Below are 72089 nucleotides of genomic sequence, written 5' to 3'. Positions count from 1 at the left end.
CAATGGTTGAGATCAAATTCAATCAACAGTAAGGATTAAAGTTGAAGTTCAGTCATAAAGGGAGATTCCCAAATTAAAGGGAGTTAACAGATTTAATTTGAGTAAAATAAGGAGTTAACTGATTTAACTCATTTTTTATCAATAGTGAACTAAAAATTTCTCTTTTTGAACTGAAGAGATATTTTGTTGAGATATTTAATTTAATAAAATGAGATATGCTCTCATAATTACATTTTCTATTTAATTAAATAATCTTTTAATTAATTAGAGACACTTTTCTTATTTAATTAAATAACTTCATTTAATTATTTAGGAATGGCTTCCTATTTAATTAAATAACTTTGTTTAATTAATTAGAAGTAAGTACTCCATTTAATTAAATAATTTTGTTTAATTAATTAGAAATACCTTTCCCATTTAATTAAATAATTACATTTAATTAATCAAGATAGGCATATTTATTAAATGTATGTAAAAATATGAGCAAATGTGAGTATGAATTCAGCAGCGATTCGATGCAAATTCCCCAAATTCATCCTCTCCTAAAATGAAGAGATGAGGGTCTCTTAAATAGACTTTCCTGGAATCTATCAACGGTTGAGATCAAATTCTATCAACGGTCAAGATTAAAGTTGAAGTTCAATCATAAAAGGAGATTCTCAAATTAAAGGAAGTTAATAGATTTACTTTGAGTAAAATAAGGAGTTAACTGATTTAGTGTGAGGCCTCGCCTCGACCCTTCATAGCCCTAGTTACTACTTTATCATTTTGATACTCACAACTCGAGATGTTGGGACATTATCAGATACTCGAACATATCATTTTAGTTCATGTTATGTGATGTTATTTTCAAATATTTGAAGTTCGTCATTTAATGTTTTATATTTATGTAGGTAGATGAATTAAGTAGAACGTAGGATTAACGCTTGGATCAAGAGATTTTAATGGCTGAGAATTGAGAGAAAACCTGACTGATTTATAGATGCATATTTTAATTTATGTGAATTTCTGATACGTATATATATATATATGTACATGTGATTTTATGGGACTACTGATATGTGTGCAATGAGTGTGTAGATATTTTAGGTGAGAAAACCTACGAAGGAACAGAACTGATCTTTATGTGTTAATTTTGGAAACCTTTTTGTTTCTAATTCAAGTATTGTATTGTGTGATGTATGTATGTATCTCTTTGTGTTTAGTAAATGTCAATGTTCGTAATTATGTTCTTTTAGCGATTCAATGCAAATTCTTCAAATTCATCATCTCCTAAAATGAACAGATGAGGGTCTATTAAATAAACTTTCCTGGAATCCAACGATAGTTGAGATCAAATTCAATCGATGGTCAAGATTAAAGTTGAAGTTCAGTCATAAAGGGAGATTCTCAAATTAAAGAGAGGTAACAAATTTAATTTGAGTAAAATAAGGAGTTAACTGATTTAATTTGAGTAGAAAAAAGAGTTAACTGATTTAACTCATTTTTTATCAATAGTGAACTGAAAATTTCCCTTTTTGAACTGAAGAGAAATTTTGTTGAGATATTTAATTTAATAAAATGAGATATGCTCTCATAATTACGTTTTCTATTTAATTAAATAACTTTATTTAATTAATTACAAGTGAGTAATCCATTTAATTAAATAATTTTGTTTAATTAATTAGAAATACATTTCTCATTTAATTAAATGATTACATTTAATTAATCAAGATAGGTGTATTTATTAAATGTACCTAAAAATATGAGCAAATGTGAGTATGAATTCTAGCAGCGATTCGATGCAAATTCTCCAAATTCATCCTATCCTAAAATGAAGAGATGAGGGTCTCTTAAATAGACTTTCCTAGAATCCATCAATGGTTGAGATCAAATTCAATCAACTGTCAGGATTAAAGTTGAAGTTTCGTCATAAAGGGAGATTCTTAAATTAAAGGGAGTTAACAGATTTAATTTGAGTAAAATAAGGAGTTAACTGATTTAATTTGAGTAGAAAAAGGAGTTAACTAATTTAACTCATTTTTTATCAATAGTGAACTAAAAATTTTCTTTTTTGAGCTGAAGAGAAATTTTGTTGAGATATTTAATTTAATAAAATAAGATATGCTCTCATAATTACTTTTTCTATTTAAATAAATAATCTTTTAATTAATTAGAGACACTTTTCTTATTTAATTAAATAACTTCATTTAATTAATTAAGAATGGCTTCCTATTTAATTAAATAACTTTATTTAATTAATTAGAAGTAAGTACTCCATTTAATTAAATAATTTTATTTAATTAATTAGAAATACCTTTCTCATTTAATTAAATAATTATATTTAATTAATCAATATAAGCATATTTATTAAATGTATGTAAAAATATGAGCAAATGTGAGTATGAATTCCAGCAGCAATTCAATGCAAATTTTTCAAATTTATCCTCTCCTAAAATGAAGAGATGAGGGTCTCTTAAATAGACTTTCCTGGAATCCATCAACAGTTGAGATCAAATTCAATCAACGGTCAGGATTAAAGTTGAAGTTCAGTCATAAAGGAAGATTCCCAAATTAAGAGGAGTTAACAGATTAAATTTGAGTAAAATGAGGAGTTAACTGATTTAATTTGAGTAGAAAAAAGAGTTATCTCATTTAACTCATTTTTTTTTAATCCATAGTGAACTAAAAATTTCCCTTTTTGAAATTAAGAGAGATTTTGTTGAGATATTTAACTTAATAAAATGAGATATGCTCTCATAATTACTTTTTCTATTTAACTAAATAATCTTTTAATTAATTAGAGACACTTTCTTATTTAATTAAATAACTTCATTTAATTAATTAGGAATGGCTTCCTATTTAATTATAGTAAGTACTCCATTTAATTACATAATTTTGTTTAATTAATTAGAAATACCTTTCTCATTTAATTAAATAATTATATTTAATTAATCAATATAGGCGTATTTATTAAATGTATGTAAAAATATGAGTAAATGTGAGTATGAATTCCAGCAGCGATTCGACGCAAATTCTCCAAATTCATCCTCTCCTAAAATGAAGAGATGAGGGTCTCTTAAATAGACTTTCCTGGAATCCATCAACGGTTGAGATCAAATTCAATCAACGGTCAGGATTAAAGTTGAAGTTCAGTCATAAAGGGAGATTCCCAAATTAAGAGGAGTTAACAAATTAAATTTGAGTAAAATGAGGAGTTAACTGATTTAATTTGAGTAGAAAAAAGAGTTAACTCATTTAACTCATTTTTTTTTAATCCATAGTGAACTGAAAATTTCCCTTTTTGAACTGAAGAGAGATTGTGTTGAGATATTTAACTTAATAAAATGAGATATGCTCTCATAATTACTTTTTCTCTTTAACTAAATAATTTTTTAATTAATTAGAAACACTTTTCTTATTTAATTAAATAACTTCATTTAATTAATTTGGAATGGCTTCCCATTTAATTAAATAACTTTGTTTAATTAATTAGAAGTAAGTACTCCATTTAATTACATAATTTGGTTTAATTAATTAGAAATACCTTTCTCATTTAATTAAATAATTGCATTTAATTAATCAAGATAGGCATATTTATTAAATGTATGGAAAAATATGAGCAAATGTGAGTATGAATTCCAGCAATGATTCGATGCAAATTTTTAAATTCATCCTCTGCTAAAATGAAGAGATGAGGGTCTCTTAAATAGACTTTTCTGGAATCCATCAATGGTCAGGATTAAAGTTGAAGTTTAGTCATAAAGGAAGATTCTCAAATTAAAAGGAGTCAACAGATTTAATTTGAGTAAAATAAGGAGTTAACTGATTTAATTTGAGTAGAAAAAGGAGTTAACTGATTTAACTCATTTTTTTATCAATAGTGAACTGAACATTTCCCTTTTTGAACTGAAGAGAGATTTTGTTGAGATATTTAATTTAATAAAATAAGATATGCTCTCATAATTACTTTTTCTATTTAATTAAATAATTTTTTAATTAATTAGAGACACTTTTCTTATTTAATTAAATAACTTCATTTAATTAATTAGGAATGACTTCCTATTTAATTAAATAACTTTGTTTAACTAATTAGAAGTAAGTACTCCATTTGATTAAATAATTTTGATTAATTAATGTCTTTATGTTTTTAATCGAGTTTAGTCACCCTTAATTCGGATTAGTGCTTAATCTACATTGTTAAGGTTGTTCGTTGGTCCTAATTTTTTCCTAGCTTTTGTTTGGCTCTTAACCTATTCCTAAGGCTTTAAAATATGAAATATTTATAACCAAGTGGTATGGGTATGAGTTGGGGGTCTTTTCCAACCCCTAAGCCCCTTTTATTGACTTTTGAGGCCACTCAAAAAGTCTCTTTTTGCTTTTGTGCGAAAATTGACTATGGCTACCATGAGTTTCATTACCCCACCTCCACTTAGTGTTTAACCATAGTGTGGGTTGAGTTAGGAGTTTTTAGAATTGTAAGTGGGTGGGAGAAATTATTGATCCCTTTGGTGGTTGAGCTTGAGGCTTATTTAGAGGCCCTTCTTGGCTTATTATACTATCTCAATGATAAGAGAAGGGAGATAAATTCTCAAGTCCAAATCCCAAACCTTTTTAGCCAATTGTCCTAGTAAAGTAGGACAAGTATCTGGATATTTTACCCACCAAATGTGTCAGATAACATGATTCATGATTTTTAACCCTTTAGACTGATTTTGAGTGATTTGCTCTATGATGGGTTTTCATATTTTATCTTGGAGGTCTATGGTGAATTTTCTATTAATTAAGTCTTAATAAATAGATTTAAATAATAAATTAATTATTTGAAAAAATTAATATAAAATATCATGTTATTTGATATTTTGATTATAATTAATTAAATGTGAATTATTGAGGAAAAATGAATTAAATAAAAGAAAATTAGAAATTAAAATTAATAATAATTATAAAATAATAATAAAGTAATAAATAAATAATAATAATAAAAGATATAAAAATTAAAATAAAAGTTATAAATATTTAAATAAAAATTATATAAAAAGTGAATTGGAGTTACAAGCTTGCATGGGAGTTAATGCACTTTTTTATTTCTCAAGTGTCAACAACACGGAGGTTAGTGCATCAATTAAGCACATGGTGTGTACAACTCTATGGCTCATCTTGAAAGTTGGAAAAGACCCATGCTTAGTTGGTGACACCTTTCAGCTATTTCTAGAAGCATTCTAGATGTTTCCTGAAAGCTCTTTATATTCAGGCATTCATAGAGGCTTAGATATAGCATTTTGGAGTGCAATTGGAGCATTGGAGGACTTAAGAACTCTGAAAAAGGGAAGAGCTTGCTCTGCAAATTTTTTGAGGAAGAGTGATTTAGCATCAGAATTCAAGTAGATTCTTGTGATTTTACTTATGCTATTTTCACATCATGCATTCCCTATCTTCTTCGTGTCTTCCATATGTCTTTTGAGAATTTTTCCTATTTTAATTGTATGTATTCTCAATTTGGGTAGTTACATTTATTTGAGAATCTTATATGCATAGATCTAAAAAGATCACAGGGCTAGGGTTTAAATTAATAGCCAAAGCCATTAGAAAATTAATTGAGTGAATCTATAGTGCAAATATTTTATAGAAAAATTCTTAAATTGTAGATATAATCTTTGTGGAAAAACATACATGTTTATATATTCAGATCTGCATACATATATATATATGTATATGTATACATTTATTATGAATCTAATACAAAATTTGAATATATATATATATATATATATATATATATATATATATATATATATATATATATATATATACATATATATACTGATATATATATATACATATGTATATATATAATACACCGAATGAACAATTGATAAATCGCAGTGGGAAAAACTTAATAAACCGCATCGCGATTCATATTACGTGGAAACAATGTTAAAAATATATATATTAAAATTTTTGTGGGCACGATTTGTACCCCATGCCTGCGAATGGCAGAGGCCTACTGTCGCAGGTCTATGGCGATAGGGGTACTATGTACCCGCTATCGACGCAGTGCCTGTGATCATAGGTATTGCGTACCGTAGCAAGGGTGGGGGGGGGGGGGGGGTTAACTAATAATATTGTTATGCATTTAAAAAAGAAAAAAAATGTTTATGTTGCATATTTTAAACAAAAATGTTTATGTTAAAACGTTATACGTTTTCTATGAAATTGATTCTCGTTGTTATTTAATTTTCATATGATATATGGTGTCAATCAAAATTGTTAGTTCAATTTTATGAAATGTAATAATTATTTATATATTAATATATGTATGTATGTATATATATATATTTATATATATGTATGTATGTATGTAATATGTAAATATGTTATTAATAAATTTAAGTTATTATTATTTGATAAATGATTTATATTGAAGGTTTATTTTCATAATGGTGACTCTTTAATAATTTTCAACTATTAAGATTTAATTGATTTAAATTATTAAATAAAGAATTGATAGTTTGGTGGGGGATGTATCAAACAAATATTATAATTGGAAAATGGATTTTAGTTCTATTAAAGAAAACTTTTATTTATCCAAAACAATACATGTGTTAGAGAAATGCACAAAATGTTCCTCCATTCATTCTTCAAACTTGGAAACATAAACTGAGATCTCTACATTTAAATTCAAGTTGTAAATTTAGCAAAATCAAAACATGTGTTTGTATTGTGTATTTTTTATGCTATTATTTTTGGTTTTGGGTTGACTAGTGTTGACCAAGGCTTGGGGGTTATGTGATTATGATGTCATGATGATGTTTTAATCTTGATCTTTATAAACCCAACCATGGTTATGTGATGGAATACTCTATGTATTGGATATGATTACTGATTGTTATAGTTGAGGTTCTTATGTGTAAGACACTTTACTTAACCATTATTTTTGGTCATCGATCAGTTAACTTTGGTTATTTTCTAGTCGCCATGATAGGACTGAAATGTAGATTTATTCTTGATGATGTCATGATGTGACATGTTTGACTTAACCATTTTTGGAGTCTTCGATCAGTATGATTGAGCTATATATTTTTGTTATTGAGAACCATTGGATACTTTGATTATCAATGATACTTCAGTTGCCAATAGAGAGCTGTTGTGTTCATGATTTTCTATGGATGTTAGCTCATGCAGATTTGATGCTTTTATGCATATTTGATGATTTGATTTTGGATTATCTTTTGTGATTTTGAGATTTATGATTCCATGAGCATTAGGGTAGGATATCTACGTGTAGTGACGGGAAGTGGCTTGCAATGGGGGTCGAGGCCCTAAGAGGCTACCAAGGTAACTCATTGTAAGTTGGATTAATAAGTGATAACATTCACACCTAATACTAACTAAATGAACCTAAAAAGATAAGTGTTTTTTTCTCGCCCATGCCTTGAGTGCTTGTACAGGCTAGGATGGGAGTAGTGAGATGCATGGTTGTGACCTTGCATTTCATAGTATGCCTCGTCAGTATGAGAGGATACTAGTGGCCACATGAAATTAGTATTGACCCGTGGAGTTTAGCTAACTACCAGGGTAACTTGTACATGATAATTGCGATGACACTTTCTCGCTTGTATAGTAGGTTCCTACATGTCATTGTGTGCATCTGGGATTAGATGTCAGATTTTGTGTTTGGAACCTTTGAGTTAGTATACTTTTAAGATTCCTAGACTTATAGAGATTTGTGCTATGTTATTTTGTTAGCCTGTTTGAGACTTGAGATTATCTATTCAGCACAGTGGGAGTGGACCACTTAGGTACCAAACGATCGAGTGGTAGTGTATTTTCCACTCTTATCATTTTGAGTTTCATTGAGACATCGTGGCTAATGGTGGATATGTATCATTTTTCATTAATGATTAGCATGTGTTAGATGATGTTATCTATTGCTTTTATTTGCATGTTATATTACTTTCTACATATGATGCTATATATGTTAGGAGTGACATTCCTACTATGTTAATATTGATAATCTCTTCGGTGATTTGGAATGTTATGCACGAAGGGATGGCTAGGATCCACGATAGTCTAATGATGCCATTAATGGTTGGGAGGAACCATGCACTTAGTTTATTATGTGTGATCTTTATGATGGATGTATATGTCTTCTATGATGATGTATCATGTATATCACGTGATTATCTTTACTTTGATGTATCATAGATTAGAATAGGAAAATGTACCTTATTCTATGTATGTATATTCTTTTGAGCTTGTCATACCTTGTGACATGTACAGTGGATGATTGAGTATTTGAAATGTAATGTATGAACATTGGACTTATCATTATTATTTCATGTATGATAGATGTTTCTAGATGTAATCCAATGTTAAGGGATCTTTAAGAATGTAATCTGATATGTATGTTATGTTTAATTTCAGATGGACATTGCTATTGCTTCCGTTATTGTGCATAAGTTATGTATGATATTTACTTTCATGTTAGAAAAAAAAAATGCTACTAAACTTAGTGAAATTCTAGGTTAATTCTTTGGATCCCTTGGCAGGGCATTACATGACATTTTGGTATCAGAGCCTAGTTTCGTGACACTGGGCAATAATGGGTCCATGTTAAGTGTGGACATTTATAATTTACTCTATGAAGCAAGGATTTCCCCTTGTAGAAATTTAATAAAAAAATGCATTCCTTCTAAATTGTGACACTGATAATTAAACTAAATTGAGAAAATTCAAGTTTGTAAATGGTACTTTCATTTTACATTTTTCGTAATTATCAGGAAGCATAACATTCATATTCAAATATTTCAACAAAACATTAAACCCGATGTTATAATAAACTTAGAGAAAATAAAAATGTCCCCTATGGTTAACTAAATAGATTGAATAACTCAATACTTAGAAAAATATGGGACTAAAAATAAGAGAGAAAAAAATATATTCCCCATGGTATGATACTATATTCTACACTTAGAAAATATAATGGACTTGAAAAAAAAAAAAAAATTACCTCCTAGAGCAAATATGCTCTCTGGAGTTTGTATGTAAAGAAAAAGAAGAAGAAGTTAATTTCCCTTTTCAACAGAGAATCTTAAAGAATCTTTAAGATTCTCTAAATATCTCTTTGAACATAAAGAATAATTAAAAATAAAAATAAATAATATACATATATAGAATTTTAAAAATATCCTAAATCAACCACCTTGATTTAATTCATAACTCCCCTCCAATGTATGAGCGCATGCAAGCTTTGAAGGAAGCAAGTCAAACTTAACAATTTAATGAAATTTGAAAAGCATTCAAAAACTTTTGAGTGAGATCTAATCAGGGTAAACCCCTTAGTACAACAAACCCTAATTGTCGGGTGATGTTGATAGAGATAAATATGTAGTTAGTATGTGGGATCTATCAAAGTTTGAGCAACATGGTTTTTAGATCACCATCGAAAATCAATTCAAGATCCTTGCAATGTTATTGGAAGACCTAATAAATCCCTTTCATTTAGAAACCCAGGTATGACCACATTATGTCAGTAATTTAAATTTTATGAGTAACTGACTTTATTTCCTTATTTTTTTCTTATTTTAGATGTTGGTATTCTAATGTTCTTCCCTTTTTGCTAACAATGTGATGTGGGGCTATTTAGCCAATTTTATTAGTGATGGTTCTATTTTGCCTCTTGGTTATGTCTTTACTTCTTGATTAAAATTTCACTATTATGGCCACTCTTTATTTATTTATTTATTATTATTATTATTGTTATTATTATGACTTTTTGTGCTGGATGTTTCATCCTTGATGTTGAATTTAAATTTTGAGGCACTTTCCTATGAATTATGTTGGCAAAGTGACATATGATGGGCCTACCAAAGGGATTCCTAAAAATTAAGTTGATGTGTAACAATAAGGTATGGGATTACTAGTGAGATTATTCATGCCCCACCCTCTCCCAAGACTTCGAGTATATGGTCATGGATATTTTTTGACTGTTATAAGTGATGGAATTGCACCCAAGCATACAACTAGATAAGGTTATGAAACTAACCAAATGGGCTTTTGGATGAAAAGGTGCATGTGTAAGGATGGATTGATTAGTATTATATCAAGAAATAAGTATGTTGTGGAGACCCTAAAGTAAAAGTCTTTAACCTCAATAGAGAGCCAAGTTGATTATTATGAAAATCTAGTTGGGGGAGTCTCATACAGATGTTACCTTGGTGAGTAGGTGTGTAGAATATGGCATATCTATGATATTATTTTATTAGAGACTTAATAAGTATGTTATACTAGTTTTGGAATGTTGTTTATATATGACCAATATGTTTTAAGGAATAATTGACCCTAAAAAATGTAACCACATCAGAATTTTGGATTGAACTTCTCCTTTAACAATGGTAATCAGACAAATATGTTATCTCCCTGTGTATGTATGTTAATTAGTAATCATTCTTTTAATAAGAGTGAATCTTGGAATAAGTCTAGATAAGGGCTAGCATAGAATGAACATTTTAGTTGTGCGACTTCCAGGAGGAAGTCAAAGGCTAGTGGGGGAGGATGTAAGGTCTCTCCTAACATGTACTTATTAAATTTGAATTTCTCTGTCAGATTTGTTGTTGGAGATTTGAACGGATGTGGAGTAATGTTGTAGGTTTTAGATGTCCTAATGAAAATTGAGATCAACAGATACATCCATCCTTTAATACTTAAAGATTGGAGAACTACTATGTTATCTCGATTGTTTAAACATTAATTTGCACTAATAATAATACAAGGTGTTTCACTTATCGATGATGTTATTGATTGTGTTACCTCAATTATTAGGATTTTATGCATTTAGATAGCTCAATATTTACTGTTGGTGATGTCATGATGTTTAGGTATATGCATGCCTAACAATGATTATTCTCGTACTTAATTCGAATTAATGAATAAGTTATATGTCATATGGATTATGTAATTACTAATGATTAAATGTGAGTAGAAATTAATTAAATAGTTAATTAATTAAAGAATTATGTTCTGAGTTATGTGATTTTCCTGATAAGTTATATATATGCACGAGATTTTCTTGAGCTACTAATGTGTGCAATGAGTGTGCAGGATATTATTAGCCGAGGAAATCGACGAAAGAATAGAATTAATCTCTATGTGTTAATTTTGGAAACCTTGTTGTTCGTAATTCAAGTATTTTAACTTTGAGATGTATGTATTTTATTTCTATGTTCAGTGAACGTTAATGTTTGTAACTATGTTCTTTTAGTGTCACTTGACACTCATGAATTATTTGTGCTCTTTAGCGTGCTAGTTGGGGTTAGCTATGTTACCTTTGGACCTAAGTTGGACTAAGTTGGTGTCTTTTTTCTAATTGGGTTTTTAATCGAGTTTAGTCACCCTTAATCCAAATTAGTGCTTAATCTACATTGTTAGAGTTGTTCGTTGGTCCTAATTTTTTCCTAGCTTTTGTTTGGCTCTTAACCTATTCCTAAGGCTTTAAAATATGAAATATTTATACCCAAGGGGTATGGGTATGAGTTGGGGGTCTTTTCCAACCCCTAATCCCCTTTTATTGACTTTTGAGGCCACTCAAAAAGTCTCTTTTTGCTTTTGTGCGAAAATTGACTATGGCTACCATGAGTTTCATTACCCCACCTCCACTTAGTGCTTAACCATAGTGTGGGTTGAGTTAGGAGTTTCTAAAATTGTAAGTGGGTGGGAGAAGTTATTGATCCCTTTGGTGGTTGAGCTTGAGGCTTATTTAGAGGCCCTTCTTGGACTAATTGTGGGGGTTACCCAATCTCTACATTTAGAGAGGAGTCTTGGAAGATTGGAGCAAGGAAGGGGAAAGCTCTACTCAAACTTGTTCATTGCCATTACCTCTTTGTGAAGGTAGGAATTGTCATCTCCCTTGTTTAGATTTCATTGTTGTTTGATTTTTATGCTACCTTTTTGTTGTTTGAATGTTTGTATGTTTGTGGGTATGTTGGGAAGATTTGAAAACCATGTTATTTTGGATGATTTCTTTTCATGTTTATGTTAAAATTTTGAGATTTTCTTGCATGGGTGTTTTGGTATTGTTTACCCTTGGATAGGGTCGAAGTGACCAATTTTGGGGAAGGTTTGTTTAGTCAGACTCCAACCAGTGTAGAGTCTCTTCTCAAGATGAGAAGAGGGAGAAAGGGTAGGGTGTTATGGGCCCCTACTTGTCAGCACAAACCTTGTATGATTATGGTATGTTGAAATGGAAGAATGAAAGTTCTTGGGTTATAGCTCCGATTGGGCATCTGTTTGGTGTTGTGCTTGACTTCTTCTGGTTGGAAGAATCCACCTTTCCCTAGTGTTGATTCATTGTGAATCATATTGTGAAAACTTTGTATGAATATGCATGTTTGAATTGTTCTTGGTTATGCTTTTGGTCACTTAATCAGATTTTGTTCCCTCCATAATTTTAGAAATGTGGTGCAGAAATTGTTATGAATCCCTTGATGAGGGTCATGAAGAAAATCCATTAAAATTGTTGTAATTTGAGGTTGAACTCCTATGTAATTTGTATCTCAAAATGTTGTTGTAATGGCAATGAAGCCGAGTTTTCTTCCTAGTTCTTTCCTGGCTGAGCCTCTGAATCAGGTTTGCCAATAAAATGGTGTTTGAATAAATATGCTTGCAATAAGTCTTATAGCTTTGCTTTCAGTTTTGCATATGTAATTCAAAAATCAGATGTGATGGTGTTACCTTACTGCACATTTTTATGGTTGGTAATCACATTCGTTTAAATTAGATTTATCAGATAACATGTTGATATATACTTAGCTATGCAATTTTAAGTTTAAAATATGTTAAGAAAATATGAATTTGAGTTGTGCTTAATTTTTATAATTATACATGTGCGTGAGGAAGTTAAGTGAATTTATTGAATACTTGTTTACTACATTTAATCCTATTATCACTTTTAAATATTAAAACAAAACTTGTTGGTGTTCTGGGCATCACATCAATCAAGATAGGTGTATTTATTAAATGTATGTAAAAATATGAGAAAATGTGAGTATGAATTCCAGCAGCCATTCGATGAAAATTCTCCAAATTCATCCTCTCCTAAAATGAGGAGATGAGGGTCTCTTAAATAGACATTCCTGGAATCCATCAACGGTTGAGATCAAATTCAATCAACAGTCAGGATTAAAGTTGAAGTTCAGTCATAAAAGGAGATTCTCAAATTAAAGGGAGTTAACAGATTTAAATTGAGTAAAATAAGGAGTTAACTGATTTAATTTGAGTAGAAAAAGAAGTTAACTGATTTAACTCATTTTTTATCAATAGTGAACTGAAAATTTCCCTTTTTGAACTGAAGTGTAATGCCCCGCCTGTAGACACCTAAAAAACCTTTAGAAAATAAAGTATTTTTATTTTTTGAAAAAGTCCTGATGACATCATCATTTATTAATTAATTAATTATTTAATTAATTAATTAGTTTTTATGCCATTAAATCCCTTTATCTTAATTAAAAATATTTAATTAAAGAATCCCTCCCAAAAATGTTTAAATCTTATTTAAACATTATTTTCTTATTTATTAATTATTTAATTAATAAATTGACCAAAAAACCCAAAATAAATTTAAAAAAATTTTTTTGCCCAAAACTTGTCCAATTTACTTAAGACCACTAACCTCTTCCAAAATCTTCTAATCCTTCTTTAATTTTGATTAAAGGCTAATCCCATCATTTCCTACCCCTAATCCCAACTCAAAATATTTAATTAAGATTAAATATTAATCCTCATGTTTATTAAATTTTTTTTTAATAAATATCTCCTCAACCCAAACCCTTGAAATAAATAAAACTTTATTTATTTCCTAAAAATCTAATTTATCCTCATCCTAAGAAGTTCTAAACTCTTCTAGAAAGTCTTCATCCTCATCCTAGGAAATTCTAGACTATTCTAGAAAGTCCTTATCCTCATCCAAAGTCTAGACTCTTCTAGAAGATGTCTTTAAACCTAATCCTAATCCCTTCCTAACCTTGTCACATTCCCTAAACATGGGTTAAGAATTACTAACCTAAGTTAAAGTTAACAAATATCTCCTCCTTCACCCACCCTCATTAAATGCCATCCACTTGCCTATCCCTAAGCTAATCCTAAAAAATCCTAATCCATCCTCTAATCATTTGCACAAGCCTAAGCAAGCTTAAAACCCTCCTAATCAAGTCCAATTCGAAATTTTTCTCATCTCTCTCAAAATATCTCAACCATAAAACTTTATGAAGTCCACTAGGTCATAAATGACTCTTTCAAGCCCTTTTATTGTTCTTACAAGGAATTATGAGGGTCTTTATGAATATTTTATCCCTTGAGCCTCCTTTGTTGACTCATCCTTCCCCTTTCCTCCATCCTCTCACCATGTGACATGTGTCACTCCTTGATTGGCTATAAGGAAGCACAATCCATGTGCTCTCCTCTCATGCAATCTAAGCCCTCCATGAGATTTTTCTCATCCTTGCATCTTAGCCCTCAATCCATCAAGCCTCTTGCCTATAAATTGGATCCTTCCCCTTTCCAAAATAACACAATCCATGAAGTAAAGTCATAATGCCATTTTGAGAAGCCATTTTACATCAAAATCATACACTCACATCCAAATTCTAACTCCATGTGAAGCACTTTTTGAAGCATAAAGCTTGAGCATATATCCTATCTATTTAGACAAAGCTACTCAACAAGAGAGCTTCTCAGTGAGAGAGCCCATTAATGGCTCATATTCTCAATTGAGAGCTCATCTTAGTCTATTTTGAAGTTTATGAATTTTGTTTAGTTTGTAAAAGCTTTATTTAAATTTGGTTTCTATTAGCATACTAACATTGCTCATATACACCGCCAAGGGATCCAAAGAATTAACCTTCACTAAGTTTAGTAGCATTTTTTTTCTTTTCATAAAAGTAAACACCACGTATAACTTATGCACAATAACGGAAGCAATAGCAATGTCCATTTGAAATTAAACATAACATACATAACATGTTACATTCTTTAAGATCCCTTAACGTTGAATTACATACATAAATCCATCTAGTACAACATCCACATGAAATAATAATGATAAGTCTAATATTTATACATTACATTTTAAATAATCAATCATCCACTGTACATGTCACAGGGTATGAAAAGCTCAAAAGAAAATACATACATAGAATAAGGTACATCTTCCTATTCTAATCCATGATACATCAAAGTAAAGATACTCATATGATACATCATCATAGAAGACATATACATCCATCATAAAGATCAAACATAATAAACTAAGTGCATGGTTCCTCCCAACCATTAATAGCATCATTAGACCATCGTGGATCCTAGCCATCTCTCTGTGCATAAAATTCTAAATCATCGAAGAGATCATCGGTACTAACATAGTAGGAATGTCACTCTTAACATATAAAACATCATATGTAGAAATTAATCCAACATGCAAATAAAAGCATAAGATAACATCATCTAACATATGCTAATCATCAATAAAAAGGATACATATCCATCATCATGAAGGATGCATCAGCCACGATGTCTCAATGAATCTCAAAATGATAAGAGTGGAAAATACACTACCACTCGACCGTGTGGTACCTAAGTGGTCCACTCCCACCATGCTAAGGAGATAATCTCAAGTTCCAAACAGGCTATCCAAAATCACATAGCACAAATCTCTATAAGTCTAGGAATCCTAAAAGTATACTAACTCAAAGGTTCCTAACACAAAATCTAACATCTAATCTCCAAAGGCACACAATGACATGTAGGAACCTATTATGCAAGCCAAAAAGTGTCATCGCAATTATCATGTACAAGTTACCCTGGTAGTTAGCTAAACTCCATGGGTCCATACTAATTTCATGCGGCCACTAGTATCCTCTCATACTGACGAGGCATACTACAGAATGCAAGGTCGCAACCATATGTCTCACTACTCCCATCCTAGCCTGTACAAGCACTCAAGGCATGGGTGAGAGAAAAAATCTTATCTTCTTAGGTTCATTCAGTTAGTATTAGGTGTGAATGTTATCACTTATTAATCCAACTTACAATGAGTTACCTTGGCAGTGTCTTAGGGCCCCGACCCCCATTGCAAGCCACTTTCTATCGCTACATACAGATATCCTACCCTAATGCTCATGGAATCATAAATCTCAAAATCACAAAAGATAATCCATAATCAAATCATCAAATATGCATAAAAACATCAAATCTCCATGAGCTAACATCCATAGAAAATCATGAACACAACAACTCTCTATTGGCAATTGAAGTGTCACTAATAATCAAAGTATCCAATGGTTCTCAATAACCAAAATATATCTCAATCAAACTGATCAAAGACTCCAAAAATGGTTGAGTCAAACATGTTACATCATGACATCATCAAGAATAAATCTACATTTTAGTCCCATCATGGTGACTAGAAAATAACCAAGGTTAACTGATCGATGACCAAAAATAATGGTGAAGTCAACTATCTCATACATAAGAGTCTTAAAAAATAATACATAGAGCATTTCATCACATAACCATGGTTGGATTTATAAAGATCGAGATTAAAACATCATCATGACATCACAATCGCATAACTCCCAAGCCTCTGGTAGACATCCTATAACTGGTCAACACTAGTCAACCCAAAACCCAAAACAATAGTATAAGAATACACAATGTAAACACATGTTTTGGTTTTGCTAAAATTACATACTTGAATTAAATGTGGAGGTTTCTAGTTTACATTTTCCAACTTAGATATCAAGTGGAGAAATTTCATGTTTTACCTAACCCATGTATTTGTTTGATAGATAAAAGTTTCTCCCCCAAAACAACTAGACTCAATTCTAATTTATCTAATAGTATTTTTTTTTGAAAATAAAATTTCCAATGAAATCAACATATTTCAAAGCTTCGATTTATAACATGTTCTAATAATCAACCTTAATTAAACTAAGTTTAATTAAGTTAATTATTAATATCTCTTCATTTTAATAATAATTGATAAATTATTATTCATATTTTTTAAATCATTTATCTTTACAAATTGATCCATCTATACAAATCATTTTAAATAAAATAATTAGTTATAATTAATAATATATATACATATATACTTATATATATATATATATATACATACATACATACATAAATACACATATATATAATAATAACATATAACAATATTTAATAATGAAAATACTTAATAACATTATATGTAAGACCGAATAAGGAAAATCATTATACAAAAGTGATATCTCATCGCTATCGCCTATACCCTATGCTTGAATATATTCGGCACGGGTGTCGGGTCTGTACTACCCATGGCCGCAGTAAACACCTGCAATTGCTATCGCTGAGCCGTATATAGGTCACGACGTCAGTCGTGTCAGCTGCGACAGTCCCTCCATTAATAACAATAGTGAAAAGGGAGGGAGTACGGGGTATAACTCGCCCCTCGAAATGAACTTTTATATATATATTTTTTTCAATTGTGATTTCAAGAACATTTTGAATAAACATTTTTCCACTGTCATTCGGTTTTAAAAAAAAAATATATATATATATATATATAAAGGTATATGTATATATATATGTATGTATATATATATATGAATATATACAAAATTAAAAATATCACAGTACAAATATATATATATATATATATATATATATATAAAGGTATATGTATATATATATGTATGTATATATATATATATATGAATATATATAAAATTAAAAATATCACAATACATGAACATATATATATATATATGAACATACATATATATATAAAGGTATATGTATATATATATATATATATATATATATATATATATATATATATCTATGTTCATGTACTGTGATATTTTTAATTTTGTATATATTCATATATATATATATATATCACAGTACATGAACATAGATATATATATATATTAATATATATATATATATATATATATATATATATATATATATATATATAAGAAAATTGACAATATATGAATACAAACTTCAATTTTCAGAATTCCTACATAGACCTCTGATCTCCAAAATTTCCAATAATTAATCTAATGGGTTTGACTATGAATTCCAACCCTAGCCTCGTGTTCTTTTCAAATCTATGCATATAAAATTCTCAAATAAATCAATCTACCCATATTGAGAATGCACAGTAAATTATGAAATTCCTCAGAAGACATATGGAAGACACGAAGAAGACAGGAAATGCATGATGCGGAAATAGCATAAGTAAAATCACAAGAATCTACCCGAATTCTGATGCTAAATCACTCTTCCTCGGAAAATTTGCAAAGCAAGCTCCCTTCTTCAGAATTCTTGAATCCTCTAATGCTCCAAATTGCACTCCAAACGCTATGTCTAGGCTTCTAAGAATGCTTGAATATAAAGAGCTCTTAGGAAACATCTAGAATGCCTCTAGAAACAGCTAGAAGGTGTCACCAACTAAGCATGGGTCCTTTCCAACCTTTTTGATGAGCCATAGGGTTATAAACACCATGTGCTTAATTGATGCACTAACCTCCGTGTTGTTGACACTTGAGAAATAGAAAAGTGCGTTAATTCTCGTGCAAGCTTATAACTCCAATTCACTCTTTATATAATTTCTATTTAAATATTTATAACTTTTATTTTAATTTTTATAACTTTTATTATTATTATTTATTTATTACTTTATTATTATTTTATAATTATTATTAATTTTAATTTTCTAATTTTCTTTATTTAATTCTTTTTCCTCAATTATTCTCATTTAATTAATTATAATCAAAATATCAAATAAAATGATATTTTATATTAATTTTCTCAAATAATTAATTTATTAATTAAATCTATTTATTAAGACTTAACTAATAGAAAATTCACCATAGATCTCCAAGATAAAATATGAAAACCCGTCATAGAGAAAATCACTCAAAATCCGTCTAAAGGGTTAAAAATCATGAATTATGTCATCCGACACATTTGGTGGGTAAAATATCCAGATACTTGTCCTACCTCACTAGGACAATTGGCTCAAAGGTTTGGGATTTGGACTTGAGAATTTATCTCCCTTCTCTTATCATTGAAATAGTATAATAGGGTACGCTCATTTTGGCAATTCAAGGATGTCGATACCCAGTACCTACAACCTGCAAAAAAAACCATGCATGTACATACAATATATAATGCTAAGTTAAACAGACAATGGTAGGAAGTGGTGCATCGTGTAGATCTTGAGTATGCAGGTGACTACAATTCCCTTCCTTAACCACATTAGAAATGCCATAAAATGAGAAAACACACACACCATACACATGCAAGTATGGGGTAAGTATCCATAATAAAACACATGAGATAATAAACCATCTAACTAATCATCAACAATAACTGAAAACAATATAATGATCATCATGTATGCATAAAATGTAATGTCTAAATGATCTCATCACATAACCTTTGAATCCATAACATAATGTTTGATAGTGTCAAAATAATACCACTAATCCATCAACATAAAACTAGTCCATCATAGTATGATAATAATAGCAACAATATGTCCAGAAAAGATGTGAACAAGGGTCGGCACTACATCCACCCCCCCTTGGGTTAGGCTTACTCCTGGAAGCCTACAAACAAGTAGGGATATAACTCCTTCAATGTAGCTGCATCCTCCCAAGAAGCTGAAGAATCATTAGTAGGGTCCTATTGGACCCTTACCTGCTTGATGGTTTGACCCCTGAGGGTCAACTCCCGCTGCTCCAGAATAAAAACTGGCTCCAAAGCCAGCTACCCATCCTCTACCTGCAATGCATTCCAATCAAGAACCTGTACAATATTAGGTATATACTACCGAAGTACTGAAACATGGAAAACATCATGAATGCGAGATAGGCTGGGCAGTAGAGCAAGGCAGTAAGGAACCGGGCCAATCCTCTCTAAAATCTCAAATGGTCCCACAAAGCGAGGTGCTAGCTTAGAACCCTTTTCGTACCAGATTGGACTCTTTCACAGACACACTCTCAAGAAACCCTTATCTCCCATAGCAAACTGCTTATCAGTCCTATGAGAATCGGCATACTTCTTCTGCCTATCATGTGTCGTAGTCAAATGCTCATGGATACGCACCACCTATTTCTCTATATCACGAAGTATCTTAGGACCCAATAGGATGCGATCCTCAAGGCTATCCCAACTCAATGGTGTACGACAAAGACGTCCATATAATGCCTAAAATGGTGCCATACCAATAGAACTATGATACCCGTTGTTGTAAGAAAACTCCACTAGTTAGAGATAATCCTCACAATGTGTCTACCTATCCATCACATACATCTGTAACATATCCTCCAAAACTTGATTTACCCTCTCTATCTGGCCATCAGTCTCTAGATGATATGCCGAACTGAAGTTTAACTGTGCTCCAAGCTCATGCTGCAGCAATGTCTAGAATTCAGATGTGAATACAGTATCCTTGTCAGAAATGATCTTTCTAGGAATACCATGTAATCTCACAATGTCATGCATGAAGACATTAGCTATAGAAACTGCTATGTAGGAAGACTTGCTTGGTGAGAAATGTGCCACCTTAGCTAACCAATCAACGGTAACCATGATAGCATCAGGACCATGAACTGTTATAGGTAATCCTACTATAAAATCCATAGAGATGATATCCCACTTCCCAGAAAGAATGAGATTAGGCTGCAAAAGTCCAGCTGGGTGTTGATGTTCTACCTTAACTCTCTGACACTCAAGGCACCTAGCCACAAAATCAGAAATATCTCACTTCATCCTAGACCAAAAGAACAAATGTCTCAAATCAGCATGCATCTTCTTGACACCTAGATGTGCTGAGTAAGGTGTACAATGGGCTTCTGCTAGTATCAAGGTGCGAAGCTCATCCAAAAATGGCACATAAATCCTCCCCAAATGTCTCAAAAGACCATCTGATTCTTGAGTGTAACCTGCAAACTTATCTTCCAAAGGTCTTCTTGAATCTATCTCTCTGCACACTTCCTGATACCATGAATTCATAGGAAGTGCTTGAAAAATCTGACTCCTCAAATCCACTCTAAGAGTCATTGATGATACCACATGTCTCCTACGACTCAAAGCATCCGCCACCACATTCTTCTTACCTTGAATATACTTAACCTCAAAATCATACTCGCATAGAAACTCCATCCATCGCCTCTAGCAAGAATTCAAATTAGGCTGAGGAAAAATATACTGAAGACTACGATGATCACTGTGTAGCTCAAATTTGTGCCCCAACAAGAAATGTCTCCATCTAGTCAAAGCATGAACTACTGCTGGTAACTCAAGATCATGCGTAGGATAATTTAACTCATGATCCTTGAGCTTACGTGATTCATATGCAATCACCCATCCTTTCTGCATCAACACTGCCCCAATCCCTTCAAGAGAAGCATCTGTACATACCATAAAATCACCTTCCAGATTAGGTACAGCTAAAATCAGTGCACTGGTCAAAAGCTCCTTGAGCTTCTAGAAAGCTTTCTCACATTTCTCTATCCATACGAACTTCTTTCCTTTCCTCCAAAGAGAAGTGATAGGATGTGCTATCCTAGAGAAGTTCTTGACAAATCTGCGATAATAACCGGCTAAACCCATGAAACTATGAATCTTTGACACATTAGTCATTGTAGGCCAATCTATTATCACCTGAATCTTTGCAAGATCCACTAAAATACCATCACTTAAAATAACATGCCCTAAATACTGAATCTCTAACTTGAAGAATTCGCACTTAGCTGCATTAGCATAAAGCTAATTGTCTCTCAAACACTGCAATACCAACCACAGGTGTTCCTCATGCTCTTTCTGAGTCTTTGAATATATCAATATGTCATCAAGAAACATGAGTAAAAAACTGTCCAGATAAGATCAAAACACACCATTCATCAAACTCATGAAAATTGATGGAGCATTAGTCAATCCAAATAGTACCACTGTGAACTCATAATGCCCATAGTGAGTACGAAAAGTGGTCTTGTGAATATCTGCTTCTTTAATGCGAAGCTGGTGGTATCCTGACTTAAGATCAATCTTGGAGAATACTATAGCTCCCTTGATTTGATCAAATAAGTCATCAATCCTAGGCAAAAGATACCTGTTCTTAATATTCACCTTATTCAACTGTCTGTAGTCAATACAAAGGCGCAAAGAACCATCTTTCTTCTTCACAAAGAGCACTGGAGCTTCCCATGGTGATACACTAGGTTGAATAATCCCTTTGGCCAGAAGTTCCTCTAGCTAAAGACATAGCTCATCCAATTCCTGTGTTGCCATGTGATAAGGAGCTTTAGAGATAGGCTCGGCTCCAGGAATCAGATCAATACTAAAGTCAATGTCCCTCTTTGGAGGCATGCCTGGAACCTCACTTGGAAAAACATCTGCGTACTCCTACAAAATCAAGTGATCTAAAGTCTCCCTCATAGGATCTTCCTCATCAAGATCATTTACCATAACATCAAATATCTGACATCCCTTACAGAAACTTTGCTTCAATTGCATAGCAAAAATCATCCGTAGAGATATAGGCCTCAGTATCCCAACTATCTACACATCATTCCCTTGGTCATCTTGGCACAAAATGATCTTCTTTATACAATCTATACTAGCTCTATGAAATCCAAGCCAGTCCATGCTTAAAACCACATCATAGAAACCAAGGGGTATGATTCAAAGATGCACTTTAGTATCAAAGCTTCCTACGCTAAGCCCGCACTTATGAACTATAGAGTCTATGGAGACCTTAATGCCTAAGGCTAGTTCCACTTTCCAACCATGATCTTACTTCACCACATCCAGCTTACACTTAGAAACTATAGACGATGATATAAATGAATTTTTAGCTCTTGAATCAAACAATACTGAAAGAGATATACCTCTAATAGCACCTGTGGTCTCAACCACTGTTCCCTGATGATCTGCCTAACACCGATCAACTTCTGCAAAGACTCTATGAGCTCTACCTGCATCACCAATTGTAGGCTCTGAAATGGTAGGTCTAGGTCCTCAAAACTAAGGTTCTCGTTGAGGACACTGAGTTGCATAATGTCCAATCACACCACATCAAAAATATTTCATATTTCTGCCATAACCTCTTTCCATAGGTGGTACATTTGATTGCTGACGACTATTCCTGCTCACAAAAGATTGGCTACTCTAAGCTGGCTGATTGGACTAATTCTATTTATTGCGTTGAGCATTGTGGTTGTTCTTGGTGTTAGAACCTTTTCCACCACCTTGAACCTAAGAATTCGATCCCTTTTTGTTGTGTCTGCTAAGACTGTTGCTGATACTGTTTCCCCTTAGAGAAAGAAAACTTCTTGTTACCACCTAAATTGTAGTTGCCTTTAGATCCTGGTGCTGCTAGCGCTCCTACAAAACCACCTTGACCAAGGTTGACACTTTGCTCAACAAGGATAGCTCGATGTACCACATCCTTGAGGGTTTTTGGCTCAAATACCTTAACTTCCCCAATAATACGGTTATTCAAACCCCTAATAAAATGTTGCGTCAATTGAGTTGAATTTTTATTGAACCCTGAAAAAGATATGAGCTCATAAAACTTACGCTCATACTCGGTCACTGACAAAGTGTACTATCTAAGATTATGAAATTCATCAGCCCTTTGCTGTTTCCATTCCTGTGGTAGGAATCATTCACGAAAACTCTCTAGGAATAACTCCCATGTAACACTACTCATATCAATTCCCAACTTTTTCTCCTCTATCATCCACCAAGTGGCCCCAAAATTCTAGAGATTAGTGATCACAAATCTTGCCTTAACATTGCTGTCAAACTCCTGCATGGAAAAAATCCTGTCGAGAGAAATAAGCCACATAACTAGAACCTTGCCCATTGAAAGGCTTAACCTTGGATCTTGAAAGATCCTTCATCTGAGTGGACACAATGGACCTCTGACGATCCTTCCAAGGACTTCTAGATCTAGGTCTATGCTCTTGTTCTATCTGCTGCACTTTGGGCTACTCTTGAATAGGAGGTAGATGTTCTAGAATAGTCTGCATCATCTGCCTCAAACCAACCTCTTCAAACTTAGCTTGGTCCTCTCTATGGCTCTCTTCCTGTTGCCTACTAGAGTGCTCTTCCCTGCTCTCTCCATGAGCCGATCCCTCATGGGCAGACTCATGGAAACTGATAGCTCTACCATGACCACGGCCTTTACCATGGCCTTTAACAGAAGACCTAGTCCTAGATACCATCCTACAATAGTACAAGTTACTAGGTTCTGTTCTATATTTAGGTTTAAGTTAAAATTTCCAGTTTTGAAACTAAGTGTTGAACTATGAAAAATATTTAAGTAAGAGTTTGAGTTCTATTTTGTTTCAGTTCACCTAGTTCAAGTTCTAAAAGTTACACTTAATAGTTCAAAGTTCCAGTTGTTACAAAATACCCAGAGCTCCCAATGTAGAAACTCAGGCTCTGATACCAAATGTAATGCCCCACCAAGGGATCCAAAGAATTAACCTAGAACTTCACTAATTTTAGTAGCATTTTTTTTTCTTCATGAAAGTAAACACCACGTATAACTTATGCACAATAACAGAAGCAATAGCAATGTCCATCTGAAATTAAACATAACATACATAACATGTTACATTCTTTAAGATCCTTTAACGTTGAATTACATACATAAATCCATCTAGTACAACATCCACATGAAATAATAATGATAAGTCTAATGTTTATACATTACATTTTAAATACTCAATCATGCACTGTACATGTCACAGGGTATGACAAGCTCAAAAGAATATACACTCATAGAATAAAGTACATCTTCCTATTCTAATCCATGATACATTAAAGTAAAGATACTCATATGATACATCATCATAGAAGACATATACATCCATCATAAAGATCAAACATAATAAACTAAGTGTACGGTTCCTCCCAACCGTTAATAGCATCATTAGACCATCATGGATCCTAGCCATCCCTCCGTGCGTAACATTCCAAATCACCGAAGAGATCATCGGTACTAACATAGTAGGAATGTCACTCTTAACATATAAAACATCATATGTAGAAATTAATCCAACATGCAAATAAAAGCATAAGATAACATCATCTAACATATGCTAATCATCAATAAAAAGGATACATATCCATCATCATGAAGGATGCATCAGCCACGATGTCTCAATGAATCTCAAAATGATAAGAGTGGAAAATACACTACCACTCGACCGTGTGGTACCTAAGTGGTCCACTCCCACCATGCTAAGGAGATAATCTCAAGTTCCAAACAGGCTATCCAAAATCACATAGCACAAATCTCTATAAGTCTAGGAATCCTAAAAGTATACTAACTCAAAGGTTCCTAACACAAAATCTAACATCTAATCTCCAAAGGCACACAATGACATGTAGGAACCTATTATGCAAGCCAAAAAGTTTCATCGCAATTATCATGTACAAGTTACCCTGGTAGTTAGCTAAACTCCATGGGTCCATACTGATTTCATGCAGCCACTAGTATCCTCTCATACTGACGAAGCATACTACGAAATGCAAGGTCGCAACCATGCATCCCACTACTCCCATCCTAGCCTGTACAAGCACTCAAGGCATGGGCAAGAACAAATCTCTTATCTTCTTAGGTTCATTCAGTTAGTATTAGGTGTGAATGTTATCACTTATTAATCCAACTTACAATGAGTTACCCTGGCAACCTCTTAGAGCCCCGACCCCCATTGCAAGCCACTGCCTGTCACTACATGTAGATATCCTACCCTAATGTTCATGGAATCATAAATCTCAAAATCAAAAAAGGTAATCCATAATCAAATCATCAAACATGCATAAAAGAATCAAATCTCCATGAGCTAACATCCATAGAAAATCATGAACACAACAGCTCTCTATTGGCAACTGAAGTATCACTAATAATCAAATTATCAAATGGTTCTCAATAATTAAAATATATCTCAATCAAACTAATCAAAGACTCCAAAAATGGTTGAGTCAAACATGTCACATCATGACATCATCAAGAATAAATCTACATTTCAGTTCCATCATGGTGATTAGAAAATAACTAAGGTTAACTAATCAATGACCAAAAATAATGGTTAAGTCAAGTATCTCATACATAAGAATCTCAACAAACAATACATAGAGCATTCCATCACATAACCATGGTTGGGTTTATAAAGATCGAGATTAAAACATCATCATGACATCACAATCGCATAACTCCCAAGCCTCTGGTAGACGTCCTATAACTGGTCAACACTAGCCAACCCAAAACTCAAAACAACAGCATAAGAATACACAATGTAAACACATGTTTTGGTTTTGCTAAAATTACATACTTGAATTAAATGTGGAGGTTTCTAGTTTATGTTTTCCAACTTCGATATCAAGTGGAGAAATTTTATGTTTTACCTAACCCATGTATTTGTTTGATAGATAAAAGTTTCTCCCCCAAAACCACTAGACTCAATTCTAATTTATCTAATAGTATTTTTTTTGAAAATAACATTTCCAATGAAATCAACATATTTCAAAACTTTGATTTATAACACATTCTAATAATCAACCTTAATTAAACTAAGTTTAATTAAGTTAATTATTAATGTCTCTTCATTTTAATAATAATTGATAAATTATTATTCATATTTTTTAAATCATTTATCTTTAGAAATTGATCCATCTATACAAATCATTTTAAATAAAATAATTAGTTATAATTAATAATATATATACACATATACTTATATATATATATATATATATATATATATATATATATATATATATATATATATATATATATATATATATATATACATACATACATAAATACATATATATATATATATATAATAATAACAACATATAACAATATTTATTAATGAAAATACTTAATAACATTATATGTAAGACCGAATAAGGAAAATCATTATACAAAAGCGATATCTCATCGCTATTGCCTGTACCCTGTGCTTGAATGTATTCGGCATAGGTGTCGGGTCTGTACTACCCACGGCCACAGTAAACACCTGCGACTACTGTCGCTAAGCCGTATATAGGTCACAATGTCAGTCGTGTCAGTTGCAACAGTCCCTCCATTAATAAAAGCAGTGGAAAGGGAGGGAGTATTGGGTATAACCTGCCCCTCCAAATGAACTTATATATATATATATATATATATATATATATTTCAATTATGATTTCAAGAACATTTTGAATAAACATTTTTTCACTATCACTCAGTTTTTAACAAATATATATATATATATATATATATATATATATATATATATATATATATATATATATATATATATATATATATATATATATATATATATATATATATATTATATACATATGTATATATATATAATGTATATGTATATATATATGTATGTATTTATATTTATATGAATATATACAAAATTAAAAATATCATAGTACATGAACATACACACACACACACACACACACACACACATATATATATATAATTGCATATATATATATATAAGAAAATTGACAATATATGAATACAAACTTCAATTTTTAGAATTTCTCCATAGACCTCTGATCTCCAAAATTTCCAATAATTAATCTAATGGGTTTGACTATGAATTACAACCATAGCCCCGTGTTCTTTTCAAATCTATGTATATAAAATTCTCAAATAAATTAATCTACCCATATTGAGAATGCACAGTAAATTATTAAATTCCTCAAAAGACATATGGAAGACACGAAGAAGACAAGAAATGCATGATGCGGAAATAGTATAAGTAAAATCACAAGAATCTACTCAGATTCTGATGCTAAATCACTCTTCCTCAAAAAACTCGTAGAGCAAGCTCCCTTCTTCAGAATTCTCGAATCCTCCAATGCTCCAAATTGCACTCCAAACACTATGTCTAGGCTTCTAAGAATGCTTGAATATAAAGAGCTCTGAGGAAACATCTAGAATGCCTCTAGAAATAGCTAAAAGGTGTCACCAACTAAGCATGGGTCCTTTTTGACCTTTTTGATGAGCCATAGGGTTCTAGACACTATGTGCTTAATTGATGCACTAACCTCCATGTTGTTGACACATGAGAAATAGAGAAGTGCGTTAATTTTCATGTAAGCTTATAACTCCAATTCACTCTTTATATAATTTTTATTTAAATATTTATAACTTTTATTTTAATTTCTATAAGTTTTATTATTATTATTATTTATTAATTTATTATTATTTTATAATTATTATTAATTTTAATTTTCTAAATTTCTTTATTTAATTCTTTTTCCTTAATTATTCTCATTTAATTAATTATAATCAAAATATAAAATAACATGATATTTCATATTAATTTTCTCAAATAATTAATTTATTAATTAAATCTATTTCTTAAGACTTAATTAATAGAAAATTCACCATAGACCTCCAAGATAAAATATGAAAACCCATCATAGAGAAAATCACTCAAAATCAGTCTAAAGGGTTAAAAATAATGAATTATGTCATTCGACACATTTGGTGGGTAAAATATCCAGATAATTATCCTACCTCACTAGGACAATTGGCTTAAAAGTTTGGGATTTGGAATTGAGAATTTATCTCCCTTCTCTTATCATTGAGATAGTATAATAGGGTATGCTCATCCTGGAAATTCAGGGAAGTCAATACCCAGTACCTGCAACCTGCAAAAAAAACCATGCATGTACATACAATATATAATGCTAAGCTAAACATACAATGGCAGTAAGTGGTGCATTGTGTAGATCCCGACTATGCAGGTGACTACAACTCCCTTTCTTAACCACATCAAAAATTCCATACAATAAGAAAACACACACACCATACACATGTAAGTATGGGGTAAGTATCCATAATAAAACACATGAGATAATAAATCATCTAACTAATCATCAACAATAACTAAAAACAATATAATGATCATCATGTATGCATGAAATGTAATGTATAAATGATCTCATCACATAACGTCTGAATCCATAAAATAATGTCTGATAGTGTCAAAACAATACCACTAATCCATCAACATAAAACTAGTCCATCATAGTCTGATAATAATAGAAACAAAATGTCCAGAAAAGATGTGAACGATGACAGGCACTACATGAAGAGAGATTTTGTTAAGATATTTAATTTAATAAAATGAGATATGCTCTCACAATTACTTTTTCTATTTCATTAAATAATCTTTTAATTAATTAGAGACACTTTTCTTATTTAATTAAATAACTTGATTTAATTAATTAGGAATGGCTTCCTATTTAATTAAACAACTTTGTTTAATTAATTAGAAGTAAGTACTCCATTTAATTAAATAATTTCATTTAATTAATTAGAAATATCTTAACCATTTAAATAAATAATTACATTTAATTAGTCAAGATAGGGGTATTTATTAAATGTATGTAAAAATATGAGTAAATGTGAGTCCAAATTCTAGCAGTGATTCGATACAAATTCTTCAAATTCATCCTCTCCTAAAATGCGGAAATGAGGGTCTCTTAAATAGACTTTCCTAGAATCCATCAACGGTTGAGATCAAATTCAATCAACGGTCAGGATTAAAGTTGAAGTTTAGTCATAAACGGAGATTCCCAAATTAAAGCGAGTTAACAGATTTAATTTGAGTAAAATAAGGAGTTAACTGATTTAATTTGAGTAGAAAAAGGAGTTAACTGATTTAACTCATTTTTTATCAATAGTGAACTAAAAATTTCTATTTTTGAACTGAAGAGAGATTTTGTTGAGATATTTAATTTAATAAAATGAGATATGCTCTCATAATTACTTTTTCTATTTAATTAAATAAACTTTTAATTAATTAGAGACACTTTTCTTATTTAATTAAATAACTTCATTTAATTAATTAGGAATGGCTTCTTATTTAATTAAATAACTTTGTTTAATTAATTAGAAGTAAGTACTCCATTTAATTAAATAATTTAATTTAATTAATTAGGAATACCTTTCCTATTTAATTAAATAATTACATTTAATTACTCAAGATAGGCATATTCATTAAATGTATGTAAAAATATGAGCAAATGTGAGTATCAATTCCAGCAGCGATTCGATGCAAATTCTCCAAATTCATCCTCTCCTAAAATAAGGAGATGAGGGTCTCTTAAATAGACATTCCTCCAATCCATCAATGGTTGAGATCAAATTCAATCAACGGTCTGGATTAAAGTTGAAGTTCAGTCATAAAGGAAGATTCTCAAATTAAAGGGAGTTAGCAGATTTAATTTGAGTAAAATAAGGAGTTAACTGATTTAATTTGAGTAGAAAAATGAGTTAACTAATTTAACTCATTTTTTATCAATAGTGAACTAAAAATTTCCCTTTTTGAACTAAAGAGAGATTTTGTTGAGATATTTAATTTAATAAAATGAGATATGCTCTCATAATTACTTTTTCTATTTAATTAAATAAACTTTAAATTAATTAGAGACACTTTTCTTATTTAATTAAATAACTTCATTTAATTAATTAGGAATGGCTTCCTATTTAATTAAATAAATTTGTTTAATTAATTAGAAGTACCTTTTCCATTAAATTAAATAATTACATTTAATTAATCAAGATAAGCGTATTTATTAAATGTATGTAAAAATATGAGCAAATGTGAGTATGAATTCCAGCAGCGATTCGATGCAAATTCTCTAAATTCATCCTCTCCTAAAATGAGGAGATGAGGGTCTCTTAAATATACTTTCCTAGAATCCATCAACGGTTGAGATCAAATTCAATCAACGGTCAGGATTAAAGTTGATATTCAGTCATAAAGGGAGATTCCCAAATTAAAGCGAGTTAACAGATTTAATTTGAGTAGAAAAAGGAGTTAACTGATTTAAATCATTTTTTATCAATAATGAACTAAAAATTTCCCTTTTTGAACTGAAGAGAGATTTTTTTGAGATATTTAATTTAATAAAATGAGATATGCTCTCATAATTACTTTTTCTATTTAATTAAATAATCTTTTAATTAATTAGAGACACTTTTCTTATTTAATTAAATAACTTCATTTAATAACTTAGGAATGGCTTCCTATTTAATTAAATAACATTTTTTAATTAATTAGAAGTAAGTACTCCATTTAATTAAATAATTTTGTTTAATTAATTAGAAATACTTTTCTCATTTAATTAAATAATTACGTTTAATTAATAAAGATAAGCGTATTTATTAAATGTATGTAAAAATATGAGCAAATGTAAGTATGAATTTCAGCAGCGATTCGATGTAAATTCTCCAAATTCATCCTCTCCTAAAATGAAGAGATGAGGGTCTCTTAAATAGACTTTCCTGTAATCCTTCAACGGTTCAGATCAAATTCAATCAATGATCAAGATTAAAGTTGAAGTTCAATCATAAAGGGAGATTCACAAATTAAAGAGAGTTAAGAGATTTAATTTGAGTAAAATAAGGAGTTAACTGATTTAATTTGAGTAGAAAAATGAGTTAACTCATTTAACTCATTTTTTATCCACAGTGAACTGAAAATTTCCCTTTTTGAACTCAAGAGAGATTTTGTTTGAGATATTTAATTTAATAAAATGAGATATGCTCTTATAATTACTTTTTCTATTTAATTAAATAATCTTTTAATTAATTAGAGACACTTTTCTTACTTAATTAAATAACTTCATTTAATTAATTAAGAATGGCTTCCTATTTAATTAAATAACTTTTTTTAATTAATTAGAAACACTTTTCCCATTTAATTAAATAATTACATTTAATTAATCAAGATAGGCGTATTAATTAAATATATGTAAAAATATAAGCAAATGTGAGTATGAATTCTAGCAGTGATTCGATGCAAATTCTGCAAATTCATCCTCTCCTAAAATGAGGAGATGAGGGTCTCCTAAATAGACTTTCATGGAATTCATCAACGGTTGAGATCAAATTCAATCAACAGTCAGGATTAAATTTGAAGTTCAATCATAAAGGGATATTCCGAAATTAAAGGGAGTTAACAGATTTAATTTGAGTAAAATAAGGGATTAACTAATTTAATTTGAGTGGAAAAAGGAGTTAACTCATTTAACTCATTTTTTATCAATAGTGAACTAAAAATTTCCCTTTTTGAACCGAAGAGAGATTTTGTTGAGATATTTAATTTAATAAAATGAGATATGCTCTCATAATTACTTTTTCTATTTAATTAAATAATCTTTTAGATAATTAGAGACACTTTTCTTATTTAATTAAATAACTTCATTTAATTAATTAGGAATAGCTTCCTATTTTATTGAATAACTTTATTTAATTAATTAGAAGTAAGTACTCCATTTAATTAAATAATTTTATTTAATTAATTAGAAATACCTTTCCCATTTAATTAAATAATTACATTTAATTAATCAAGATAGGCGTATTTATTAAATGTATGTAAAAATATGAGCAAATGTGAGTATGAATTCCAGCAGCGATTCGATGCAAATTCTCCAAATTCGTCCTCTCCTAAAATGAAGAGATGAGGCTCTCTTAAATAGACTTTCCTGTAAATCCATCAATGGTTGAGATCAAATTCAATCAACGGTCAAGATTAAAGTTGAAGTTCAGTCAAAAGGGAGACTCCCAAATTAAAGGGAGTTAACATATTTAATTTGAGTAAAATAAGGAGTTAACTGATTTAATTTGAGTAGAAAAATGAGTTAACTGATTTAACTCATTTTTGATCAATAGTGAACTGGAAATTTTCTTTTTTGAACTGAAGAGAGATTTTGTTAAGATATTTAATTTAAATAAATGAGATATGCTCTCATAATTACTTTTTCTATTTAATTAAATAATGTTTTAATTAATTAGAGACACTTTTCTTATTTAATTAAATAAATTCATTTAAATAATTAGGAATGGCTTCCTATTTAATTAAATAACTTTGTTTAATTAATTAGAAGTAAGTACTCTATTTAATTAAATAATTTCTTTTAATTAATTAGAAATGAATTTCTGATTTAATTAAATAATTACATTTAATTAATCAAGATAGGCGTATTTATTAAATGTATGTACAAATATGAGCAAATGTGACTATGAATTCTAGCAGCGATTCGATGCAAATTCTCCAAATTCATCCTCTCCTCAAATGAAGAGATGAGTGTCTCTTAAATATACTTTTCTTGAATCCATCAACGGTTGAGATCAAATTCAATGAACAGTCAGGATTAAAGTTGAAGTTCAGTCATAAAGGGAGACTCCCAAATTAAAGGGAGTTAATAGATTTAATTTGAGTAAAATTAGGAGTTAACTAATTTAATTTGAGTAGAAAAGGGAGTTAATTGATTTAACTCATTTTTGATCAATAGTAATTTGGAAATTTTCCTTTTTGAACTGAAGAGAGATTTTGTTGAGATATTTAATTTAATAAAATGAGTTATGCTCTCATAATTACTTTTTCTATTTAATTAAATAATCTTTTAATTAATTATAGACACTTTTCTTATTTAATTAAATAATTTTATTTAATTAATTAGGAATGGCTTCTTGTTTAATTTATTAGAAGTAAGTACTCCATTTAATTAAATATTTTTTTTTAATTAATTAGAAATACCTTTCTCATTTAATTAAATAATTACATTTAATTAATCAAGATTGGCATATTTATTAAATATATGTAAAAATATGAGCAAATGTGAGTATGAATTCCAGCAGCGATTCGATGCAAATTCTTCAAATTCATCCTCTCCTATAATGAAGAGATGAGAGTCTCTTAAATAGACTTTCCTGGAATCCATCAACAATTGAGATCAAATTCAATCAACGATCAAGATTAAAGTTGAAGTTCAGTCATAAAGGGAGACTCCCAAATTAAATGGAGTTAACAGTTTTAATTTAAGTAAAATAAGGAGTTAACTTATTTAGTTCAAGTAGAAAAAGGAGTTAACTGATTTAACTCATTTTTGATCAATAATGAACTGGAAATTTCCCTTTTTGAACTAAAGAGAGATTTTGTTGAGATATTTAATTTAATAACATGAGATATGTTGTCATAATTACTTTTTCTATTTAATTAAATAATCTTTTAATTAGTTAGAGACACTTTTCTTATTTAATTAAATAACTTCATTTAATTAATTAGGAATGGCTTCCTATTTAATTAAATAACTTTGTTTAATTAATTAGAAGTAAGGACTCCATTTAATTAAATAATTTTATTTAATTAATTAGAAATACCTTTCCCATTTAATTAAATAATTACATTTAATTAATCAAGATAGGCGTATTTATTAAATATATGTAAAAATATGAGCAAATATGAGTATGAATTCCAGCAGCGATTCGATGTGAATTCTCTAAATTTATCCTCTCCTAAAATGAAGAGATGAGGGTCTCTTAAATAAACTTTCTTGAAATCCATCAACGGTTGAGATCAAATTCAATCAACGGTCAGGATTGAAGTTGAAGTTCTGTCATAAAGGAAGATTCCCAAATTAAAGGGAGATAATAGATTTAATTTGAGTAAAATAAGGAGTTAACTGATTTAATTTGAGTAGAAAAAGGAGTTAACTGATTTAACTCATTTTTTATCAATAGTGAACTCGAAATTTTCCTTTTTGAACTGAAGAGAGATTTTGTTGAGATATTTATTTTAATAAAATGAGATATGCTCTCATAATTACTTTTTCTATTTAATTAAATAAACTTTTAATTAATTAGAGACACTTTTCTTATTTAATTAAATAACTTCATTTAATTAATTAGGAATGGCTTCAATAATTTAGATCAAGGGAGAGTAATATGGAGATGGTGACTGCTGCGAGTTTTGCCTCCTTATTCTAGGGTAGCCAGTGTGGGGCATACAGCTGGGGGTGGGCTTTGTGGCTTCTTTTATTGATTGGGGTTTAGATTTTGGTCCTTGCTCATGGGGCAATCGAAGGTCCCATCTCAGATTTTCTCTGAGGATTTGGTGATGGCCAAGTCCTCTCCTTTTTTGTGGGTAGGGCCTAAAGGTAGGCGTTTCAATACTTCATTTGGAATGCATGCATCATCATCGAAAGATTCTGTATGTATCAAGAAGAAGAATGGATGTTTGGAGTGCTCTGATGATCGATCGGTGTTAATCATTCAACTAGAATAGATTTTAGAGGATGTGGAGTATTGGGGCAAGCATGTGCTCATTTGTAAGTTTTTGGGTCTCCGGCTCTCCCTTCCTATGCTAGAATCATTGGCGCATCGGATATGGAACTTGGAAGGGGATATGGAAATTCTTCTAGCGGCGAACAACTATTTTTTGGTCATTTTTTCAAGTATGTCAGACAGGAACAAGGTCTTTGAGGGGGGGCCATATTGCTTTAACCAGGTTGGGCTTTTCCTCAAATCTTAGCACATTGGATTTAACTCTGCTGAGGAGATACCGTCTCGGGTCTCTTCTACTGGGGAAATTGGTTGGGTCGGCCACACTAACCCAAGACCGAAAAGTAATTTCATATGCTTGAATTTGTGTGGAAGTGGATCTGAATAATCCACTTCCTACCTCTATGGAAATCTATATGGGCACTTCTTCATGGGTTCAGCAGTTGGATTACGAGACTTTACCCTTTAGATGTAGGATTTTCCATGAGTATGGGCACCTACAGTGCAAATGCCCCAGGTATAAATCTTCTCAGTCACCTACGGCCATTTTTTTGTCTCCTAAGGAAGACAAGGGTAAGGCCTAGATGCCAAATGGTCCCTCTATGGATAAGGAAGGTTTTATCCTAGTTAATCTGCATAATAAAGGAAAGGGGCAGAAGAGAGCTTGGACAGATAGACAAAATGATGGTACTTTTAACAGGTTTAATGTTCTAGAGAATTTGATTCAAGAGGAAGGAATCCCTAGATGGGTCCTTGTCTGCTCCCCAACTCTAGGAGAATGGGGTTTTGGTCCAAGTTGCTGAGAAAGAACAAGGCCAGCCAGTTGGATTAGATGGAGTGGTTTAGGAGATTAGTTGTGATATTCCAGGAGGGTCGCATCCTGGTGAAGTTCTAGGTATCGCAGGTGCAAATCTTCCTAGCAAGAAAGGGGTGTCTGATAATACAAAAGGCACTAAAACTGCTTCCACTTTAGGTTTACAACAGAAGCCTTTTAAAAAGGGGACCACAGAGAAGTCTGCTAAGAGTGGAAGGAACACGGATCAGGAGAAGGTCAAGATGATGGGCGAGACTTTGGTTGAGGCAGGGTTAGTGATGCCCATTGAATCTCATTTCTCTCAATCCTCTAAATGATTATTCTATCTTGGAATGTGAGGGGGTTGAGTAGCATCCCTAAACAAAAGGTTATTCATAGATTGATAGAGTCTCATTCTCTAGATGTTTTGTTCATTCAGGAAACTAAGCTTTCAGTTGATGAATTGAATAACTATGGACCAAAGGTTTGGCCCCATGGTTACTGGCAGGGAGTAAGTGCTCATGGGAACTTAGGGGGCCTTGCTTGTCTTTGGAATCCTATGAAGGTGACTCCTTTATGGTGGATTGCGAGCAGGTTTTCTATCTCCATCCTGGCTTCTCATTTTGAGACAGGTGAAAGGTGCTTATTTTCTAATATTTATGCTCCTAGTGACTTGGTTGGTAAATCTCATATGTGGTCTCATATTATGTTTGTATGTTCTCTGGACCCCTTTCTTCCATGGATTGTGGCTGGAGATTTTAATGCTATTACGAGTCTAGAGGAGAAGAGGGGTGGACATTCCTGTTTAGGTCCTTCTTCTAAAATGGTTAGCGATAATATTGGTTCTTTGAATCTTATTGATGTTAAACCCAACTCTGGTATATTCACTTGGAACAATAGAAAGAATGGGATGGAATCTATCTCTGAAAGGATCAATAGATTTCTCGTATCCTGCTATTGGATGCATAATAGATGGACTACTAGTTCAGAAATTCTTGATTGGAGAGGCTCTGATCATTGGCCTATTAGGCTCTAAGTCACCCCTTTAAGGACCTCCAAGAATCCCTCTTTCAAGTTTCAACTGATGTGGTTGAGGGATCATTCTCTACAAGAGCTTATGATTGCTTGGTGGTATGAGGGTAAGCCTTCACATGGAACTTCTATGTACACCTTCGAGAATAGACTTCAGCATGTTATGTTCAGGTTGAAGAAGTGGAACAAACAGTGTTTTGGAAACCTGCAAGAGCAGTTGAGTGATGCTCAAGCTAGGTTGAATAATGTCACTCGCCAGATCAGGGACCTAGGCATGACTCCAGATTTGATGTCTCAAGAATCCTTAGCTCTGAAGGAAGTTGAAGAATGGGAGCTTTGGGAGGAAATATTTGGGAAACAAAAGTCTCGGATAGACTGGTTGTAGGAGGGAGATAGAAACACTGCTTTCTTCCACAACACTGTCAAGGCCCGCAGGTTTGGGAATTCTATCACTTCTCTAGTCTCTACTTTTGGTGATCAGCTATGTTCCAAGGAGGCAATTGCTTCAAAGGCCATTAGATAATTTTCTCAACTCTTCTATAGGGAAGATCCTACTTCCTTGGAAGAGACTAGGTCTATTTTAGACTGCATTCCTCATCTTGTTTCGAGCAGTATGAACAGAGATCTTTTAAAACCTATTATGATTGAGGAATTGGAGAAAATGGTTTTTGGTATGCCGAAAAGTAAAGCCTTGAGCCTAGATGGGTTTCCCATTAAATTTTTCCAGGAGTTTTTGGAGATTATTAAATTTGATCTTCTAGATGTGGTCCAGGAGTCATATAAAAATAAACAAATGCTCAAGTCTATGAATGCTACTTTTCTGCCTCTCATTCCCAAGATTGATTGCACTAACAGGTTGGACCAGTTTAGACCCATTGCTCTATGTAATGTCACATACAAAATCATCACCAAATTAATTGCTCAAAGGCTCAAGTGTTTCCTTACCACTCTGATTTTTGAGGAACAGGGAGGTTTTGTCAGTGGGAGACAGATTCTTGATGGGGTTGTGATTGCTACAGAAGCTATTCATTCTATGGCCTTGTCCAAGGAAAAGGCTATGTTTATTAAGTTGGACTTAGCTAAAGCGTATGACTGAGTTAGTTGGGACTTTCTAGGTTGTGTGCTTCTAGCTTTTGGATTTACTACAGAATGGGTGGATTGGGTTCTCAGTTGTATGTCTTCCCCATCCTTTTCGGTTCTTATCAATGGAGAACCAACTGACCTTTTCTCTGCTTCTCGAGGACTTCACTAGGGGGATCCTATCTCTCCTTATCTATTTATTATTATGGCAGAGGGCTTAGGTAGATTTATAAAATCTCAAGCATAACTGGGACTTATTCAAGGGTGGAAGTGGGGTAATGATATTCCTTCATACACGCACCTCCAATTTGTGGATGATACTGGCTTGATGGGCTTGGCTACTACCAACGAGGCAAGGAACTTTAGAAAGATTTTGGATATTTATTTAAAAGCTTCTAGATAGAAAATTAATGAAGGGAAATCTTCTATTTATTTCTTTAATACTCCTCAATCGATTCAGCTCAGGATTGCTAGAATTTTTAGGTTTTAAGTTGGATCCCTCCCTTTCATCAATCTTGGAGTACCTTTAGCTTTGGGGACTCAACAGAAAGAGTATTGGCAAGGTCTTGTTGAAAAATTTCATAGTAGAGTGAGGCATTGGACACATAGGTGGCTCTCATCAGCTGGGAGGGTTACCCTGCTCAAGAAAATGATTTAGGCCCTCCCTATTTACAGGTGCTTAGTGCAAACCCCTCTCGTGGGAGTTATGAAAGATTTTGATGCTTTGTCACGAAAATTCCTTTGGTCAGGCAACCTTCAATCTTCTAAATGGAGCTTAGTCAACTAGGACACTATTTGCTTGCCTAAGTTTACTGGGGTTCTGGGCCTTAAATGTATGGCTCTCGGTGTCAAAGCTCTTGCTGCAAAGTTATACTGGAGATGGTGCAAGAATCAAGACCGGGATTGGACCAAGATTCTGACCCATAAGTATTTCCCAGGATTGGAGGTTCAGGATATTCCAAGACTTGAGCTTGATGGTAAGGGGTCCTTTATTTGGGACACCCTTAAAAAGGGTGCTTCTTTAATTAAGGATGGTCTTTTCTGGATCTATAATGAGGGGTCAAGTGTGTTATTCTAGCAGGATTGTTGGGATGGCCACCCTCCTGTTCTCTCTAATTGTTCCCACCTTTGACCTTTGTATCAAGTTTTTTCTTTTGTAGGTTGGACCACGGTTGCTCACTTCAAGGCTATCTAGAGGTATGGTTTGATGGAGGTGGTTAGCTAGAAGGATCCACAGCTTTGGCCCACAGGGGGCTCCCTAGAGAATCAGGCTGAACTAGCACATATTCTCTTCTCTAGGCTTTGTAGCTCTTCTAAAGACAAAGACATCTTGGCATGGGGACCTTACCCAAAAGGTAAGTTTAGCATGGCCTAGGGATATGCTTGGCTAGATAGGCAATGTAATGTTATTCAGGAGGTTCCCTGGTGGAGGCAGGTTTGGAATAATTTTTTTTTTCCAAAATGTAATTTTTTTCTTTGGTTGGTTGCGCAAAATAAGTGTCTTACTTGGGATAATCTCCAGCGAAGAGCATTTCAGGGACCCTCTTATTGTCCCTATCCTTGTTGGATGGGGAAGATGCTTCTCATGTGTTTTTCTTATGTCCTCTCTCTAGGGAGATCTGGCATAAGTGGTGGGAGGCATGGTGCCATAGATGTATTCATGTTGCATCTCTTATTGAATTTTGGGCCAGCCTTGGCAGACCCCCTACGAAAACTTCATTCCTTCAAGTGGCCTAGGCTATTGGACCTTCTTTCATTCTATGGAATCTTTGGTTGGAGCATAATCATTAGATTTTTTGTAATTCTAGCTTGGGAGCCACTAAACTATGGTAGTTGATCCTATCCAGGCTTCAAGAGACTATCTTTGCTAAATGTGATATGTCAGAGTCGGTGGATCCTCAGGATTCTCATATTATCAAAAATTTAGGATTAGTGGATAAAGGATCTGAAATTAGTAGTAGTAAGAGATATCAGCCATGAAAGAGGGAGTTCTATAGAGTGGGGAGATGGAGCGCTCCTTTCGCGGCAGTCCTAAAGATTAACACTGATGGCTCCTCCCGTGGGAACCCTGGACAGGCTGGAGTGGGGGGGATTGGGAGAGATGCAGATGGTAATGTTATTTTCATATTCTCTATAAACAAAGGAGTTCATTCCAATAACATGATGGAGGCTTTGGCCATTAAAGTGGCTATGGAGCGGGCTTGCTCTCTTGGATGGAGGAGAATGGTGTGTGAGTCTGACTCTCAGATAGTTGTGGATATGATTAATAACCGGACAGTGGATGAATCTAGCAAGAAAATTGCATCTATTATTAGAGAGATTCTCCACTTGAGTAGCTTTGTGGATGGGATCCTTTTCTATCATATTGCTAGGGAATGGAATGGAGTGGCTGATGTTTTGGCAAAATGGGCATCAGAGAAGGGTGTTGGTTGGGATATTTCTGATAGAGATGATCTTCTTGTTGATCTTAGTGGGATCTTCAAGAAATTAGTGGATAGGGATAGATCATAACTGTGTTCGTTGGTGATTTGGTTGTTGGGCCTCAGGCCTCCTGTAATCCAAATTTAATTGAATAAAGTTTTACACCTTTTTTACAAAAAAACCAAAAATAAAATTAGAAATACTTTTCTAATTTAATTAAATAATTACATTTAATCAATCAAGATAGGTGTATTTATTAAATGTATGTAAAATATGAGCAAATGTGAGTATGAATTCCAGCAGCGATTCGATGCAAATTCTCCAAATTCACCCTCTACTAAAATGAAGAGATGAAGGTCTCTTAAATAGACTTTCCTGGAATCCATCAACGGTTGAGATCAAATTCAATCAATGGTCAGGATTAAAGTTGAAGTTCAGTCATAAGGGGAGATTCTCAAATTAAAGAGTTTTAACAGATTTGATTTGAGTAAAATAAAGAGTTAACTGATTTAATTTGAGTAGAAAAAGGACTTAACTGATTTAACTCATTTTTTATCAATAGTGAACTAAAAATTTCCCTCTTTGAACTGAAGAGAGATTTTGTTGAGATATTTAATTTAATAAAATGAGATATGCTCTCATAATTAATTTTTCTATTTAATTAAATAATCTTCTAATTAATTAGAGACATTTTTCTTATTTAATTAAATAACTTCATTTAATTAATTAGGAAAGGATTCCTATTTAATTAAATAACTTTATTTAATTAATTAGAAATAAGTACTCCATTTAATTAAATAATTTTATTTATTTAATTAGAAATACCTTTTATATTTAATTAAATAATTACATTTAATTAATCAAGATAGGCATATTTATTAAATGTATGTGAAAATATGAGCAACTGTGAATACGAATTCCAGCAGCAATTCAATGGAAATTCTCCAAATTCATCCTCTCTTAAAATGAGGAGATGAGGGTCTCTTAAATAGACTTTTCTGGAATTAATCAACGGTTGAGATCAAATTCAATCAACGGTCAAGATTAAAGTTGAAGTTCAGTGATAAAGGGAGATTCCCAAATTAATGAAAGTTAACAGATTTAATTTGAGTAAAATAAAGAGTTAACTGAATTAATTTGACTAGAAACAGGAGTTATCTAATTTAACTCATTTTTTATCAATGGTGAACTAAAAATTTCTTTTTTTGAACTAAAGAGAGATTTTGTTGAGATATTTAATTTAATAAAATGAGATATGCTCTCATAATTACTTTTTTTATTTAATTAAATAATCTTTTAATTAACTAGAGACACTTTTCTTATTTAATTAAATAACTTCATTTAATTAATTAGGAATGGCTTCCTATTTAATTAAATAACTTTGTTTAAATAATTAGAAGTAAGTACTCCATTTAATTAAATAATTTCATTTAATTAATTATAAATACCTTTCCCATTTAATTAAAAAATTAAATTTAATTAATCAAGATAGGCGTATTTATTAAATGTATGTAAAAATATGAGCAAATGTGAGTATGAATTCCAGTAGCGATTCGATGCAAATTCTCCAAATTCATCCTCTCCTAAAATGAGGAGATGAGGGTCTGTTAAATAGACTTTCCTAAAATCCATCAATGGTTGAGATCAAATTCAATCAATAGTCAAGATTAAAGTTGAAGTTTAGTCGTAAAAGGAGATTCCCAAATTAAAGGGAGTTAGGAGATTTAATTTGAGTAAAATAAGGAGTTAACTGATTTAATTTGAGTAGAAAAAGGATTTAAATAATTTAACTCATTTTTTAACAATAGTGAACTGAAAATTTCCCTTTTTGAACTGAAGAGAGATTTTGTTGAGATATTTAATTTAATAAAATGAGATATGCTCTCATAATTACTTTTTCTATTTAATTAAATAATCTCTTAATTAATTAGTGACACTTTTCATATTTAATTAAATAACTTTATTTAATAAATTAAGAATGGCTTCCTATTTAATTAAATAACTTTGTGTGATTAATTAGAAGTAAGCACTCCATTTAATTAAATATTGTTTAATTAATTAGAAAAACTTGTCCCATTTAATTAAATAATTACATTTAATTAATCAATATAGGCATATTTTTTAAATGTATGTAAAAATATGAGCAAATGTGAGTATGAATTTTAGTAGCAATTCGATGCAAATTCTCCAAATTCATCCTCTCCTAAAATGAAGAGATGAGGGTCTCCTAAATAGACTTTTCTGGAATCCATCAATGGTTGAGATCAAATTCAATCAATGATCAGGATTAAAGTTGAAGTTCAGTCGTAAAGGTAGATTGCCAAATTAAAAGGAGTTAACAGATTTAATTTGAGTAAAACAAGGTGTTAACTGATATAATTTGAGTAGAAAAAGGAGTTAATTGATTTAACTCATTTTTTATCAATAGTGAACTAAAAATTTTCATTTTTGAACTGAAGAGAGATTTTGTTGAAATATTTAATTTAATAAAATGAGATATGCTCTCATAATTACTTTTTTTATTTAATTAAATAATCTTTTAATTAATTAGAGACAATTTTTTTATTTAATTAAATAACTTCATTTAAATAATTAGGAATGGCTTCCTATTTAATTAAATAACTTTGTTTAGTTTATTAGAAGTAAGTACTCCATTTAATTAAAAAAATTTGTTTAATTAATTAAAAATACCTTTCCCATTTAATTAAATAATTACATTTAATTAATCGAGATAAGCATATTTATTAAATGCATGTCAAAATATGAGCAAATGTGAGTATGAATTCCAACAGCGATTCGATGCAAGTTCTCCAAATTTACCCTCCTAAAATGAAGAGATGAGGGTCTCTTAAATAGACTTTTTCAGAACCCATCAATGGTTGAGATCAAATTCAATCAACGGTTAGGATTAAAGTTGAAGTTCAGTCATAAAGGGAGATTCTTAAATTAAAGGGAGTTAACATATTTAATTTGAGTAAAATAAGAAGTTAACTAATTTAATTTGAGTAGAAAAAGGAGTTAACTGATTTAACTCATTTTTTATCAATAGTGAACTAAAAATTTCCCTTTTTGAACTGAAGAGAGATTTTGTTGAGATATTTAATTTAATAAAATTATATATGCTCTCATAATTACTTTTTCTATTTAATTAAATAATCTTTTAATTAATTAGAGAAACTTTTCTTATTTAATTTAATAACTTCATTTAATTAATTAGGAATAGCTTTCTATTTAATTAAATAACTTTTTTTAAGTAATTAGAACTAAGCACTCAATTTAATTAAATAATTTTGTTTAATTAATTAGAATTACCTTTTCCATTTAATTAATCAAGATAGGAGTATTTATTAAATGTATGTAAAAATATGAGCAAATGTGACTATGAATTTCAGCAGCGATTAGATGCAAAGTATCCAAATTCATCCTCTTCTAAAATGAAGAGATGAGGGTCTCTTAAATAGACTTTCTTAGAATTCATCAACGGTCAGGATTAAAGTTGAAGTTTGGTCATAAAGAGAGATTCCCAAATTAAAGGGAGTTAACAGGTTTAATTTGAGTAAAATAAAGAGTTAAATGATTTAATTTGAGTAGAAAAAGGAGTTCACTGATTTAACTCATTTTTTATCAATAGTGAACTAAAAATTTTCCTTTTTGAACTGAAGAGAGATTTTGTTGAGATATTTAATTTAATAAAATGAGATATGCTCTCATAATTACTTTTTCTATTTAATTAAATAATCTTTTAATTAATTAGAGACACTTTTATTATTTAATTAAATAACTTCATTTAATTAATTAGGAATGACTTCCTATTTAATTAAATAACTTTGTTTAACTAATTAGAAGTAAGTACTCCATTTAATTAGATAATTTCATTTAATTAATTAGAAATACTTTTCCCATTTAATTAAATTACTACATTTAATTAATCAAGATAGGCATATCTATTAAATGTATGTAAAAATATGAGCAAATGTGAGTATGAATTTCAGCAGCGATTCGATGCAAATTATCCAAATTCATCCTCTTCTAAAATAAGAGATGATGGTCTCTTAGATAGACTTTCCTAGAATCCATCAATGGTTGAGATCAAATTCAATCAACGGTCAGGATTAAAGTTGAAATTTAGTCATAAAGGGAGATTCCCAAATTAAAGAGAGTTAATAGATTTAATTTGAGTAAAATAAGGAGTTAACTGATTTAATTTGAGTAGAAAAAATAGTTAACTGATTTAACTGACTTTTTATCAATTGTGAACTGAAAATTTTTCTTTTTGAACTGAAGAGAGATTTTGTTGAGATATTTAATTTAATAAAATGAGATATGCTCTCATAATTACTTTTTCTATTTAATTAAATAATATTTTAATTAATTAGAGACAATTTTTTTATTTAATTAAATAACTTCATTTAAATAATTAGGAATGGCTTCCTATTTAATTAAATAACTTTGTTTAGTTTATTAGAAGTAAGTACTCCATTTAATTAAAAAAATTTGTGTAATTAATTAAAAATACCTTTTCCATTTAATTAAATAATTACATTTAATTAATCAAGATAAGCATATTTATTAAATGCATGTAAAAATATGAGCAAATGTGAGTATGAATTCTAACAGCGATTCGATGCAAGTTCTCCAAATTTACCCTCTCCTAAAATGAAGAGATGAGGGTCTCTTAAATAGACTTTTTCAAAATCCATCAACGGTTGAGATCAAATTCAATCAACGGTTAGGATTAAAGTTGAAGTTCAGTCATAAAGGGAGATTCTTAAATTAAAGGGAGTTAACATATTTAATTTGAGTAAAATAAGAAGTTAACTAATTTAATTTGAGTAGAAAAAGGAGTTAACTAATTTAACTCATTTTTTATCAATAGTGAACTAAAAATTTCCTTTTTTGAACTGAAGAGAGATTTTGTTGAGATATTTAATTTAATAAAATTATATATGCTCTCATAATTACTTTTTCTATTTAATTAAATAATCTTTTAATTAATTAGAGAAACTTTTCTTATTTAATTTAATAACTTCATTTAATTAATTAGGAATATTTTTCTATTTAATTAAATAACTTTTTTTTTTTTTAAGTAATTAGAACTAAGCACTCCATTTAATTAAATAATTTTGTTTAATTAATTAGAATTACCTTTTCAATTTAATTAATCAAGATAGGAGTATTTATTAAATGTATGTAAAAATATGAGCAAATGTGAGTATAAATTTCAGCAGCAATTAGATGCAAAGTATCCAAATTCATCCTCTTCTAAAATGAAGAGATGAGGGTCTTTTAAATAGACTTTCCTAAAATTCATCAACGGTCAGGATTAAAGTTGAAGTTTGGTCATAAAGAGAGATTCCCAAATTAAAGGGAGTTAACAGGTTTAATTTGAGTAAAATAAAGAGTTAATTGATTTAATTTGAGTAGAAAAAGGAGTTCACTGATTTAACTCATTTTTTATCAATAGTGAACTGAAAATTTTCCTTTTTGAACTGAAGAGAGATTTTGTTGAGATATTTAATTTAATAAAATGAGATATGCTCTCATAATTACTTTTTCTATTTAATTAAATAATCTTTTAATTAATTAGAGACACTTTTCTTATTTAATTAAATAACTTCATTTAATTAATTAGGAATGACTTCCTATTTAATGAAATAACTTTGTTTAATTAATTAGAAGTAAGTACTCCATTTAATTAGATAATTTCATTTAATTAATTAGAAATACTTTTCCCATTTAATTAAATTACTACATTTAATTAATCAAGATAGGCATATCTATTAAATGTATGTAAAAATATCAGCAAATGTGAGTATGAATTTCAGTAGCGATTCGATGCAAATTATCCAAATTCATCCTCTTCTAAAATAAGAGATGATGGTCTCTTAGATAGACTTTCCTAAAATCCATCAATGGTTGAGATCAAATTCAATCAACGGTCAGGATTAAAGTTGAAATTTAGTCATAAAAGGAGATTCCCAAATTAAAGAGAGTTAATAGATTTAATTTGAGTAAAATAAGGAGTTAACTGATTTAATTTGAGTAGAAAAAGTAGTTAACTGATTTAACTGACTTTTTATCAATTGTGAACTGAAAATTTTTCTTTTTGAACTGAAGAGAGATTTTGTTGAGATATTTAATTTAATAAAATGAGATATGCTCTCATAATTACTTTTTCTATTTAATTAAATAATCTTTCAATTAATTAGAGACACTTTTCTTATTTAATTAAATAACTTCATTTAATTAATTAGGAATGACTTCCTATTTAATGAAATAACTTTGTTTAATTAATTAGAAGTAAGTACTTCATTTAATTATATAATTTTATTTAATTAATTAAAAATACCTTTCCCATTTAATTAAATAATAAAATTTAATTAATCAAGATAGGTGTATTTATTAAATGTATGTAAAAATATGAACAAATATAAGTATGAGATCCAGTAGCGATTCAATCCAAATTCTCCAAATTTGTCTTCTACTAAAATGAAGAGATGAAGGTCTCTTCAATATACTTTCCTAGAATCCATCAACAGTTGAGATCAAATTCAATCAATGGTCAGGATTAAAGTTAAAGTCCAGTCATAGATAGAGATTCTCAAATGAAAGAGAGTTAACATATTTAATTTTATTAAAATAAGGAGTTAACTGATTTAATTTGAGTAGAAAAAGGAGTTAACTGATTTAACTCATTTTTTATCAATAGTGAACTGAAAATTTCCCTTTTTGACCTGAAGAGAAATTTTGTTGAGATATTTAATTTAATAAAATGAGATATGCTCTCATAATTACATTTTCTATATAACTTAATAATCTTTTAATTAATTAGAGAAAATTTTCTTATTTAATTAAATAACTTCATTTAATTAATTAGGAATGCCTTCTTATTTAATTAAATAATTTTGTTTCATTAATTAGAAGTACTCTATTTAATTAAATAATTTTGTTTCATTAATTAGAAGTACTCTATTTAATTAAATACTTTTGTTTAATTAATTAGAAATACCTTTCCCATTTAATTAAATAATTACATTTAATTAATCATTATAGGTGTATTTATTAAATGTATGTAAAAATATGAGCAAATGTGAGTATGAATTCCAGAAGTGATTCGATGCAAATTCTCTAAATTCATTCTCTACTAAAATGAAGAGATGAAGGTCTCTTAAATAGACTTACCTAAAATCCATCAACGGTTAGGATTAAAGTTGAAGTTTAGTCATAAAGGGAGATTCCCAAATTAAAGGGAGTTAACAAATTTAATTTGAGTAAAATAAGGAGTTAAATGATTTAATTTGAGTAGAAAAAGAGGTTAACTGATTTAACTCATTTTTTATCAATAGTGAACTGAGAGTTGACCTTTTTGAACTGAAGAGAGATTTTGTTGAGATATTTAATTTAATAAAATGAGATATGCTATCATAATCACATTTTCTATTTAATTAATTAATCTTTTAATTAATTAGAGACACTTTTCTTATTTAATTAAATAACTTCATTTAATTAATTAGGAATGGTTTCCTTTTTAATTAAATAACTTTATTTAATTAATTAGGAATGGTTTCCTTTTTAATTAAATAACTTTGTTTAATTAATTAGAATTAAGTACTCCATTTAATTAATTAGAAATGCCTTTCCCATTTAATTAAATACGTACATTTAATTATTCAAGATAGGCATATTTATTAAATGTATGTTAAGATATGAGCAAATGTGAGTATGAATTCCAGCTATGATTCGATGCAAATTCTTCAAATTCATCCTCTCCTAAAATGAAGAGATGAGGGTCTCTTAAATAGACTTTCCTAGAATCCATCAATGGTTGAGATCAAATTCAATCAACGGTCAGAATTAAAGTTGACGTTCAGTCATAAAGGGAGATTTTTATATTAAAGGGAGTTAACAAATTTAATTTGAATAAAATAAAGAGTTAACTGATTTAATTTGAGTAGAAAAAGTAGTTATCTGATTTAACTCATTTTTTATCAATATTGAACTATAAATTTTCCTTTTTGAACTGAAGAGAGATTTTGTTGAGATATTTAATTTACTAAAATGATATATGCTCTCATAATTACTTTTTTTATTTAATTAAATAATGTTTTAATTAATTAGCGACACTTTTCTTATTTAATTAAATAACTTTATTTAGTTAATTAGGAATGGCTTCCTATTTAATAAAATAATTTTTTTTAATTAATTACAAGTAAGCACTGTAGTTAATTAAATAATTTTGTTTAATTAATTAGAAATACCTTTTTCATTTAAATAAATAATTAAATTTTTTTAATCAAGAGAGGCGTCTTTATTAAATGTATGTAAAAATATGAGCAAATGTGAGTATGAATTCCAGCAGCAATTTGATGCAAATTATCCAAATTTATACTCTCCTAAAATGAAGAGATGAGGGTCTCTTCAATAGACTTTCCTGGAATTTATCAATGGTTGAGATCAAATTCAATCAACGGTTAGGATTAAAGTTGAAGTTCAGTCATAAAGAGAGATTCTCAAATTAAAGGGAGTCAACAAATTTTATTTGAGTAAAATAAGGAGTTAACTGATTTAATTTGAGTAGAAAAAAGAGTTAACTGAGTTAACCCATTTTTTATCAATAGTGAACAGAAAATTTTCCTTTTTAAACTAAAGAGAGATTTTGTTGAGATATTTAATTTAATAAAATAAGATATGCTCTCATAATTACTTTTTCTATTTAATTAAATAATCATTTAATTAATTAGACACACTTTTCTTATTTAATTAAATAACTTAATTTAATTAATTAAGAATGGCTTCCTATTTAATTAAATAACTTTGTTTAATTAATTAGAAGTAAGTACACCATTTAATTAAATAATTTTGTTTTATTAATTAGAAATACCTTTCCCATTTAATTAAATAATTACATTTAATTAATCAAGATAGGCATATTTATGAAATGTATGAAAAAATATGAGCAAATGTGAGTATGAATTCTAGCAGCGATTCGATGCAAATTCTCCAAATTTATCCTCTATTAAAATGAAGATATGAAGGTCTCTTAAATAGACTTTCCTGGAATCCATCAATGGTCAGGATTAAAGTTGAAGTTCAGTCATAAAGGAAGATTCTCAAATTAAAGAGAGTAAACATTTTTAATTTGAGTAAAATAAGGAGTTATCTGATTTAATTTGAGTAGAAAAAAGATTTAACTGATTTAACTCATTTTTATCAATAGTGAACTGAAATTTTTTTATTTTGAACTGAAGAGAGATTTTGTTGAGATATTTAATTTAATAAAATGAGATATGCTCTCATAATTACTTTTTCTATTTAATTAAATAATATTTTAATTAATTAGAGATACTTTTCTTATTTAATTAAATAACTTCATTTAATTAATCAGGAATGACTTCTTATTTAATTAAATAACTTTGTTTAATTAATTAGAAGTAAGTACTCCATTTAATTAAATAATTTTATTTAATTAATTAGAAATACCTTTCCCATTTAATTAAATAATTACATTTAATTAATCAAGATAGGCGTATTTATTAAATTTATGAAAAAATATGAGCAAATGTGAGTATCAATTCCAACAGCGATTCGATGCAAATTCTCCAAATTCATCCTCTCCTAAAATGAAGAGATGAGGGTCTCTTAAATAGATTTTTCTGAAATTCATCAACGGTTGAGATCAAATTCAATCAACAGTCAGGATTAAAGTTGAAGTTTAGTCATAAAAGGGAGATTCTCAAATTAAAGGGAGTTAACAGATTTAATTTGAGTAAAATAAGGAGTTAACTGATTTAATTTGAGTAGAAAAAGGAGTTAACTAATTTAACTCATTTTTTTATCAATAGTGAACTAAAAATTTCTCTTTTTGAACCAAAAAGAGATTTTGTTGAGATATTTAATTTCCTAAAATGATATATGCTCTCATAATTTCTTTTTCTATTTAATTAAATAATTTTTTAATTAATTAGAAACACTTTTTTTATTTAATTAAATAACTTCATTTAATTAATTTGGAATGGCTTCCTATATAATTAAATAATTTTGTTTAATTAATTAGAAATACCTTTCCCATTTAATTAATCAATATAGGCGTATTTATTAAATGTATATAAAAATATGAACAAATGCGAGTATGAATTCCAGCAGCGATTCGATGCAAATTCTCCAAATTCATCCTCTCTTAAAATGAAGAGAAGAGGGTCTCTTAAATAGACTTTCCTTGAATCCATCAATAGTTGAGATCAAATTCAATCAACAATCAGGATTATAGTTGAAGTTCAGTCATAAAGAAAGATTCCCAAATTAAAGGGAGTTAACAGATTTAATTTGAGTAAAATACGAAGTTAACTGATTTAATTTGGGTAGAAAAAGGAGTTAACTAATTTAACTCATTTTTTATCAATAGTGAACTGCAAATTTTCCATTTTGAACTGAAGAGAGATTTTTTTGAGATATTTAATTTAATAAAATGAGATATGCTCTCATAATTACTTTTTCTATTTAATTAAATAATCTTTTAATTAATTAGAGACACTTTTCTTATTTAATTAAATAACTTTATATAATTAATTAGAAGTAAGTACTCTATTTAATTAAATAATTTTATTTAATTAATTAGAAATATCTTTCCCATTTAATTAAATAATTACATTTAATTAACCAAGATAGGCTTATTTATTAAATGTATGTAAAAATATGAGCTAATGTGAGTATAAATTTCTGCAGCGATTCGATGCAAATTCTCCAAATTCATCCTCTCCTAAAATGAAGGGATGAGGGTCTCTTAAATAGACTTTTCTAAAATCCATCAACGGTTGAGATCAAATTCAATCAATGGTTAGGATTAAAGTTGAAGTTCACTCATAAAGGGAGATTCCCAAATTAAAGGGAGTTAGCAGATTTAATTTGAGTAAAATAAGGAGTTAACTAATTTAATTTGAGTAGAAAAAGGAGTTAACTAATTTAACTCATTTTTTATCAATAGTGAACTGAAGATTTCCCTTTTTGAACTGAAGAGAGATTTTGTTGAAATATTTAATTTAATAAAATGAGATATACTCTCATAATTACTTTTTTTATTTAATTAAATAATCTTTTAATTAATTAGAGACACTATGCTTATTTAATTAAATAACTTCATTTAATTAATTAGGAGTGGTTTCCTATTTAATTAAATAATTTCATTTAATTAATTAAAATTACCTTTCCATTTAATTAAATAATTACATTTAATTAATCAAGATAGGCATATTTATTAAATGTATGTAAAAATATGAGCAAATGTGAGTATGAATTCCAACAGCGATTCGATGCAAATTCTTCAAATTTATCCTCTCTTAAAATGATGATATGAAGGTCTCTTAAATAGACTTTCCTGGAATCCATCAACGTGTAGTGCCTGCCCCTAGTCTACATTTTTCTAGTTACATTGCTTATATCATTGCCAAACTCTTTTAGGCCAAGTTCTATGTTTGATAATTAGTAGCATTATCTTGAGATTATTAGATATTGTTTTACACTCAATTTATTATGTGATGAGATTACTTGGTACTCTATATTTCAGGCATGTATGATGATTATTCAATATTTTTAGTTATTGATGATGATTAGTTAGATTGTTTATTATCACACGTGATTTATTATGGATACTGACCCCACACTGCATGTGTATGGTGTGCGTGTTTATTTTATTTATGTATGGTGTTTTTGATGTGGTTAAGGAAGGGAGTCGTAGTCACCTGCTAGTCGGGATCTACACGATGCACCACTTTTTGCCATTGTCTGTTTAGCTTAGAATATTGTGTTTGTACATGCATAGATTTTATGTAGTTTGCAGGTACCGGATATCAACTTTCCTGAATTGCCAGGATGAGTGTACCCTATCGCATTGTCTCAATGGTAAGAGAGGGGAGATAAAGTCTTAAGTCCAATTCCTAAACCCTTTAGCCAATTATCCTAATTGATAATTAGGGCAAGTATCTGAGTTAAGTACCCTCTAAATACATCAAAGGTTGTAATTTCATGATTATAACCCTTTTGTTTGATTTAGTATGTATTTTTCTATGATGGGTTTTCGTATGTTGTTATATGAGTCCTTGATGTGTTTTCTATTAATTAAGTCTAATTAAAAAGATTAACTAATGATTTAATTTAATGAAGAATAAATATGATATCTTTAATATTTAATTAATTGAGAAATTAATTGAATAAAAGAATTAAATTTGGAGATAAAAGTTCAAAGATAAATTTAGAACATGATAATATTTATTTAATTTAATAATAATATATTTAGAATTCATTTTAAAGTAAATGCTAAATATTATTGTAATTTAAATTAATTGAATATGTTATCAATTAAGTTTCTAAAATAAATTAAAAGTTGAAAGATATTAAATTATTAAAAGTTTCTAGATCGCATGATCTAAGCATGAGTTTAAATATGAGAAAAAAATTAAAAGATAAAATAATAGAAAATAATAATGTTATTTTAATTTCATAAAGTGCACATGAGATTAAAGTAATAAATTAATTTAAAATAGAAGTCAAGTGAAATAGTAAATAAATTTATTTAATAATTCAACTTAATGTGTATGAAAAGATGAATGCAAAATAAAAGAAAAGATAATAAAATTTAATTTTGAGTTAACTCAGTTGTGAAAAGAGTCTTCTCGGGTGAATGCACAATTAGTGCCCCGATTTGAGGAAAAAACTCCTTATCACAACTTTGGGGTTCATTTTTGGGGGAGGGTGATTTTTGGAGAGACACGAATTTGGACCGGGAGTTTGGAGACAGGATTTTTGGGGGAAGAACTTTTGTAAGAAAATTTGAGAAGGAGAATTCTAGGAAGGATTTTTAGAAGAAAGATATTGAAGAGAAGCGAGTCCTCTTACAATTTTTGGGGATTGCATATTAGCATCAGGTTCAAGTAGGGTCTGGTATTTTGACCGCTAAATGATTTAAGAAATTTAATATGATTTGTCTACTTCGTGATTGTAATAACTTGTCTTCTCGAATGTGTGAATTATTCATTCTAGATCTGTTGCTATTCGATTTCATCTGTAAATCTAGATTGGACAAATATTTAGAAAACCTCATTCGTAGGTAAAAAGGGAATTTGGATTAAATCGGGTTTTGGGTTGAATTAAATAGAATTGAGAAATTTAAATTTGGAAGGAGTTTGAATCTTTCAAAATGAAAATTTTAGATGAAATTCGGATGGTAAATCGAATTTAGATAGTAAATTCGATTGGTTTATTGTTTTATTCCTATCAGAGATTTGCTAAGTTTTCACAAAAGAAAATATGTATATATAAAAATTTTTTAAAAAAATTAAAAATATTTATTTAAAACAAGAATTTGTTTTATTAAAAAATTTATTAAATTTATAAAAACTCATTTAAGGAAATTATTTGTAAAAATATTCATTACAAAGAAAATTTGTTTTTAAAAGAAAATATATAAAAAATAAAATAAAATAATTGGGTAGGGGCTATTCCATGCAGCCCACCCACCTTTTGTGCTGCCGCCGGTAGTCTGTCGGTGCAGGGACTGCATCAGCCAGGCTGTTGTAGGCCCTGCGTTAGCAGGCCTACCATGCTAGCTTGTTTGAAAGGCCGATGGCCTATACTTGTTAACTATGTTATGAGTTTTATAAAAGTTTTATTTTTAAATTTGATTTTTAATTATTATTTATATATAAAAAAAAGAAGAAGAATTTTTAATGATATTTTAATAATTCTTAATTATTATTTAAATTATAATTATTAGCAAAGTTTTATTATTGTTTAATTAATTTAAATAGTAATGTATTTAAAATAAGTTTATTTTTATTTAATAAAATTATTATTAATTATATTAATTATTAATAATTGATAATTCTAGAGTTGGTAATATAAGAACTTAGTCGATTATCATTAGTTAATTTAATTAAACATTTGTTTAATTAAAATTAACCATTGATGAATATAGTTAAATAAAAATTGTAAATTTATAAATTACTTATTTATTTTGATAAGTAACTTGTTTTTAGATCATTTTGGAAAATTGTTTTAAAACTGAATTAGTGTTATAGCTTGATTCTAATTAAATATAAGAATAGGTTAAGGGATATATTGTAAATCATAAGTACCTAGATTATACACTGGAAACGAGAATAGAAACCCGTACATTTGAATTAACATTATTATTATTAAGATTAAATCAGATTGTGAGACTATTCTATATTTTTATGTGTTATCTATATTATGGGGTGTTCAGGTTTTGTCTTAGTGTTGACTAGTCCTAGGTTTTTACCAAAGGCTCGAGGATTATGTGAATGTGATGTTATGTTGTTTTTTGAGTCTCGATCAGTTATACTTGAATTACCTTCTAGTCGCTTTGAGAGGACTGAAGTGTTTGTTTTGATCTTGATGATGTCATGTTGTGACATGTTCTGACTTGACCATTTTAGAGTCTTTGATCAGTATTATGATCTATTATTGGGATACTTGTTGGTTGCTCATTGGAGAACCATTGGATATTGTGACTTATTATTGATGCCTTCAGTTGCTGATAGAGAACTGTTGTGATCATTATGATTATCATTTGATGTTTTCCAGTCGCTTGTATAGGGCTGAGGTGATATTTGTGATTTGTGATTTCATGAGCCTAGGGTAGGTTATCTATGTGTAGTGTCAGGAAGTGGCTTGCGATGGGGCCCAGGGCCCTAAGTGGCTGCCAGGGTAACTCATTGTAAGTTGTTTTAATAAGTGGAAACATCTCATCTAAATACTGACTTAAATGAATCTAATAAGATAACTGTATGTCCTCTCCCATGCCTTGAGTGCTAGTATAGACTAGGATGGGGTAGAGAGAATGCTTGGTTACGACCTTGCATTCTTTAGTATGCCTCGTCAGTACGAGAGGATACTAGTGGCCGCAGGATCACAGGGGACTCGAGATTCCTAAGGGATTGCTCGGGTAACTTTCAACGTGACTTTTGCGATGACAGTTTCCCACTTGCATAGTAGGTTTCCTACATGTCCTTGTGGTGCCTCTAGGTTTAGATGTCGATCTTTTTAGGAACCCTTGAGTTAGCATACTTATAGGATTTTATGGACTTAGAGAGTATTTATGATTATAGGTTTTGTTATCATGTTTGGGACTTGAGACTATCTCCTCAGCATGGTGGGAGTGCACCATTTAGGTTCCACGTAGTCGAATGGTAGTGCTTTTTACTCTTATCATTGAGATTCGTCCGTGGTCACCGTGACTGGAGTTTTCTTGGTTGACATTTACCTTCATTCTATTCATGGATGTTTTATCATTATGGATGTATTGATGTATCATGTATGGTGGATGATTTCATTTATTTTACTTTACTTTGTATCATGGATTTGAGGATGATGTAACTTTATCTCTACATATGTATATTCTTTTAAGCCTTTCATACCCTATGACATGTACAGTGGATGATTGAGCATTCTGAATTAATTTGCCAAGAGGCATTCGGAACAAATGTATATTATGAACATTGGAATTTCTGATTATTCTTTCATATGTATGTGGTAGTTGTTAGACTTAGAATTAATTAAATTTAAATGTGACTCAACATCTTGTGACCCTTAAGAAATGTAACTTGTGATGCATGTTTGTTGATGATTACATGTTATTGCTTCCGCTACTATGTGTTTGATGTGTATGTTATACTTTCTTACTTTAAAAAAAAATAAAAAAAATGTTTAGAAAACTTAGCAAAACCTTAGGTTAATTCTTTTGGATCCCTTGGTGGGGTGTTACATCTGGTATCAGAGCCCAGTTTCTACATTGGGAGTTGTGGGTATATTGGAAACATCAGTAGTATTAACTAGTTGAACAAGAACGAAAACTTTAAACTATTATGTGTATCTCTTTCAAACTGAAACTTGAAACTAGTTGAATTGAAACATAATGTAAACTATTAGTTGCATATTTTTCATACTTCAACACTAAGACTTTAAACTGGAAATGACACTTTTACTGTTTGCAAAATGTGTGTCTTTTATATATACGATTTACAATTTTATGCATTATGGTTGTTATAGTATTCTGTATCTTGGATATTATTATAGGATGGTATCTGGGACGAGATCTTCCATTAGAGCCCGTAGCCTTGGCCATGGCAGAGGCCGTGGACAAGGCAGAGATATCAGTGTTCATGAGTCTACCCCCGAGAGCCCCATTCAGGAAGAGAATAGGGAAGAGCATGTCAGTGAACATCAGGAAGAGAACCACAAAGAGGAACATGCTGACTCTGAGGAGGTTGATCTGAAGTAAATGATGCAAACCATCATTGATCACTTACCTCCTATTCATGAGCAGGATAGAGCACACCAGGTAGGACATGAGCATAGACACAGGTCTAGGAGTCCTCAGAGGGATCGACATAGATCCATTGTATCTTCTTAGATGAAGGACCTTTAGAGGTCCAAGATCAAGTCCTTTAATGGGCAAGGTTCTGGTTATGTAGCTGAGCAGTGGCTTATTGCCCTTGACAGGATTTTTGCTATGCAGGACTTTGACAGTAATGTCAAAGCAAGGTTTGCCATTACCAACCTAGAGTTATTTGGGGCCACCTGGTGGACTATTGAGGAAAAGAAGTTGGGCATTAACATGGGTAGTGTCACTTGGGAGATTTTCTTGGAGAGCTTTCATGAGCGATTCCTACCAGAGGAATGGAAGCAACATAGAGTAGATGAGTTCCATAACCTGAGACAGTACACTATGGCCGTTGTAGAGTATGAGTGCAAGTTCTATGAGCTCATGCCCTTTTCAAGATTCAGTGACAACCCAACGCAGTTGGCACAACATTTCATTCAAGGCTTGAACAACCATTTTGTTGGGGGTGTTAAGGTATTTGAGCCTAAAACCCTCAAGGATGCGGTACATCGAGCTATCCTTGTAGAGTAGAGTGTCAACCTTGGACAGGGGGGTTTTGTGGGAGTGCCTAATACAGCAGGATCTAAGGGCAATCACAACTCCAGTGGAAACAAGAAGCCTCCCTTCCCTAAGAGGAATCAGTCTTAGTAGCAATCTTAGTAGCAGCCTCAACAGCATAAGGGATCTTACCCTTAGGCACAGAGTGGTGGTGGTGGTTCCAACTCTAGGATCAATCGCAATGGTCAATGTAATAAATGGAATCAGCAAGCTCAGCCTGCACAGAGCAGCTAGTATTTTGCTAGCAAGGATAGCCACCAGCGGTCGAATGCACCACCTATAGGGAGAGGATCTAGTAAGGGCACCAGATGTTATTCGTGTGGACAGATTGGTCACATTGCAGTGTACTGTCCACAGTGAGCATCTTATTATTTAGGACCTAGGCCAGCAGCATCTGAGCCTATAGTCAAGGATGCAGGTAGATCTCATAGAGTATTTACAGTGTTGGATCATTGTCAGGCAGACCATCAGGGGATAGTAGTTGAGACTATAGGAGCTATCTGAGGTACACCTCTCTCTGTATTGTTTAATTTAGGTGCTATAGATTCTTTTATTTTTCCATCTCTGGTTGTTAAGTGTAAGCTAGAGTCAGTTAAGAAAGATCATGGTTGGCAAGTGGAACTAGCCTTAGGTGCTAAAGTTTTCATAGATTCTATAGTTCATAAGTGTGGACTTAGCATAGGAGAGTTTGAGAATTCAGTTGACCTTCGAGTTATTTCTCTTGGCTCCTACAATGTGGTCTTAGGTATGGATTGGCTTGGCTCTCATAAGGCTAGTGTAGACTGCAGAAAGAAGACCATTATGCATTAGGATGACCAAGGGAAGGATGTTGAGATTGTGGGGATATCAAGACCTATATCTCTATGGATGATCTCTGCTATGCAATTAAAGCAAAGCTTTCGTAAGGGATGTCAGGTATTTTCCGTTACAGTAAATGAGCTAGATGAAGAAGACTCTATGAGGAAGACCCTAGATCACCCTATTTTACGAGAGTATGTATATGTCTTTCCAAGTGAGATTCTAGGCATGCCTTCGAAGAGAGACATTGATTTTAGCATTGAGCTCACTCCAGGAGTGGAGCCTATCTCTAGAGATCCTTATCGTATGACCACTCAGGAGTTAAGTGAGTTGCGGTTGCAGTTAGAGGAACTTTTGGCCAAGGGTAGTATTCAACCTAGTGTATCACCATGGGGAGCTCTAGTGCTCTTCATGAAGAAGAAGGATGGTTCTTTGCACCTTTGCATTGATTATAGATAGCTGAACAAGGTGACAATAAAGAACAGGTATCCTTTACCAAGGATTGATGATTTATTTGATCAAATCAAGGGAGCTACAGTGTTCTCCAAGATTGATATTAAGTCAGGATACCATCAACTTTGCATCAAGGAGGCTGATATTCATAAGACCACCTTTTGAACTCACTATGGGCATTATGAGTTCACAGTGGTACCCTTTGGGCTGACGAACGCTCCATCAGTTTTCATGTGCTTAATGAATGGGGTGTTCCATTCCTATCTTGATAGATTTGTTCTTGTGTTCTTCAATGATATACTGATATATTCTAGGTCCCAGAAGGAACATGAGGAACATTTGGGTTTGGTTTTATAGTACTCGAGAGATAATCAACTTTATGCCAATGTGGCAAAGTGTGATTTCTTTCAATCAGAGATACAGTATTTAGGACATGTTATTTTAGGTGAAGGTATCTCTATAGACCCTACGAAGATCCAGGCAATAGTAGATTGGCCTACACCCACTACTGTGTCGAAGATTCGTAGTTTCATGGGTCTAGCTGGTTATTATCATAGATTTGTCCAAAACTTCTCTAGAATAACACATCCTATTACCTCCCTTCAGAGGAAAGGAAAGAAGTTTCTATGGATAGAAAAATGTGTAGAAGCATTTTAGAAACTCAAAGAGCTTCTGACCAGTGCACCAATCTTAGCAGTACCTGATCCAGAAGGTGATTTCATGGTGTGTACAGATGCTTCCCTTGAGGGTATTGGAGCAGTTCTAATGTAGAATGGTCGAGTGATTGCATATGAATCAGGCAAACTCAAGGATCATGAGTTGAATTATCCTACACATGACCTTGAGTTAGTAGCAGTAGTTCATGCCTTAGTGAGATGGAGACATTTCTTATTGGGACACAGATTTGAACTAAATAGTGATCATCGTAGTCTTCAGTATATATTTACGCAACCTAATCTGAATGCTAGGCAGAGGTATTGGATGGAGTTTTTGTGCGAGTATGACTTTGAGGTAAAGTATATCCAAGGGAAGGAGAATGTAGTAGCTGATGCTTTGAGTCGCAGGAAACATGTGATATCATCTATGACTCTTAGTGTTGATTTGAGGTGTTAGATACTTCAGGCACTCCCCACTGATTCGTGGTATCTGGAGGTGTGCAGTGAGATCAATTCAGGGAGACCTTTGGAGGGTAATTTTTTAGGCTATGTCCTTGAGTCAGATGGCCTTTTGAGACATTCAGGAAGGATCTATGTGCTACTACTGGATGAGCTTCACATATTGATCCTATCAGAAGCCCATCGTACACCTTGCTCAGCACATCCAGGTGTCAAGAAGATGCATGCAGACTTACAACATTTATTCTATTGGTTTGGGATGAAGCGCAACATTGCTGATTTTGTGGCTAGATGTCTTAAGTGTCAGAGAGTCAAGGCAGAACACTAGCATCCAGCAGGACTTTTGCAACCAAATCTCATTCCTTCATGGAAGTGGGACATCATCTCTATGGACTTCATAGTAGGATTACCTATGACTCCTCATCGTCATGATGATATCATGGTCACCATTGATCGGTTGACTAATGTGGCACATTTTTCACCAATCAGGTCTTCCTACACTGCAGCTTCTGTAGCTAATGTCTTCATGCGTGACATTGTGAGACTACATGGTATTCCTCGAAAGATCATTTCAGATAGGGATCATGTGTTCACTTCCACATTTTGGACATCACTACAACATGATCTTGGAGTGCAGTTGAATTTCAGTTCAGCATATAACCTAGAGACAGATGGTCAGACAGAGAGAGTGAATCAAGTTCTCAAAGATATGTTGAGGATGTACGTGATGGATAGGTAGACTCATTGGGAGGACTATCTCTACCTAGTGGAGTTTTCTTACAACAACGGGTATCACAGTTCTATTGGCATGGCACCTTTCCAAGCCTTATATGGACACCCTTGTCATACACCTTTGAGTTGGGATAGTCTTGTGGATCGCATCCTGTTGGGTCTGGAGATGCTTCGTGACATGGAGCAACAGGTTGTGCATATTCGAGAGCACTTGATAACAGCACAGGATAGGCAAAAAAGGTATGCTGATGTACATAGGACAGATAAGCAGTTTGCTGTGAGAGAGAAGGTTTTCTTGAGAGTACGTCTGTGGAAGAGTCCGATCTATTATGGAAAGGGCTCGAAGCTAGCACCTTGCTTTGTGGGACCATTTGATATTCTTGAGAGGATTGGTCCAGTTGCCTATCATCTTGCTTTATCGCCCAGCCTTGCTCGCATTCATGATGTTTTCCATGTTTCAGTACTTAGACAGTATATCCCTGATGTTGTACATATTCTTGATTGGAATGCATTGCAGGTAGAGGACAGGCAGCTAGCTTTGGAGCCAGTTCGTATTCTGGAGCAGCGGGAGTTGACCCTTAGGGGTCGAACCATAGAGTAGGTAAGGGTCCAATGGGACCCTACTGATGACTCTACAACTACATGGGAGGATGCATCTAGATTACGAGATTTATTTCCCTATTTTTTTATAGGCTTCCAGGAGTAAGCCTAAGTCTAGGGGGGTGGATGTACTGCCTACCCCTAGTAGATGTAACGTCCCACCAAGGGATCCAAAAGAAATAACCTAAAGTTTCACTAAGTTCGCTAAACATTTTTTTTTTTAAAGTAAAAATGTATAACATACACATCAAACACATAGTAGCAGAAGCAATAACATGTAATCATCGACAAACATACATCACAAGTTACATTTCTTAAGGATCCCAAGACGTTGAGTCACGTTTAAATTTAATTAAATTCTAAGTCTAAAAATTACCACATATATATGAAAGAATAATCAGAAAGTCCAATGTCCATAATATACATTTGTTCCGAATGCCTCTTGGAAAATTAATTCAGAATGCTCAATCATCCAATGTACATGTCACAGGGTATGAAAGGCTTAAAAGAATATACATATGTAAAAATAGAAATGTTTCAAACTCCATGAATCCATGAGACAAAGTATAGTAAAAATATATGAAACTATTCACCATACATGATACATCCATACATCCATAATGACAAAACATCTATCATAAAATCTAACCATCCATCATAATAATCCAAGAACATAGTGAAGGTAAATGCCAACCAAGAAAGCTCCAGCCATGGTGACTACAGATGGATCTCAATGGTAAGAGTAAAAGCACTACCACCCGACCGCGTGGAACCTAAATGGTCCACTCCCACCGCGCTGAGGAGATAGTCTCAAGTCCCAAATAGGATAAAAAAACCTCTAATCATAAATACTCTCTAAGTCCAGGAAATCCTATAAGTATGCTAACTCAAGGGTTCCTAAAAAGATCAACATCTAAAACCAGAGGCACCACAAAGACACGTAGGAAACCTACTATGCAAGTGGGAAAGTGTCATCACAAAAGTCATGTAGAAGTTACCCGAGCAATCCCTTAGGAATCATGGGTCCCTAGTGATCCCTGTGACCACTAGTATCCTCTCATAATGATGAGGCATACTACGAAATGCAAGGTTGTAACCAAGCATTCTCTCTATCCCATCCTAGTCTGTACTAGCACTCAAGGCATGGGAGAGAACATACAATTATCTTGTTAGGTTCATTTTCTCTCATTTAGTGTAAATGTTTTCACTTGTTAAAATGACTTACAATGGGTTTCTCCAGGCAGCCTCTTAGGGCCCTGACCCCCATTGGAAGCCACTTCCTGACTCTACACATAGATCACCTACCCTAGGCTCATGAAATCACAAATCAAAGAATCATAATAAAATCACCTCAGTCGTATACAAGAAACTGAAAAACATCATAAAAGATAACCCACAAAAATTACATCAGTTCTTCATGAGCAACAGATAAGCATCAAATAATAATCATATGATCACAATAGTTCTCTATCAGCAACTGAAGGCATCAATGATAAATCACAAAATCCAATGGTTCTCTAATGAGCAACCAGAAAGTATCCCAATAGTAAATTACAATACTGATCGAAGACTCCAAAATGGTCAAGTCAAAACATGTCACAATATGACATCATCAAGATCTAAACGAACACTTCAGTCAAAGCAACCAGAAGGTAATACAAGTATAACTGATCAAGACTCAGAAATGGTTATCAAATATAATTGATAGAGACTCAAAAATGGTTAAGTTAGGTATCTCAAATACATACATGTCAGCTTCACACAAGGAAACTGGAAAGCAATAACAAACAGTAAATACATCCATCATAGAGCATACTATCACATTACCTTGGTTGGTTTGAAAAGATCGAGAACAAATCATCATAACCTCACATTCACAAGCCCGGGCCTCTGGTAACAACCTAAACTGGTCAATACTAGAACAACCCCAAAACACAGAGAACACATAGAAAACATCAAAGTCTCACAGATTGGATTTGAAAGTATATTATTGAGTTAAGGTAAGGTTTATGTTCCAGTTTAACGTCTATTTCAAGTAGCTAAGTTTTCACAACTACCCCTTACGATTAACCCATTTCTATAATAACTTCCATTAAATAAATAATCTAAATCTACAATTTAATCAAATAATATCCATTATTAATTAACTTTAATTAAACTAATTTTAATTAAATTAATCAATAATTACTTATTCTAATTACTTTTATTAAAAAATTTCTTGAATTTATAAAAACTCATTTAAGGAAATGATTTGTAAAAATATTCATTACAAAGATTTTTTTTTTTTAAAAGAAAATATATTAAAAAATAAAAAAATTATTGGGTAGGGGCTATTCCACGCACCCCACCCAACTTTTGTACTATTGTCAGTAGTCTGCTAGCGCACGGACTACGTCAGCAGGCCTGCCGCGCTGGCTTGTATGAAAGGTCGATGGCCTATACTCATTAACTATGTTATGAGTTTTATAAAAGTTTTATTTTTAAATTTGACTTTTAATTATTATTTATATACAAAAAGAAGAAGAAGAAGTTTTAATGATATTTTACTAATTCTTAATTATTATTTAAATTATAATTATTAGCAAAGTTTTATTATTGTTTAATTAATTTAAATAGTAATGTATTTAAAATAAGTTTATTTTTATTTAATAAAATTATTAGTAATTATATTAATTATTAATAATTGATAATTCTAGAGTTGGTAATATAAGAACTTAGTTGATTATCATTAGTTAATTTAATTAAACATTAGTTTAATTAAAATTAACCATTGATGAATATAGTTAAATGAAAATTGTAAATTTATAAATTACTTATTTATTTTGATAAGTAACTTATTTTTAGATCATTTTGAAAAATTGTTTTAAAACTGAATTAGGGTTATAGCTTGATTCTAATTAAATATAAGAATAGGTTAAGGGATATATTGTAAATCATGAGTACCTAGATTATACACTGGAAACGAGAATAGAAACCCGTACATTTGAATTAAAATTATATTATTAAGATTAAATCAAATTGTGAGACTATTCTATATTTTTATGTGTTATCTGTATTATGGGGTGTTCGGGTTTTGTCCTAGTGTTGACCAGTCCTAGGTTGTTACCAGAGGCTCAAGGATTATATGAATGTGATGTTATGTTATTTTTTGAGTCTCGATCAGTTATACTTGAATTACCTTCTAGTCGCTTTGAGAGGACTGAAGTGTTTATTTTGATCTTGATGATGTCATGTCGTAACATGTTCTCACTTGACCATTTTAGAGTCTTTGATCAGTATTATGATTTATTATTGGGATACTTGTTGGTTGCTCATTGGAGAACCATTGGATATTGTGACTTATTATTGATGCCTTCACTTGCCTTGAGTGTTAGTACAGACTAGGATCACAGGGGACCTAGGATTCCTAAGGGATTGCTTAGGTAACTTCCGACATGACTTTTGCGATGACACTTTCTCACATGCATAGTAGGTTTCCTACGTGTCCTTGTGGTGCCTCTAGGTTTAGATGTCGATCTTTTTAGGAACCCTTGAGTTAGCATACTTATAGAATTTTCTAGACTTAGAGAGTATTTATGATTATAGGTTTTGTTATCCTATTTGGGACTTGAGACTATCTCCTCAGCGCAGTGGGAGTGGACCATTTAGGTTCCACGTGGTCGAGTGGTAGTGTTTTTTACTCTTATCATTGAGATCCGTTCGTGGTCACCATGACTGGAGTTTTCTTGGTTGGCATTTACCTTCATTCTGTTCATGGATATATTGATGTATCATGTATGGTGGATGATTTTATTTATTTTACTGTACTTTGTATCATGGATTTGAGGATGATGTAACTTTATCTCTACATATGTATATTCTTTTAAGCCTTTCATACCCTATGACATGTACAGTGGATGATTGAGCATTCTAAATTAATTTGCCTAGAGGCATTCAGAACAAATGTTTATTATGAACATTGGACTTTCTGATTATTCTTTCATATGTATGTGGTAGTTGTTAGACTTAGAATTAATTAAATTTAAATGTGACTCAATGTCTTAGGACCCTTAAGGAATGTAACTTGTGATGTATGTTTGTTGATGATTACATGTTATTGCTTCCCCTACTATGTGTTTGATGTGTATGTTATACTTTCTTACTTTAAAAAAAAAAAAAATGTTTAGCAAACTTAGTGAAACCTTAGGTTAATCCATCATCCCCTCCTAAAATGAAGAGATGAGGGTCTCTTAAATAGACTCTCCTGGAATCCATTAACGGTTGAGATCAAATTAAATCAACGATCAGGATTAAAGTTGAGGTTCAGTCATAAACGGAGATTCCCAAATTAAAGGGAGTTAACAAATTTAATTTGAGTAAAATAAAGAGTTAACTGATTTAAGTTGAGTAGAAAAAGGAGTTAACTAATTTAACTCATTTTTTATCAATAGTGAACTGAAAATTTCTCTTTTTGAATTGAAGAGAGATTTTGTTGAAATATTTAATTAAATAAAATGAGATATGCTCTCATAATTACATTTTTTCTTTAATTAAATAATCTTTTAATTAATTAGGGACACATTTCTTATTTAATTATATAACTTCATTTAACTAATTAGGAATGCCTTCCTGTTTAATTAAATAACTTTGTTTAATTAATTTGAAGTAAGTACTCTATTTAATTAAATAATTTTATTTAATTAATTAGAAATACCTTTCCGATTTAATTAAATAATTACATTTATTTAATCAAGATAGGCATATTTATTAAATGTATGTAAAAATATGAACAAATGTGAGTATGAATTCCAACAACAATTCGATGCAAATTCTGCAAATTCATCCTCTACTAAAATGAAGAGATGAGGGTCTCTTAAATAGACTTTCTTAGAATCCATCAATGGTTGAGATCAAATTCAATCAACGGTTAAGATTAAAGTTTAAGTTCAGTCATAAAGGGAGATTCCCAAATTAACGGGAGTTAACAGATTTAATTTGAGTAAAAAATGGAGTTAACAGATTTAACTCATTTTTTATCTATAGTTAACTGAAAATTTCCCTTTTTGAACTGAAGAGAGATTTTGTTGAGATATTTAATTTAATAAAATGAGATATGCTCTCATAATTACTTCTTCTATTTAAGTTTTAATCTTTTCATTAATTAGAAACACTCTTCTTATTTAATTAAATAACTTCATTTAATTAATTAAGAATGACTTTCTATTTAATTAAATAACTTTTTTTAATTAATTAGAAGTACTCCTTTTAATTAAATAATTTCATTTAATTAATTAGAAAAAGATTTCTCATTTAATTAAATAATTATATTTAATTAATCAAGATGAGCAAATGTGAGTATGAATTTGAACATCGATTCGATGCAAATTCTCCAAATTAATCCTCTCCTAAAATGAAGAAATGAGGATCTCTTAAATAGACTTTCCTGAAATCCATCAACGATTGAGACCAAATTCAATCAACGGTCAGGATTAAAGTTGAATTTCAGTCATAAAGGAAGATTCTAAAATTAAATGGAGTTAACAGATTTAATTTGAGTAAAATAAGGAGTTAACTGATTTAATTTGAGTATAAAAAGGAGTTAACTGATTTAACTCATTTTTTATCAATAGTGAACTGAAAATTTCCCTTTTTGAATTGAAGATAGATTTTGTTAAGATATTTAATTTAATAAAATGAGATATGCTCTCATAATTACTTTTTCTATTTAATTAAATAATCTTTTAACTAATTTGAGACACTTTTCTTATTTAATTAAATAACTTCATTTAATTAATTAGGAATGGCTTCCTATTTAATTAAATAACTTTGTTTAATTAATTAGAAGTAAGTACTCCATTTAATTATATAATTTCGTTTAATTAATTAGAAAAACATTTCCCATTTAATTAAATAATTACATTTAAATAATCAAGATAGGCGTATTTATTAAATGTATGTAAAAATATGAGAAAATGTAAGTATGAATTCCAGCAATGATTCAATGCAAATTCTCCAATTTCATCCTCTCCTAAAATGAAGAGATGACGGTCTTTAAAATAGACTTTCTTGAAATTCATCAACTATTGAGATCAAATTCAATCAATGGTCAGGATTAAAGTTGAAGTTCAGTCATAAATGGAGATTCTCAAATTAAAGAGATTGAATAGATTTAATTTGAGTAAAATAAGGAGTTAACTGATTTAATTTGAGTAGAAATAGGAGTTAACTAATTTAACTCATTTTTTATCAATAGTGAACAGAAAATTTTCCTTTTTGAACTGAAGAGAGATTTTGTTAAGATATTTAATTTAATAAAATTAGATATGCTCTCATAATTACTTTTTGTATTTAATTAAATAATCTTTTAGTTAATTAAAGACACATATTTCTTATTTAATTAAAAAACTTCTTTTAATTAATTAGGAACGACTTCCTCTTTAATTAAATAATTTTTTAAATTAATTAGAAGTAAGTACTCCATTTAATTAAATAATTTCATTTAATTAATTAGAAATACTTTTCACATTTAATTAAATAATTACATTTAAATAATCAAGATAGGCCTATTTATTAAATGTATGTAAAAATATGAGCAAATGTGAGTATGAATTCTAGTAGTGATTCGATGCAAATTTCCCAAATTCATCCTCTCCTAAAATGAAGCGATGAGGTTGTCTTAAATAGGCTTTCCTAGAATTCATCATCGGTTGAGATGAAATTTGATCAATAGTCAGGATTAAAGTTGAAGTTCAGTCAGAAAGGGAGATTCCCAAATTAAAGGGAGATAATAGATTTGATTTGAGTAAAATAAGGAGTTAACTGATTTAATTTGAGTAGAAAAAGGAGTTAACTAATTTAACTCATTTTTTATCAATAGTGAACTGAAAATTTCCCTTTTTGAACTGAAGAGAGATTTTGTTGAGATATTTAATTTAACAAAATGAGATATGCTCTCATAATTACTTTTTTTATTTAATTAAATAACTTCATTTAATCAATTAAGAATGGCTTCCTATTTAATTAAATAACTTTGTTTATTTAATTAGAAGTAAGTACTCCATTTAATTAAATAATTTCATTTAATTAATTAGAAATACCTTTCCTATTTAATTAAATAATTACATTTAATTAATCAAGATAAGCGTATTTATTAAATGTATGTAAAAATATGAGCAAATGTGAGTATGAATTCCAGCAGTGATTCGATGCAAATTCTCCAAATTCATCCTCTCCTAAAATGAAGAGATGACGGTCTCTTAAATAGACTTTCCTAGAAGCCATCAATGGTTGAGATCAAATTCAATCAACGATCAGGATTAAAGTTCAAGTTCAGTCATAAAGGGAGATTTCCAAATTAAAGAGACTTCACAGATTTAATTTGAGTAAAATAAGGAGTCAACTGATTTAATTTAAGTTGAAAATGGAAATAACTGATTTAACTCATTTTTTATCAATAGTGAACTGAAAATTTCCCTTTTTGAACTGAAGAGAGATTTTGTTGAGATATTTAATTTAATAAAATGAGATATGCTCTCATAATTACTTTTTCTATTTAATTAAATAATCTTTTAACTAATTAGAGACACTTTTCTTATTTAATTAAATAACATCATTTAATTAATTAGGAATGGCTTCCTATTTAATTAAATAACTTTGTTTAATTAATTAGAAGTAAGTACTATATTTAATTAAATAATTTCATTTAATTAATTAGAAATACATTTCCCATTTAATTAAATAATTATATTTAATTAATCAAAATAGGCGTATTTATTAAATGTATGTAAAAATATGAGCAAATGTGAGTATGAATTCCAGCAGTGATTCGATGCAAAATCTCCAAATTCATCGTCTTCTAAAATTAAGAGATGAGGGTCTCTTCAATAGACTTTCCTGGAATCCATCAACGGTTGAGATCAAATTCAATCAATAGTTAGGATTAAAGTTGAAGTTCAGTCATAAAGGAAGATTCCCAAATTAAAGAGAGTTAACAGATTTAATTTGAGTAAAATAAGGAGTTAACTGATTTAATTTGAGTAGAAAAAGGAGTTAACTGATTTAACTCATTTTTTATCAATAGTGAACTGAAAATTTTCCTTTTTAAACTAAAGAGAGATTTTGTTGAGATATTTAATTTAATAAAATGAAGTATGCTCTCATAATTACTTTTTCTATTTAATTAAATAATCTTTTAAATAATTAGAGACACATTTCTTATTTAATTAAATAACTTCATTTAATTAATTAGGAATGGGTTCCTATTTAATTAAATAACTTTTTTTAATTAATTAAAAGTAAGTACTCCATTTAATTAAATAATTTCGTTTAATTAATTAGAAATACCTTTCTCATTTAATTAAATAATTACATTTAATTAATCAAGATAGGCATATTTATTAAATATACGTAAAAACATGAACAAATGTGAGTATGAATTCCAGTAGCGATTCGATGCAAATTCTCCAAATTCATCCTCTCCTAAAATGAAGAGATGAGGGTCTCTTAAATAGACTTTCCTAGAATCCATCAACGAATGAGATCAAATTCAATCAACGGTCACGATCAAAGTTGAAGTTCATTCATAAAGGGAGATTTCCAAATTAAAGGGAGTTAACAGATTTAATTTGAGTAAAATAAGGAGTTAACTGATTTAATCTGAGGCCTCTTCTCGACCCTTCGTAGCCCTAGTTACTACTTTATCATTTTGATTCTCATGACTTGAGATGTCGGGACATTATCAGATACTCAAACATATCATATTAGTTCATGTTGTGCGATGTTATTTTTAGATATTTGATGTTCGTCATTTAATGTTTTATGTTTATGTATGTAGATGAATTAAGTAGAATGTAGGGTTAACACTTAGATTAAGAGATTTTAATGGTTGAGAATTGAGAGAAAACCTAACTGATTTATAGATGTATGTTTTAATTTATGTGAATTTATGATACATATACATATATGTACATGTGATTTTACAGGACTACTGATGTGTGCATTGAGTGTGCAGATATTTTAGCTAAGAAACCTTATAGAGGAACAAAACTGATCTCTATATGTTAATTTTGGAAACCTTTTTGTTCATAATTCAAGTATTGTATTGTGAGATGTATGCATGTATCTCTCTATGTTCAGTAAATGTTAATGTTCATAATTATGTTTTTTTAGTGTCGCTTGACACTCATAAATTGGTTATATTCTTGAGTATGCTAATTAGGGTTAGTTGTGTAACCTTTGGACCCAAGTTGGTTAAGTTAGTGTTAGTTTGCTAATTGGGTTGTTAATCGAGTTTAGTCACCCTTAATCCAGATTAGTGCTTAATCTACTTTGTTAGAGTTGATAGTTGGTCCTAATTATTTTCTAGCCTTTGTTTGGCTCTAAACCTATTCTTAAGGCTTCAAAACATGAAATAATTATACCCAAGGGGTATGGGTATGGGTTGAGCATCTTTCCAACCCCTAAACCCCTTTTGTTGACTTTGGAGATTACTCAAAAAGTCTCATTTTACCTTTGTGCAAAAATTGCAAGTGGCTATCTTGAGTTACCTCACCTCACCTCCACTTAGTGTTTAACCATGATGTGGGTTGAGTTAGGAGCTTCTAGATTTGTAGGTGGGTGGGTGTAGTTATTGATCCTTTTAGGGTGGTTGAGTTTGAGGCTTATTTAGAGGCCTTTCTTGGACTAGTTGAGGTTGTTACCCAATCTCTACATTTAGAGAGGAGTTTGAAGATTGAAGCAAGGAAAGGGAAACTCTACTCAAAATTCTTCATTGCCATTACCTCTTGTGAAGGTAGGAAATTCTCATCTCCCTTGTTCAGTTTCCATGTTTGTTTCATGTTTATGCTACCTTGTTGTTGTTTCAATATTTGTATGTTTGTGGGTATGTTGGGAAGCTTTGAAAACCATGTTATTTTTTTGGATGATTTCCTTTCATGTTTATGTTTGCAACTTTGAGATTTTTCTTGCATGGGTGTTTTGGTATTACTCACCCTTGGAGAGGGCAAAAGTGACCAATTTTGGGAAAGGTATGTTTAGTCGCACTCCAACCAGTGTAAAGTCTCTTCTCAGGATGAAAAGAGGGAGAAAGGGTAGGGTGTTATGGGCCCCTACCTGTCAGCACAAACCTTGTATGATTATGGTATGTTGAAATGGAAGAACGGAAGTTCTTGGTATATAGCCCTGATTGGGCATCTGTTTGGCGTTATGCTTGACTTCTTCTAGTTGGAAGAATCCACCTTTCCCTAGTGTTGATTCATTATGGATCATATAGTGATAACCTTGTGTGAGTATGCATGGTTGAATTGTTCTTGGTCATGCTTGTTGTCACTTGATTAGAATTTTGTTCCATCCTCGATTTTAGAAATGTGTTGCAGAAAGTGTTATGAATCCCTTGATGAGGGTCATGAAGAAAATTCAATTATATTGTTGAAATCTGGGGTTGATATCCTATGTAAATTGGTATTTCAAACTTTGTTGGATTGGCAACAAAGCTGAGTTTTCTTCCTGATTCTTTCCCGACTGAGCCCTTGAATTAGGTTTGCCAATAAAATTGGTGTTTGAGTATAATTGCTTGTCATGTGATTTAATTGTAAATTTTAATTTGGATGGATGCACATCAAAGTAGGATGGAAATGGTGTTGATTTAATTAGGCAAATTTCAAGTTTACTTCTATTATGGAAATGAAAATTATATCATGGATGTAAATTTCATTTGATTGAGCAAATTTTTTTAAGTTTTTCTTATATGTTAAATATGAAAAAACTATGTTGAGGAAAGAAGAATAATTATGGTTTATAGTTCAATTCAAGTTGGTTGAGAAATCAATTAAATCTTGTATTATGGTGTCTCAAACTATTAAATCCTTTCAAAAATATACCCCTTATTAAAAAAATTACATTGCTTGTATATCCATACTTAGAAAAGTAAGACAAAAAAAAAAGTTCCAAAAGAGCAAAAACTCTCTAGTTTTTGTATGGAGCCAA

The sequence above is a fragment of the Cupressus sempervirens genome, chromosome 1 (genome assembly GCF_028749045.1).
Source record: "Cupressus sempervirens isolate cs-2001-9-10 chromosome 1, ASM2874904v1, whole genome shotgun sequence".
Taxonomy (NCBI): Eukaryota; Viridiplantae; Streptophyta; class Pinopsida; order Cupressales; family Cupressaceae; genus Cupressus; species Cupressus sempervirens.
This window is presented reverse-complemented; position numbering follows the sequence as displayed.